This window comes from Lytechinus pictus, chromosome 10, assembly GCF_037042905.1.
Source record: "Lytechinus pictus isolate F3 Inbred chromosome 10, Lp3.0, whole genome shotgun sequence".
NCBI lineage: Eukaryota > Metazoa > Echinodermata > Echinoidea > Temnopleuroida > Toxopneustidae > Lytechinus > Lytechinus pictus.
The window spans coordinates 29,023,311-29,095,399 of record NC_087254.1 but is presented as its reverse complement, the minus strand read 5'-3'; the positions used below and the strand labels follow the sequence as shown (position 1 = coordinate 29,095,399).

At 36.2% G+C, this 72,089-nt stretch overlaps 4 protein-coding genes across 7 annotated transcripts in view; 3 read left to right on the top strand and 1 right to left on the bottom strand.

Annotated features, from left to right (window-relative positions):
* Positions 1-6,913, top strand: part of LOC129269430 (BUB3-interacting and GLEBS motif-containing protein ZNF207-like) — a 10,547-nt gene extending 3,634 nt beyond the window's left edge. For all 4 annotated transcript variants that reach the window (XM_054906927.2, XM_064105750.1, XM_054906928.2 and 1 more), the window contains 5 exons: positions 167-383; positions 1,107-1,418; positions 2,098-2,326; positions 3,025-3,072; positions 3,356-6,913. In XM_054906927.2, coding sequence (XP_054762902.2) covers positions 167-383; positions 1,107-1,418; positions 2,098-2,326; positions 3,025-3,072; positions 3,356-3,543 — 994 coding nt within the window. In that variant the 3' untranslated portion in view covers positions 3,544-6,913. The remainder of the gene's footprint in view (positions 1-166; positions 384-1,106; positions 1,419-2,097; positions 2,327-3,024; positions 3,073-3,355) is intronic.
* A 15,242-nt stretch (positions 6,914-22,155) lies between these two features.
* Positions 22,156-44,262, top strand: LOC129269427 (phospholipid-transporting ATPase ABCA3-like). The gene is made up of 21 exons (XM_064105748.1): positions 22,156-22,614; positions 23,000-23,141; positions 23,525-23,685; positions 24,113-24,360; positions 25,132-25,369; positions 27,279-27,452; positions 28,723-28,904; positions 29,532-29,681; positions 30,226-30,498; positions 31,229-31,384; positions 32,073-32,283; positions 32,793-33,042; positions 33,404-33,582; positions 34,237-34,994; positions 35,689-36,187; positions 36,643-36,839; positions 37,329-37,631; positions 38,272-38,459; positions 38,774-38,944; positions 40,394-40,590; positions 41,097-44,262. Exons 1-21 carry the CDS (start codon positions 22,281-22,283, stop codon positions 41,294-41,296), a joined length of 5,211 nt encoding a protein of 1,736 aa, XP_063961818.1. The 5' UTR covers positions 22,156-22,280; the 3' UTR covers positions 41,297-44,262.
* Positions 43,990-54,494, bottom strand: LOC129270073 (deoxynucleotidyltransferase terminal-interacting protein 2-like). Its single transcript, XM_064105749.1, has 6 exons — positions 53,844-54,494; positions 50,593-50,731; positions 50,048-50,143; positions 49,254-49,418; positions 48,148-48,257; positions 43,990-47,045 (listed from the first exon to the last, which is right to left on the bottom strand). The coding sequence occupies exons 1-6, from the start codon at positions 54,449-54,451 to the stop codon at positions 46,940-46,942; spliced, it is 1,224 nt and encodes a 407-aa protein (XP_063961819.1). The 5' UTR covers positions 54,452-54,494; the 3' UTR covers positions 43,990-46,939.
* Positions 54,495-62,467: 7,973 nt separating this feature from the next.
* LOC129269426 (tektin-3-like) overlaps positions 62,468-72,089 on the top strand; it is a 15,211-nt gene continuing 5,589 nt past the window's right edge. The window contains exons 1-3 of the mRNA XM_054906923.2: positions 62,468-63,668; positions 65,631-65,701; positions 70,512-70,655. Coding sequence (XP_054762898.2) covers positions 62,976-63,668; positions 65,631-65,701; positions 70,512-70,655 — 908 coding nt within the window. The 5' untranslated portion in view covers positions 62,468-62,975. The remainder of the gene's footprint in view (positions 63,669-65,630; positions 65,702-70,511; positions 70,656-72,089) is intronic.

The window sequence follows — 72,089 nt, the reverse complement described above, 5'->3', positions numbered from 1 at the left end:
ATTCTGCAAACTAATACTCATTCTTACCTTTCATTTTATTGCATCTATCCAAAGAAGTAGCATGATTAAGTGGTTGTATTGTTTGACTAATCAACATCTGTGCTTGAAATAGTTATTTATATCATCAGTACATTACTAATGATCTCTGGCTTGTTTTTATTTATAGAATGCCGATGCCGCCCATGCCTCCACAGTCCATGATGCCCATGGTTGCGGGCCAACCTGGTGCTCATGTCCCCATGCCCATCTCAGCAGCAGCTAGGATGCCTACGTCAACGGCCATGCCATCAATACCTCCCATGCAGGCTGCAGCTACACCTTCAACTCGTCCTCCGCCTCCAGCCCCGCCAGCTGCAAAGCCTCTCTTCCCCAGTGCTGCTGCAGTAAGCAATCATTCATTTTTTTGCCAAGTATGTGTCTGGTTTTCTTCTATCTGTATCTCTAGCTGTCTGTATATACCAATATACTCTATCTATCTACATATCTATCTATGTATCTACATGTGTCTTATCTACTTTACTATAATTCTATCTATCTCTATCTGTCTCACTGTCTCTCTAGCTATCTGTCTCTCTATCGATCTATCTATTTCTCTTATGTGATGCTGTTGAGGGCAGTTATCAAATTAAAGTTCAGATATAGATTCTCTGTTCTTTTTTGTTAGTTGCTCATTGGTAACTGTTAAAGTGCTATCCTATATCTTGCATATGAATGTATGACTTGTGTTTGTATTATAAGAATTAAAATTGTCTTTACAGTGTGAATAAGATAGAACCTTGATATCAAAGTGTTGATCTGTCATGAGCCAATTCTTTCATTTTATATTTTATTAATAATGTCAGTGATTGGAAGTTGATGTAGTGCTGGAATATCTGCAAAGTGATACTCTACTTCTAGGGTCATGAAACTGATTTGCAGAGCTGATAAAAATATGCAATCAGTTGTACAGAAACTTAGCGTCGATCTCTATGGTTTGTGTAATCATGCTCAGATCAATCTGATACTAAGCGTACATTTTACACTTAAATTTTAGAAATACTCTGAAGAAAGATTTGTAATGCTTCCTCATTTGATGTAAACTCTGTCTGACATCTTCTCCCTTCCAGACGGCTACATCAGCGGCGAATTCACCTGGTCCCAGCGCTGTCTCCAAGCCTGACATCGTAGCGCCTCCCATGGCACCCTCCAAACCAACATTCCCAGCGGCAGCTGCAGCATCTGCCCCGCCGAAACCAGCTACACCATCGGTTGCTGCATCCGCTCCACCATCAACATCATCATCCTCAACGTCATCGTCGTCATCACAGCCACCTGACCCTAAGCCTCCTGCTTCAAGGTCAGGCAGTAAGAGCAAGGCCAGCACTATCAACACAAGTTCAAATAGTAATATAATACATCCTGATGATGAGAGGTCATTGGTAAGTATAGAACTGATTCTCAGTCTGATAAATTGGCCAGAAACAAAGGTTGGTCCTACAGTTGTTTATTTATATTTGTGTTGTTGCTTTTATTTTGTTTACACCAAAAGGGTGGGTATATGGTCAAATGAAATGTGTTTCAGACTGTCAGTACCCCTGTTTGTCATTGAGGGTGTTTATAGAAACCTTTGGTACATTCTCAAACAATACTTGGTGTGAGAAAAATCATGTTAAGGTATTATTTCCTGTGATGTGTAGAATGATACATTGGCGTATAATCCGACTTTCCATTTTGGAGGTCAGCTGAAAGTATGGTTGATATAGTGCCCTTTCTCATACTACCATTTAATATACAATCTGAGAGATGAGATTGTGTTTATTTGACCTTAAAGAAAAAAAAAATTCTTCACCTGGATTAAAGGTGCATGTAGACATTGATAGACGACTTCACCATTATATACTTTGCACACATACGGAATTGAATTTGCACCAATCTATCACCATTAGACAAAATTGTTAGATGGAGCAAATCAAATAATAAGATGGCCTTTCTATAGGTTGTGGGGTCTTTAATTGTCTTATTTGTACAAGTACTCAGTTACATACTCAAAACTATTTCCTAATATTTATTTCTCTCTTTTTCTATTTCCTCCTTGGTCATATTTGTTATAATATACAGGAAGAGATGCGAGCTTGTGAAGAGAAGTACAAGAAGATCACACCTGTGGTTCCAACATTGCCACCCCCACCACAACCCCCTACCCTCCCCTCATCAATAGCCCCTCCGTCTTCTGCACCCCAGCAGCCACCACAGGGACCACCTCAGGGTCCACCCCAGTCAAGCATGGGTGGTAGCATGACAATGCATCCCTCCATGAGGCCTCCAATGCCTCCTATGGGTCATCAAGGTAAGAACTGTCTCCAGGGCCCCTTCTTGTAATTATTGATTTTATTCTGTCTGGAGCTGCTGCTGTCTGGACCCTGTTACATGAAGGTTAATGATTGATTGTAGGGCAGATTTTATGAGTGATCAAACACGACACTCTATGCAATCAATCATAGAAATTAGCCCCACAATCACTCGTGAAGCTTTATGTTACTGGGCCCAGCAATCCCTGAAGACATCAGCAGCTACAGACATAATATAATAATCCATGTATAATTCTGTTTCTACCTGTTTGTATTAGTTTTAATGTAAATTGAGGTACATGTAAGTTTGCCTAAGTCAAATCTTGTGGGACCACAGAAATCTCTGACTTAGAAAAAGAATATGACATATATTTGCGTAATATTGTCTCAAAAAACTTTGACTTAGACAAATATTCAACTTACAGAAAGTCAACCTATCAAGTTTTCCTGTATATGCTGTATGCTTGCAGTGTTAGTGACTCCTTTTTAATTCCTTGCCTAACTATTCTAAGTCTTTGTTTTGAAGTTGCTAAAATGTAAATTCCTGTGTTGCATACTTTTAAAAACAGATACTTAAGGATGAAAAAGATACAATGCTGAGGGTTGCTCTTAAATTGCCAATGCTGTTTATGTTTATATTATAGGATATACAGCTTGATATTGTAATTTTTGTATTTCTTTTTCATCTTTTCTACAGGCCCAATGGGTATGCCTCCACAGCGAATGATGCAAATGGACCAAAGGGGTAGGTTATCAACTATTTAACTTCAATAAAAATAAATTTTGAAGGCTCTTCGGTAAACGAGTATGTAGTTTGCCCATGTGCCAAATGACCTCTGATATCCCCTTATATTCCTAAACTTGGAAACGTCTCTTTGTGCACTTTTTTGTGACCAAAACATGGACTCCAGATGATTCTAAAAAATAGACCTAAGCACCTTAGCTGTTGTGCTTCTTCCTTGTTTTGTTTGCTCTGAGATCTCTTTTGATATTTATTTCATAATGTTGGTCTGTTCTTACTCCATCAGGTGGTGGTATGCCTCCAAACATGCCACAGTTCATGCCGTATCCAGGTATGCCCGGAATGGGTATGAACGGTGGACCAGGCATGCAGGGGGGACGCCCACCTAACATGCCTCCCAACATGCACCCCGGTATGCCCCCCAACATGCCCCCTCATATGATGCCTGGTCGAGGAGGCGGTCAGATGTACTGAGGAGGATACGCATCAACGGTCAGAAGAGCCACCAGGGAATCAAGAGGCCATCTTGAGAAGGTTGGACTTAAAATGTACATAGTTTGGTATTGTAATTCCAGATTTAACCGTCACGTCTCTGTGCCCGTAATATGTCCTCTTTTTGATGTGCTCCCAGAACTTCCATGTGACAATTGGTTGGTAGAGGTGATATCGACACCAAGAGCTTCTGCTATGATTTCATCTGCGATATTCACTCTGACTAGACATTGTTGAACATCTCTGTCATTCAGGTTTGAGCTAAACTTTGTATTATTGATATTCGAGTCATCATCAGCTTGTGATGGGCTTCGTGCAAAACAGGTTTGAAATGTAATTTCCGAGACCTCTTGTCGGACTATGAGGTACTACAAGATTTCAGGTTTGTCAGATATGCATAATGTATTAAACTTTAAAATATTCTTATAAGAAACGTCTGTACCAAAGTTAATTGTACAACATTTGCGGCATGACTTATACATGTACTTGAAGACATTATACTCTGAAAGACAGAACCTCCAAATTTTTCAGGATGCTGAAGTTCATCAAAATCTTTTTAATGAAGAAGTCAGAATTTGGCTGTGTACGAAAAGCATTGCTTTACCTATTTCAATGAGTTTTGTCAAATATCTTACTCCTTACACAACATAAATTGAAACTCTTTCATAAGAGTTTGTAGAGTAGGTAGAATTCAATCTGAATAATATTTTGATTCAATTTTGGTTTATATGTTAATCCATCTTGCATTATACATCTTGCTAATGAGATTATTTCTGTTCAATTTTAAGTTGGAATTTACTTTGATTTATTATTACTCAACAATTAAGTCTGCATTATGCGATGTTCATTCAATGGTAAGGCAATCATCGCTCAGAATTTTTTATAAGAAGAATCAGTGAATGAAAGGATTTGTTATAAATCTATAATGTGATGAAATAAAATTCCATTTTATTGTAATAGAGTTTTCTTAAATATTAATTTCAAATGCAAGTGATGGCAGGTGAGGTAGGCTTATGCCTGGGGTTTTTAAAACCAACACTTATTGTGTACCTAGTTTAGTATCTAGTTTGTGTACCTAGTTTAATCTGCACCTAAGGTCTCTCTACCATGAGTAAGTACATGATTAAAAATATTTTGAGTTTGTCCATTATCAATTTCTGAATTAATGATATTTAGTAATAGGGCAATTCCATAAAGTTATCCTTCTGACCTATTTGTAAGGCCTTCCTAAAATGGTTCGTCTTCACTCTCTATTTCATATTAACAGGTGCCATGTTCTGAAAGTATTATAGCTTGATTATTTAAGAAAGTGAGAAAAAATGGAGACGAATGGGGAGTTAGACATTCAAAAATCTTGATTATTTTATGGAATTGCCCTATATCTTTTGATTTTGGGCATGACATACCCCCATATGCACACCATTACGGCGCTTATTTCTTGTGGATTAGGTATATCCATGTAAGGTACGTAACTTTTTGTGTATACCTATTTATAATTTGAATCGCATTAGGTCTGCAATGCCCGTAAGGAGCCTATGAATTCATTTGTACCTTCCGTATTATGTGGTCTCTTGAGAAAGACCAGCCCTGACTTTGTAAATGTCATACAATTTTGTAGGCTGCTTATGGTCACCGCAGCCCCTATAATTTTTTTTGTGTGTAGTAGACATATTTTCAAGAATGATAAGCCCATTGCCCATAGACTTAAGATAGATACATTGCACGATCATTGCAGGGACTCTGAAGGAGGCTTCACTAATCATGCACTGATCTTACGATTTCGGGTAAACCCTACAGAGATTCTAAGGACACTGCATGATCTCTGTGCAGCCTTTATACAGCATATACCCTGTAGTCCAATCAAGAACTTTCCAGTGTATGATACCTGTTTATATTGTGAACAGGTGGGTGTTTCATAAAGCGGTTTGTAAAGTTACACTTGACTCAACGCACAACTGGAACACGCTCTTGGACGCTAAGTCAGTTACATAGGGATTATCATGTAGCACAAGAGAGGATCACCAGTTGCGCGTGAAATCATTTTTGACTTAAAAACAGCTTTATAAAACACCCACCAGATACCGTTACGTAGTTTCTAATATACTTTTTTCACTTAAACCATCTTCTGCTTTCCTAGTCATGTTTGAATTTATTTACACTTTACATTTTTGTTTACAGTGTAATTAATAATTGCAATTTTTTAATAAGATGAAGTGATTTTCTCCACAAATGATTGTCCATGTATAATGTTTAAGATTCTTAAATTGGAACAGACAAACAAATTCTTTGAAAAGGACACTATACACAACAAGCTGAAAAATTGTTGTTGGCACCCGTCAGAATACTCACGGTCCCGGTAAGTGTTTTCAGAGCCAGGTAGGATACTATTAATGATTATATCAGTAGATTTAGGGGATTTGTGGAAAGTTTTTTAATCATTTAAGAAATAAACATCAAAATACCCTCAAATAGTTGAATAGAAAGCATTTAGTTTTTTTTCTTTTGATTATGAAACATTTCATAATGAGGGAAATTTAGTTCAAATGACCCGCTTCATTATCATACTGGACAAATATTGACGGGGGGAAGAATTTGTGGCTACAACGACCGTATATGTTCATAAATTATAATGCATGAAGTATATACATGAATCATGAATGATGTCAAATGTGCAATGGATGTATAGACTTCATTGCCTTCATTTATTTAGGTTTTTTTTTCAGTCTTTAGATGAGCATGAATTATATTCTCTTTTATTATTCATATATTTTGATGCTTTTTTTTTTAAAACTTTATGAAACCCTAAATTGTGCATGTGGAAACTTCTGAGCTAGGCATGTCTTTTCAATTGTTAACAATTTGTCATCAGCCATACTTTTTAGCAGTTGAGTTTCAAAATTCAACCAATTGATAACCATCGGATGATTCATTGCAACAAATCCCATAATTATGTTGAGCTGGTAATTGACATGCACTTCCTAAAAAAATCAGGGCTAAATTAATCAGCAAATGAAAAACAAAAATCTTGAATTCAGGCTATATATTTAATTATAAGTTTAATTAATGTTCTTGTCATTTGATATAATAATCCTTTTTGGATACACCGAGAACTACAGAAAAAAGTATGTAATTTGAATTATGTGTATTGATATTTTTCTTGTATATTTGCATGTCTGTAATGATGTTGTATTTTGACTCGAAGCATACAATGTATTATCCTGTCGCATCAGGTTTGAGAGACCCTTTCCTATCATCTTTTCATTTTTTGTGCCTCGTAATAATCAACGAATCCATCACTTGATGATGTGCATAGGAGAATTTGTGAATAAAAAAGTTCAGTCTTTATTAAAAATGTTTTCTGTTGTATTGTTAATGTTGATATGATGTGGTGCTTAAAATTGCAGTAATATTTTTAATAACACTTACAATGCCAGTTGTGTGGCAGAACTTAACATCTCATGAAATATTCTGGGGACCTTTGAGGATAGAGTTACAATTAAATGCATCTCCAAAAATCAAACTCAACTCTATTTCTGCCAGTCAGAAACTATACACTTCAAACTTGCATTCGATTTTTGTTGATGCATTTGAATGTGACTTTCCATGCAATGGGCACCAGGAGAAAAAAACCCTAGCTTTGTCATTCACATAGCATTGAATGAGAAAGTCTTCCATGACATAATGCAGTTGCTCTCACATTTTGTAATCAAAAGATGGAATTTGGACAGAACATTATTTGATACACTTTCTAGTCTTTAAAACTGAATTCTTACCAAAATTATAAATGTCTATCATTCCTAAATAATATGATAGAACTTGAAAACTCACAAGAACTATTTTGGCTTTTCCCATAGCAAAAGTTGCCTTTTAATTTCCTATGATATCTCAGCAAATATTTCTGCAATTTTGGGGATAGCTCGTTGACGATAGAGTGGTTCTTGAGCTTATGTTTGTTAAACTTTTCATACATTTTCCAGATGCTGATTTTACAGCCCCCAATGCCGGTCTCTTATGTATTCTCAAGGCAAGTCTAAATGAAGTTATTCACAAATTTTATACTGTAATTTAAAAATTGAATGACTTTTGCACCAATTTGATAGTTTCATGTCACATAGAGAGTTTTGTAGAATACATGAAAATAATATGAGGAAGGTAGCTATTCATAGAAAAGCCATCAATTCCTTCATACTATTTTAAATATGTAGGCCTCACCTTCAGTATGCTGATTTATTGATAATATGTATTATTGCGATTTTGTTCTTTGTGAATGCTAATGAGAGGATGATTCTTGACCATTAATTCATACCAAACTGCTGCCATTAAATAACTTTGTTCATAGTTACTGTAAAAAGAGAAAAAATATTTAGCAGTCATAGAAAAATCTCTCGTGCAGTCGAGAGTGATATAGGGGATGTTTCACAATTACATGGATTCATTGACATCGGACTAATCTATGGCAGGCCATCAATGACAATGTTCCCTGTGTCAGTCTCTCAAAAAACTATTTTTTGTTTGAAAATATTAATATATTAATTTCATTGCCAGCTGAATTCGACTAGACAGCTTCATGGATTTTTTTTTTTTTTTTTTTTTTTGGGGGGGGCTTAATTTACTGTACTACAAACTATCAAAATACCATCCAGCATTTGTCCCAGTGTTTGCTGTGAAACAACCTCATGGCAACGTGCACGTCCCAAACCCAAAATTCTTTTTCCTTGCCTTATTTCTCATCACCTTAGTCTCGTCAACGAGGAAGCGCTCAGGGGGCCTGCAGAGGAGTCGCCGGTTATTTTCGAAAATTTTCGAAAAACCGACTCTTCCCAAGGCAAGTCCTATCTAACGCATGTGTTTTTTCTGTAGCCCATTCATGACAGAATTATTTGAAGCTATATTAGTATTCAAATTGGCAACACACATTTATTTACGATTAATTTATATGGTTATCTTTAAACGATTGACTTAACCTGTGTAAAATAATGTTAATAAACTGTGATAATATCATAATTTAGAAGTTTTCACTTTCCCAATTCAAACACTTCAGTGATAATTTTCTGACAAACACTGTAGCAACAAATGATGGATCTTGATGCAATTGAAATAGCCAAGCAGACTGTTCAGCTCATTCTGCTAAAAAAAATTGGTATGATTTTCTGGCTTGGCATCACAACATGGAGATTTAAAGTCATGAGTGGGTTAAATAAATCAGTTACATTACTTTCACAGCATTCTTGCTGTTGGACGACATGCCCCATGTGGTCCCCAACATGTGTTTTTCACATGTTCGGTGAAAAGAGAACAAAATTGTTAGCAATGTGTAGTCGTGTGAAGTACTAAAGTGTGAAAACGCATCCCCCACTTACTAAAAAATAATTGGCAGTATTTCAGTTTGAATTGGGTAATAATTTTGATGGTTAAGTTTTAAATCATGAAAATGAGAAAGAAACTTCAAGAAATATTGAAATTCTCAGTGATTGGGGATGTGACACTATCACTTTGGTACTGGTAGCATTTTCTGATGGTCTCTTCACACCAGCTCTGAACATTCAGGCTAACAGTATCTCATACTCCAAAATAACAATGCCCCTAGTTTTGCACCAAAAAAAAATTCCAATTGGTAACTACCATGAAGTTTTCTATAGTCATATTGAAGAATATTATGGATGCAATTTTCATGTATTTGACAATATCAGCATGTAATTGTTAACTGTGTCTATACCATGCTGGCAAACTGCTAATAAATTGATCTTTAGGGACACTCCTACTTGTCTTATATGGTTGAAATGTTTCTCCCCCCCCCCATCTCCCTAAGAAAAAGTACACCAAGGTTTAGAGAATCGGTTGTGAAAAGGCTATTAGAGAAGCAGAATTTTCACAGCCAATGGCTGTTGGGCCCCTTGGGACGCCCCCAACATGCATTTTGCATGTTGGTGAATACTGCAGTCCATAAAAACATTTAGCCTACATGTAACAATAATTTTTTTGTTGTGTGACACTTAATTTCGCAGCATTAAGCTGTTGGATAGCTCTGCTATCCCCAACATGTAGCTCACATGTTTGGCGAAAGATTTTTTTCTTGTTATGTTTTTAAAAAGTTCACCTGACATATGAATAAGAATATATGAAGAGAGCTTGTTGTTGATGTGCTTGGCCAAATGAATTGTTTTCTGAGTTTTTTTTTTTTTTTTTGTCAATGGAAGTGTGAAATTATTTCAGATCTATATCAAAATATGCATGAACATTAATGAGTTTAAAAAGGAGCAGTGTTTCTCTATTGCTAGATATATATCCAGATCCTATGGTGTATAATATGTAACGGGGGGGAAGAGGTGATAAATTCAGATTATAGAAATAATGATGACCATATATAGGGCTCCATTAATGATTGTGATGGTGATGGTATGATGAGTGTGGCAGTGATCATGATGGTGGTGGTGGGGGTGGTGACAAATGTTGATTAAAGGACAAGTCCACCCCAACAAAAAGTTGATTTGAATAAAAAGAGAAAAATCTAACAAGCATAACACTGAAAATTTGACCAAAATCGGATGTAAAATAAGAAAGTTGTGGCATTTTAAAGTTTCGCTTAATTTCACCAAATAGTTGAATGCACATCCTGGTTGGTATGCAAATGAGGAGACTGATGACATCATCTACTCACTATTCCTTTTGTATTTTATTATATGAAATATTCTAATTTTCTCCTTATTGTCAAGTGAAACAACGATTAAAACCTCCTCAACATGTGGAATTAGTATAGTTCTATACTATATGGTTCAGCCAAGTTGGTCCTTGTCAAATATGTAAGAAATGAAATATTGTATAATTCAAACAATAAAAAACAAAAGAAATAGTGAGTGAAGGACATCATTGACTGTCTCGTTTGCATGTCACTGAATTGTGCATATCACTTTTTTGTGAAAATAGCGAAACTTCAAAATGTCATAACTTTCTTATTTTACATCCGATTTTGATGAAATTTTCAGCGTTATGCTAGTTTGATTTTTCTCTATTCAAATCAACATTTTTTGGGGGTAGACTTGACCTTTAAGTAGTTAATTCGGTATTGAAAATGTTATGATGAGGAGGAATTCGGTATTGAGAATGTTATGATGATGAATAATGTGGTGATCATGATGATGAGGGTGATAATGATTATGACGATGATGGTAATGATGATGAGGGTGATCGAGGATGATGGTAATGGTGATAATGACAATGATGATGGTTGTGGTGACGAGTGTGATGGCAATGATGATTGTAGTGGTTAGGATGTTGTGATTAAGATCATGACGGTGTAATGGTGGTGATGGTGATAGTAAAAATGATGACGATTGTGATCATGATTAGGAAGAGATGACAATAATCATAATGGTGAATGGTGATGTTGGATAAAATACTAGTGAAGAGGATAATTATGAATGTGATTAAAATGAAAATAACGTGAATTAAAAATCCATGCTTCATTCATTTAAAGAAACTAGACCCAGTTCCTTTGAATTAACGGTGTGGTGAAAAGGGTCTGCATTATTCATAGGGGAAGTGAAAATAAGCTGTATTGAAAATAAGCTGTATTTTTTTACCTCCATTTCGTCATGCATAATTTTTTTTTAACATGTAGCATTTAATTGCAAAAGAAAATAAAAATCAGTGGGAAATTGACGAATTCAAATTTACTGAAAACTGGCCGACACGTCAGATAGATTACAAATAGAGATTTTGAAAATAAGGGAGAGGAAAGCCAACATGGCTGCTCAAACAAGTGATGCAGAAAATCTTTTGGATGCCCCCCTCCCTACTTCACTATCAACCTCAGTCTGGAAATTTCCAGACTTGTCGGTGTTGACAAAAAGTAGGCGAGAATTTTGTACTTGTGCACCTTCTCTACCCCCCCCCCCATGGGGGACGTGTCCCCCCCCCCCCCTACCCAAAATAGTAGAGGGGACACAATATAAAATGCCCCCTACTATTTTTGGTCTTTTATGATGGAAATAAATACATCATTCAAAATCAAAATAAAACATGTATTTTGGGCGAGATGACCTTACTTTTTGCTTGTCAAATTTTCCAGCCCCCAGTCCTCCTACCTTTGGGGAGAGATTTCCGCCCTTAGCCCCCCTCTCGATATTGCCAGTTTCACATCATAGAGCGTCACAACAATTCATATACCCCTCCCCCCCCCCCACCTGACGCACCTTCTCTTTCACCCCCCCCCCCTCTTCTCCCCCCGACCCCCCTCTCTTTGTGTTTCCCTCTCGTTCTCTACCTGTCTCTTTCCTGTTATCAATTTCATTTATCATACTTTTATGAACTTTCCATTTATTTCTATTTTCTTATTGCTTTGCTATTTGCTACAGCACTCATATTTGTGAGAAGATATCAGATATTCCAATGTACACTATAACAATTATTGAACTTTACAATTGTAAACAAATATATTGGCTAACAATATTCATGTTTTGTTATTTTGGAAATGAATTAAAAAACCTATTTTGGGGGGCCTGTGATGCATTCTTAATGAATAAAATTCACAAAAAATAATTTTATATTGTGGCTTTGTATTCATTTTTTCTTGATCTTATGAGGTGAAGTTGATTGATTGGTTGTATGTGTTATCATGTGTAACATTTCGGTTTCGACTTTCATGAGACTTGACTGCCATCCTTTAAAAAAAAAAAAAAGGGCGCATTTCATGAAATTTTTTATAATAACAAATTTGCAAAAAAAGTAAAACGCTACTGAAATCCTTCAATCTGATTGGCTAATAGTTCATTTGTCAAAAAAAATTGCATTTGTTATTATAGAAAGTATTTATGAAACAAGGCCCTGGCTTGGATCCAGGGTTTAATCAACAGCGAGAGCATAGAAATTCCTGAATATTTACACTTTCAATATTTTGTCAAAAAAGGACTTAATCGTTCATTACTCAAAAATGTGAAACGATTTCTTCTGAAACTATTGCTTAAAAATGAAAATTAACTAAAGGGTAAATATATTTTCTCAAAATTGTATTCTTCTCACTAAAAAGGGAAGGACGATGCAAACTTTGGACGAGCTTTTTATTTTTCAAGCAGTGAAAAGGAAAGGATAAATGTATTTTTTTCTTTTATACATTACTCCCATTTTTTAATTGGGAAAAACGAAAATAATGTGACCTTTACGGTCTATCTGCCCCAGCATGTAACACCTCCCCCGATCCACGCCTGGGACCATCCCTTCAACAGCTAGGGGTCTGTTTCACGAAACGTCCAGGGTTATGTTTGTGCATGGACAGAAGCGCCCCTGTATGGACTGTCCAAATTTGTTTTTTACTTCGAGAAACAGACCCCAGACATTATGGTAATGATCTAATATAAATAATACACAGGGGCCGCGGAACGGTTTTCAAAGTGGGGGAGGGGGGGCTGAGCATGCAAAAAATCACAATCATATGGCCATTTTTACGTTTTTGTACACGGCTTTGGAAAAAAGTGGGGGGCTGAACCCCCCCCCCCCCTGCTTCCGCGGCCCCTGATACAGATGATAACGACGGTGCAAAAGTTTGGGCCCCATCTGTCTAGAAAACAAAACAAGCCAACACAAACATTATTTCACACCCACTCCCGAAAAAAAAATCATGATTAAAAAGAGAAACTCATGCCTATTTATAGTTACATAACCATATGGAGCAGATGATCGTGTATCAAAATACCAAAAAAAAATTAAATGATATTAATCTTGGAATTTCTCATTCACCAGTATTGTTATTCCTCTTTTTCTCTGGTATTTTAAACTTTTTTTTCAGGGTGAACCTCTCCTTTAAAACTTCTGAGAGTTTGCCGCGCGCGACCTTAATTGTGAAGAGTTTTTTACAATAACGATACGAGAAAGATTTGTTAATTCACCTCAAAGAAAAGTATAAAAAGAGAAAAATCAAACGAGCTTTACATGCCGTGGAAAATAGGTGAAATTTTGAAATGTCTATTTCAATTTTACATCCGATTTTAATGAAAGCTTCAATGTAGTTCGATTGTTTTCCTCTTTATTCAAATCATTTTTTCGTTGATCTCTTCCCCTCCCATTTTTTTTATAACGTTTTATGCTATAGCTTTGAGTGCGAAGGTTGAAATGACAGAGATAGGCGACGCCAAAGTAATTGGATGATTTTCCAGTGAGTTCTGTGAAAAAAGGGGCCCCAGTACGTCGTTGCAAAAAAAATGTTATAGTAAATTTTACTATCAATTGTAATAATATTATGCTAACAATAGGCATGTCCTTGGAAGTTACGATTGGATGGCGAAGATACCACTTTCATGCAACGGGGCCTTGGACGAGCAACCCTATATTTTACCCGCCCCCCAATCCATATGCCGCCTCTGAGAATGAGTGTTGTGAATTGAATAATAAAATTCAAATGAAAACATTATTCAGAGAGAGAGAGGGAGAGAGATTGTCCATTTGGGTATTTATATATTTGTTGATTTATGTATCTGCCATTTTGTATATTTATTTCCAGTGCTATTTCAAAATGTTAGCCTCTATCACTGAATGCAATGGCACAAACAAAAAACACGAATATAATTTTTAAAAAAATCAGAATTAATGAAGATCGAGGTGCATGTACTTTGAATTCGTACGAGATTATGAAAAAAATGACAGAAAGTTTTTGAAGAACTCACTATTAGTCAAGCTAAGATCGAGAGATGATCATTAAAAAAAATAATAGGGTTTTGAATTATCATCCGAATGTTCATACTTTTTTTTCTTCTTTTAGTTATAAAATAAAGGTTTGCTAATTACATGTAGATCCATGCTAATTCGGAGGTTCATGAAGTCAGAAAATAATAAAATAATGAAACAAGGTTCGTGTTAATTACCTAAATAGTAAGCCTCACTCGCATGTACCATCACTTTCGGACTGCCAACCTTCGGAATTATGTATTCAGAATAAAGAACTAATAGGCCTATATCCACTAAAATTCCCACAGAAACCAAGCAGTACATTTTATTTTTAAACTGGACTTGACTGAGATGCTAGTTGTGCAAGACAATATGAATCTATTGGCGAACACATAACTGGTCAGCGTGTAATGAGAAGACCATTAAAATAAGGTTTTCGAGCCAATTAAAAGTAAAAAGTCGAGTCCACCTCAGAAAAAGGTTGATTTGAATAAATAGAGAAAAATCAAACAAGCATAACACTGAAAATTTCATCAAAATCGTATATAAGAAAGATATGACAGTTTCGCTTATTTTTCACAAAACAGTTATAGGCACAACTCGGTGACATGCAAATGAGAGAGTCGATGATGTCCATCGCTCACTATTTCTTTTTTCTTTATTGTTTGAATTAAGGACAAACTTTACTGAACCATAAACTTTTAAAACAATGGAAATACCGCATGTTCAGGGACTTTGTTTCATAGAACAATAAGGAGAAAAATTAGAATATTTCATATAATAAAATACAAAAGAAATAGTGAGTGGGTGACGTCATCAGTCCCCTTAATTTTGCATCCCGACCAGCATGACCAGGGATCCGTTGCATAAAACTTTTGTCATAAAAAAACTTTGGCAAACAAAATTATGCCATTGAAAATTACTCTTTAAAAAGCTCTGGCAAAAGTTTTATGCGACGGGCCAAATGATTTACATATAACTGTTTTATATTAAGCAAAACTTCAAAATGTCACAACTTTCTTTTTCACATACATCCGATTTTGATGAAATTTTTTGTGTTATGCTTGTTGGATTTTTTTCTTTTATTCAAATCATCTTTTATTAGGGGTGGATTTTTCCTTTAAAATCCCCAAAAGGGGGACTCAGTATATGGGTAGGAAGCTTAGGGCCCAGTGCCCATCCGCCCACCCCCCCCCCCGGACCCGCCCCCTCACTTGCACACATACACACCCACAAACACCCTCACACACTGTTTCAAGAACCCCAAGTGTGCCCTTAGTTGCCTGTGAAATGCTCCCTTCATAATTAAGTGTCTTTCAACTTTTTAAAACGGATAGTGCCCATTTTGATATAGAAATCCCTTGTTTTTTGTCCAGTAAATAATATCAAATTCATAATCCCTAAAATGACGATAATCAATTTTACAATATATATCTCCCGAGAGTAAGAAATGCCCTATTCAGGTTATATAAGCCCGGGTGGGTGTTTCATAAAGATGTTCGTAAGTTAAGAGCGACTTTAAGAACGACTGGTGATCCTTTCTTACGCGCAAAACCCTCGCCAATGAACGTTTGTGTGTATACCATTTACCACAAGAAAGGATCTCCATTCGTTCTTAAAGTCGCTCTTGACTTACGAACAGCTTTATGAAACACCCACCGGGAGTAAGCGTATTTAATTGCCCTCAATGTAATTATTTACCATAAATGCCCCTTTTCAACTTATACCAGCCAATTTTATAATAATCTATATGTTTCTCTTTTTTATTGTTATCAAACTCCCCAAGTTCTGATAAGTTCGCTCGATCCTTAAGGTCATAAAAAATGAAATATCAATTTCACTAAGATTGCAAATTTCTTCTATTATAGCACACCCAGCACATGAAGATCATCCCTTATAGTTTTATGGTTAAACTTTTTATTCGAACTTTTTCTGTTGATATATTGAGATACCCATTTTCCCCTATTTTCTATATGAACGGTGATATTTTTCCCGATATTCACTTTATCAATATTTTAGTGACAATCTAAACAATTCGACTAGAGCCTGACATTCGAATATCGTTATCTAAATTCCTACTTGTTGTAGTATAACTTTTAATTTTCCTTAATCCTGTTTGTTTGTTTATGGGTTCCAATTATGTTCCGTTTTGTAATTGAGTTTTGATACTCGTTTTCGTATTGAGAAGGTTAATTGTTTTGATAAAAATCAATAAAAGCACATGCACCCCCCCCCCCCCCACGCCGCCCGCCCCCATAGCAATTATTTTTCGGAGGGGTATAAAATTATGTAAAACCAAAACATGACGCATTTGCCGGCGCATTTGGCAAACTTTGTTTGTTTTTGTTCACAAGCCTGTCCCCTTTCAATTTTTTTATTTTTCTTCTCCCTCCCCCTTCTGAGCTAAAATATGCAGGATTTGATTTTTCACCAAAGTGTTTTACATTTATTTCATGGAGTACTATATATATCCTAGTATTTCATCATGGTACCAGCTCCATGATGATACCAAAAGTTAATCAGCTGACTTGTGCTAGGATATTTCACCAGTCTTCTTAGCATACGTAACGTTGCTCTTCGATGCTTTATGTGCAGCGAAGTGACGAATAACGACTATTTTAAGCCTAAGCGACTTGTTCTCGTTAATTTTGTTTATTCTTCGATCCTATCTTCTATCGACATCACCGTTTCGGCAAGTCTTAAATTGGTAGTTTCGGAAGGTGAGTTCATTGGTTTTTACATAATCGTGAATAAAAAACCACAGGTCCATCTGCAAATAAACTCAAAATCTTTAATTATTTCATTCACGAATGTCAGTGTTTTTTTGCAGAGCAGGGACTTGTCTTAAGCTCGCGGAGTCCTGCTCCTCGCTCCGGCCTCCGCCGCCTTCGCCCTTCGCCGGGGACACGATCCGGACGGCCGGCGCAACTCGAAGCTCTTCGCCTGGCCTAAGCCTGCGCCTTGGCTTAAGTAGCCTGGACCTGGAGAGTAAAAATCAGTCTACTATACGTAGGCTTACTCCCCATGGAGCCTGGAATTGCTTCCCATACGGCTACACATTTGACATACGGCCCCAAAGGCCAAAACCTGAAACCTATCGACCCCGAGATTTCTACTTTCCCTCTTCTAAGTAAAAAAAAGATCTAGCCCTGAATCATGATGTAACTTCAGTCTCTATTTAATACTATATTTTGGTTGTTCCGCTGAACTGCGTTGGCTCACTACACCAAAAGCTTCAGTCTCGGTATTTTGGTTGTTCCGCTGAACTGCGTTGGCTCACTCACCAATACATAACATAGTAAAATGTCAGAAATTGTTGAATAAATCCCCAGAAACGACGGTTATTCCTGTCTAGTACATGGCCTGGGGCCCGTTTCTCAACACCTGGACAAGTTAGTCATATCTTTATCCACCAACCACGGTGATAGTTCCAATCTTACTAAACCTGTTTCTCGAAAGGCTTCCTAACTAGAATACCTTGATATCGATACTATCGGTAAAAAGAGCAGACTAGACGTAGCCTTAGTCACAAACTAGCATAATTTTCAAAAAGAAAAATTATGACAAAATTGCAAATATTGTGATGAATTGGGAAATACATCTTTTCAAAATAATAGCACATGTAAATTATGCATCATACATACTTAGACCATGAAGATTGGAGCATTCAATTGCTGAGAAAATTAAATTATGAATAAATCATTTCATGACTAGAAAATCACATGTGGACGTTGAGATGGGTACCCCCGGGACATCGAATTTTAATAGTTTGCGAAAGTAAACCATAACGGTTTTCTTTGTAAAATGATGACAATTATACGCCCTTCTACGATTCCAAACATCATCAAAATATAGTTTAACAAAAACAAAAATAAATCTTTGAAACTGAAACATACGATTTGACAAATTCTATGCATAAATTAGAGATAGAATTTATCCAAATGTTAATAGGGGTTTGAAAACGACAAATACGAGTCCAGTTATGGATGGCCTGACGTGGTAGAATCTTTATCGATTAAGTCATTTTACTATTTCAAACTGAATGGTTTTGTGGCGTTTTACCAACAGTTTTTATAGTTTCTTTTTATTAGAATTATCATTGAATGCATTATCCCACTTGTTTTGTGATGTAATTTCAACCTCTATGATTGATTACGTAAGATTGTTATTTTCAAATATCTAGGCACTTTTGCTTGTCATAGTCTACCCATGTGATGCCACTACGTCATTAAGAAAGAAGTTATGACAGGTTCGGAGGTGTCATAAATATTTAGTGAGGTTGTTGTACCCGATCTTGGTAAAGAGGGCTTCGTGAAACGGTTAGCGGACAAGTAGCTCACTATCTCCGAGTTAGTCAAGAAGTTAGACTTATGACGGTGTTGAGAAACGGGCTCCTGGGGTACAACTTCATTTCCGACATTTCTACGATAATTTCATTTTTAAACAAGAATTCATTAAAAAAAACAAGAAAAATGTTAATTGTTATGAATTCTTGATTTCTTTGTCTTCCGCTTGGCGACAGCACGCAAATCGCGCGGTTAAAATTAAAAATATTGCTTGCTTCCTTCCCTTCTTTATTTCTTTCCTTCATTCTTTTTTTCCTTCTATCTATCATTTTACCTTTTCTTTATTTCTTCCTTAAATCCTTCTTTACTCTCTTTCTTGCTTTTTTCCTTCTTTCCATCTTTCATTTTACCCTTTCTTTTTTTATTGCTTCTTTCTTTCAGACTACTTTCTGTCTTTTGTTCTTTCTTTCTTTATTGCTTGCTTAATTTCTTTCCTTCATTCCTTTATTTCTTTTTTGTTCTTTTCTTATTTTTGTTCTTTCCTTCCTTCCTTTCCTTCCTTTCCTTTAGTTCTTTCGTTTTTTCCTTCCTTCACATCTATCCTTTCTTTACCTTTTCTTTTTTCTTCCTTCATTCCTTTCTTTTATTCTTTCTTTTGTTTTTTTTTCTTTGTCTTGCTTTCTTTTGTCTTTCATTCCTTAATTTTTTTTTTTGGGGGGGTAACAAAAAAGGACAGCAAAATAAACTCGCGCCTTTTTTAAATGTTTTCTTTATTTTTTGGGACCAGTAGATTTTAGGTTCGACCAGTAAAAAAATGAAAAACTGGGTACCTACTAGTCCGACATGAATAGGTTGGACCAGTTGAAAAGGGTTAGTGTGGAGCCCTGGCTTAGTTAATGCGTATGAAGGTGCAAAAAAAACTTAGTATGAATATGAAAAATGAGAGGTTTGATACCAGACCAATCTCGTGTAGTTCCTTCGATCCATTCGTAAACCGCAAATTATACAATAGGCTTGACCCTTGACCCACTTCGTTATGATGTAGCTTTGATAATCAATGTTACAAAATGCCGTTTTGAAGAACAATTTATAGATCAAACTTATTACTTAACAAATAATAACATTTGAAACTTGATTATAAATGATTATTATTACAATAATAATTATTTGTAATCAAGTTTCAAATTTTATAATTTGTTAAATGCATTTCACGTTCTCTCTTCCTCCTACTCTTTCTCCTCCTCCTACCCCTCCATAATTCTTGTTTATACCATCACTATAATCTTAACAAATTGTTATATTTTGATGACTTGGCATATAAAATCTATCTTACAGAGCTCTACAATCAATCTTACTATGGGAATTATCTGTCAAGTGAAAGTTTGACAGTTACCTGTTGCGGAGACCTGTTGTAGCATGAATGTTCTAAAGCTAGGAACAATTCAGATTCTCACGATTAATAATTATCATTGGGCCTAATCATGTATTCCTGATTTCAGTTTTATTGGAAAAAATGTCAAAATTTCACTTTTTGCCACAGAATTTATTTATTTGCTCATTCTCAAAAGCTAACTAAATGGTCACAACTTGCAGGGTGTTTAACTTTTTTTAGAACAATTAATTTGTTTCATTCTATAATTTTATCAGTCAATTTTTATTCCACCATTGATTTTGGGAATTACATGTATGTAATATTTTTTTTAGAGTCAATATCTTGAATCTAGTGTGTTTTAGCTGAAAATTAAGTATGGTTTGAAAATGTCATATGATTAGTAAAATTAACTTGGTTGATAAAATGTATTTTTGGGTTTGGCCCTCCAGTTACAGAATTCTTCATATTTTGGGCCAAATTGTGCTTTTAGGAACCATAAGTCATTTTGTAAATGAAGGCACTCTGCTAATGCAGATTATAAGTGTTTGACAAATAAGGTTATAATCCTTGTCCTATGTAATCCCTTTCAACCTTTTAATTCATTTTACTTTTCCTTTTCCAATTCTTTGATGGATAAATGTACGGGTTTTTTTAATACTAAAGATTAGACATTTAATAGCATTAGATCTATTGTGAAACTGGGAAGCAGTTCCCATATTCCACTGGATTCCATAAACAACAATGATTGATATTCTAAGATCAGTTGAATGTATGGGCCCACAAAGGAAGTGGTGTAAAAATGTACAAAGTAAGAGACATTAATCAGGAGTGGCATGATGGAGAGGAGAAAGATGGAGAGGAAGAGAAAGACAGAGATACAAAGGTGGATTATTAGCATAATTAGGAAAGAGAGTATGAGAGGAAGAAAAAGAGAGAGATACAAACTGGATTATTAGCATAATGAGGAAAGAGAGCATGAGAGGAAGAGAAAGAGAGAGATACAAAGGTGGATTATTAGCATAATTAGGAAAGAGAGCATTAGAGGAAGAGAAAGAGAGATACAAACTGGATTATTAGCATAATAGGAAAGAGAGCATGAGAGAAAGAGAAAGAGAAAGAGAGAGATACAAAGGTGGATTATTTGCATAATTAGGAAAGAGAGCATGAGAGGAAGAGAAAGAGAGAGATACAAAGGTGGATTATTAGCATAATTAGGAAAGAGAGCATTAGAGGAAGAGAAAGAGAGATACAAACTGGATTATTAGCATAATAGGAAAGAGAGCATGAGAGAAAGAGAAAGAGAGAGATACAAAGGTGGATTATTTGCATAATTAGGAAAGAGAGCATGAGAGAAAGAGATTGAGAAAATTAGTGAGAAAGGGAAGGAAAGGAACAAAGACTGTCATTCTCAGGAGAAAATATATAAATTGTCTTTATTACATAAAAATGGTAAATTACAGGAAATTATATGCACAGTTCAGTTATTGAAACAGTATAAAATACAATCTATAATATTTGTAATGGCTGATACTCAACTGAAGAATATTTCTGGAATTTTTGATAAGTTATTCTATGCTCTAAAGGTTTGCTCTTGTAATACGAGAAGTGATCATTTCAAGTGAAATTCAATCATGTAGATTTTTTTATAAAAAACCTGTCTGTCATCTACAGTAAATGTATGTGGATTATAACTGTGAGTCAGAAAAAAGACCTTTGTACTTAATAAGTTCAAATAAGTTTATAGTGATGGTTCCATGTCAGAGAACTATTCTTATCTGTTGAATGCCCTTGTGAAGCTAAACAAATACTGGTTCACGTGTTGTGACACAATATCTGCAGGTGGCTACATGTATATGCTATAGGAAGCGTGCATTGTTCATGGTGATTTTATCATTTAAGTGCATGTACATGGACATGCAGCGCTGCTTATCTGCTATGGTATGTATGTCTTGAATGGAGGAAGGTATGCATTGTATGTACGTTACTTGCAATTATTATTTTTTTTAATATTGATCAGCTGTTGTGATTTGTTAAAAATATTTGGAATTTATTTGAACTTAGTTTGTATTGTTACTTTTTAACATGTACTATTGTGCTATATTTGGAATAAAAAATATTCATATCCCCTCTTCTATCGCTTGGATTATTATTTTCAATTTTTAATTAGTGTAATTAACCACAATTACACATTGGATATGATTCATACTTGTAAAAAACCACATTATTTCAGTATATTTTATAGTTATTCATCTCTCTCTCTAACTTCCTTTTTCTCTCCAGGTCGAAGGACACACAATGTCATAGTAACCATCTTTACAGTGTAATAGCCTCTTGCCTCCACCTTGATTGCATAGCTTGTTTCTATCAAGTTTAAATTCACACCATTGGAAACCAACTGCTTCAAGATGGTACGAGCCCTCAGCCAACTACGTCTTCTCCTCTGGAAGAACTTCCTCCTTCAACTCCGACGGACCATTGCGACCATCTTTGAGATCCTCATCCCAGTTCTCTTTGCGTGTATTCTCATTGGTATCAGGCATGCAGTGGATTACACTGTCTACCCCAATTCCACCATCTACAACACCTTTGATATCAACAACCTACCACACAATCTCTCTATCTTTCCAATCCCTGTGACTGTGTGGCAGATGGCGTATGCGCCTAACACATCCGCAACAAACAAGATAATGTCAAATGTTGTCAGAAGCCTTAGCAAGCCATTCATTAGCCTTGCAGATGGTGAGTTTTGTAGAACTGTATATTCATACTCTTTGTACACTTGTAGTCAAGTCTTTTGCTAGACAAAAGTGTAGATATGAATGTCTTATGTTGATAATGTTGATTATACAATCAACATGTTTAAAAACAACTTTTCATTTGTGTTCAGTTACTCTGCTATGCTTATTCAGTAGTGGTATTTTGCAATATCATGGAGATTTTTACATACACCATGTACAATATTTCATTTCATGAGTTCAAAACATATTGCAGATAGAAAGAGAAGGGAGATGGACAGGGTAAAATAAGCAGACACAAAATACAGTACTGACACACTCTTTGTAATACAAAATGGTTTGATTTTTTTTAACTGTTCTCAAATTTCTTTCATATCTATTTTCAACAGGTCCAGGTTTTCCAACAGAAGATGCTATGCTGGGTTACTTTGCCCAGCTCAATAATTCCAAGGTATCACCTTTGTTGGGTGGTATCACATTCCATAATGAATTCCCGGAGAATGGCGATCTACCATCCAATCTCACCTACAGGTAAAAAAGAATTAGAAAGTTTATTGTGAGTTGGCTTATACCATTTGATGTCTAATAACATTTGGTCTATTTCCTATACAATCAAATCACTGTATACATGTAGATTTTCCACTTTTGCTTAGAAAATGTTATGGTACAAGTACCTTGTACACAGAGTAAATCTGATAGGGTCTTTTTATTCTGTCACTATTAGTGATCAGTGTTAGTTGTCTCAAATTATCTTCTTTATTGTCTCCAAGATTCTAAAAAAAATGATCAAAGATATGCTGTAAATACCAGTACGTATGGCATCACTTTTTTATTCTGTCTCTTTCTCTATATGTTGCTTTCCCCCACCCTCCATCCCCTCTATCTTCCCTCTCCCCCTATTTTTTTCATTACAGTATAAGATTATCATCAAGTCCAAGGAATGCTCCTGGTATGAACCCATCGGACGATGAGACACTGAACAATCAGAAGAGTGAATGGAAGACTGATGAGCTCTTTCCTTTCATCATGACAATGGGACCAAGGAGTAAAGAGTATTCATGGGGCGGTGACCCAGGTGAGTGTGCCCTTAAACAAACAGGCATTGACTGACATAATTCACTTCAAAATTTAAAAAAATAATTTATCTGTCTTTTTTAAGCTGAGGTTCGACTAATATTAAGTTATATCATGATCCATCATACAAAAAGTTGGAGTTGATCCAATCATTCACAACTATGGAAAGCCATTAATGCCAATATTGATGTCCATCATAGTGTTTTCTACATGTGCTTTGCTGTCAAAGTTACATTCTGTACATTGCATATATGAAGAGTCATTACCGATGGATTTCCATACATGTAGTTTAGATTTAATGAATCAATTTTTTGTAAGATGGATATAATCTCTGAACAAAGACATCATAAGTTTATTAATTTTACACTGATCATGACCCTGGATACTTTTTGTCATCATTCAATCTTTCTTTCTTTTATTTTACATAGGATATATGAGGGAAGGATTCCTTTCCCTTCAGCATGCCATAGACAAGGCTTTCCTGCAGTACGTGGACCCCAGTCTGACGGATGAGTTCAGGATTGAGATGCAGCGTTACCCCTACCCTCCGTACTTAGATGATCTCTTCATCTTAGCCATTCAAGGCCAGCTACCTTACCTTCTCTTCATCAGCCTTGTCTATCCTATGATTAACATTGCAAGGACCATTTGTCATGAGAAGGAAAAGAGACTAAAGGTGAATTCATTTTTAGTGTTTGGAAAAAATAAATAACGAAAATTGTTGAAATACATAGAATGGTGCTCAAAAGTTTGTGAACCCCACCATTAATGAATATATTTAAGGTGTTCCAAGTTCTGCTTTGTTTTAGATATTTATGTGTAAAGTGAGGTGTTAAAATGATACATTCAATAAAATTTGTTTTATCTGGGCTCGCCAAACATTGTAGTGTTGTTGTCTACATTCATCACTCAGCATGAAGGAGTGCATTTTGTTGTGGGGTTCACAAACTTTTGAGCACAACTGTATATAGTTAAGTCTGTGCACAACCCAGAAGTCAAACAGATTTCCATGGTCTAAAGAGTTTCTTCTTTGTACGAAATTACCTGTACTTATGGACACAATTTAGTTCCATTTTTATTGAGTAGTGGATGAATTATCCCAAAGTGAATGTGAAAGGGGTGTGAAAAACACCTGAGAAATTGTGTTTGTGATAGACATTGCAATTTCGAAATGATAATAAATTGACTTGATTAACTTGAGAATTACATGCACTGCACAGCCTGTGTGGGACTATACACAAATGGTTGGCCTGGCTGTTTCTGTTGGGATGTTACAAACTGGCAGTTCTTAGCAGTGGACTGTTCTCCTCATACTTGTTGTCCTAAATATCTTGAAAAAATCTTTTAGTTGATAAGCGTTATGTTCATTGCAGCCGAATTCTCTGTTCAGATATGATTTATATGCACCTCTCCATGTAGTTCATGTACTTTTTTCATTTATGATCAGGAATCAATGCGTATGATGGGGCTCAGCAATTGGCTACACTGGACGGCCTGGTTCATCAAATTCTTTGTCTTTCTCCTCATCTCAACAATCTTCATGACCGTACTTTACACTGTCCCTGTCGGACCACAGGGGGCGATATTTAAAAGCAGTGGACCTACTGTAATATTTGTCTTCCTGCTTCTCTATGCTATGTCCACTATTGCTCTGTCTTTTGCTGTCAGCGTCTTCTTCTCGAAAGGTAAGAACTCAGTATGGTTGGTCCATGAAGAACTTAACCTATTTTATGGAACCTAGACAGAGTTATCTCTGGCATAGGGCTCAGAGGGTTAATACTTTCAATGCCATAAGTGACAAATCCTAACAATTATTTGAGTGATGAAATTTTGTTAAGGCTTAAAATGGTCAAAGAGGTCTTCACCATACAGTAGCTTATGCCTTTGATACAATTATATCTTAATTTATATATACGTTTTCGTTTTTTGTTTATGAAAGAAAGAAAAATCTTGAAATCAAAATTAGTTATTATTAATTTTTTTTGCTTTGGGCAACTACTCAAACGTTCAAGCATGGAAGAGGTCAAAACCTGGACAGACCGAATGCTAAGGTACATGACATTATGCATGTAATTGATAAACAAATTTTGTTTGTCGACACAGAACTTTAAAAAATCGTTCTTTAATTGCATTATGTTTTATTACACATTTATCAGCATAAATTGTATAATTACTAGATATAGGTCCTGTTATTTAACAGATGTGCATAATATTTAATATTATTACAATTACTTGATTTCTCATAAAACCTACAATTATGCTGTACCTTTTTTATGATACAGGTTGTTGTTTTAGATGTTTTGTAATCATCACTTGGCATTGTAGATTGAGTAATTTATGTTACATATAGCGCAAAAACCTTTTGAGAGATGGACTTTGCCCTCATTACTGTAAGAAGTATAGTTGATAGGTAATTCTGAGCCCAAGCAAACATTATAAACTTAGATTAGAGTTTGCTGAACGTCTGTCTGTTTGGTCATAAAAAAGTTTGTCAAACTTTATTATTCTGAAGAGAATTGGCAATTTTATGATTATTTGCAGATTTATGATATATGATATATTTTAGTCCATAGAGATTGGCATTGATATTTTTAGGACTCATTTCCAACACTGTTGCTACATGTATAAGCAAAGAATTTTACTATCATTCTATTTATTTATGATTACATCATAGTGTGCTTTGGTAGTAGTACATAGTTATGTCAGGCCAGATTAAATACTGTTGTCATCTTTGTTTCAATTTGATTTTTTTTTCTGTTTTTCTTATAATGCAAATATTGAATCTTTATCAGTTCTGCAATTCATCTTAATTAGTAGTCTCAAGATTTCAACTGCAGATAATAAACTTACATACAAGAACTGGCTTGTACATGCAACATAATATATGTAATAATAATGATAATAATGTGAAATTTATGAAAATTTTAACATGAATATTTGGTAAATACATTTTTTTTTCATTTCTGCCCACTGGTGATTTATATTAGCCATCCATACATCCTGTTTTCATTATCACAAAATACAAGCATTTGATTGGTTGATCAACTTTAAACTTGACTCATTTTTGCATTGTGGAGTTATAATGAGCCAAAATGCTCCTTTTGGGTGCGTTTGGGAATGTCAAGGTCAACTGTCTAAACTTCTAGAGGTCATGATACAGGTATACCTCAAAATTGCTCTCTTTTTTTTTATTTGCAATAACTGAAGATCAACTTCCTATGCATTGAGTATTTGGCATAGCACTTTTCCCTTGGGATCGGGCAAAAAATAATTATATATTTTCATTTTTGGGGTGCTCTTTTTCACAACTTACTGCCTCTATCTGCAGGATTGGATAAGCTTTAACATTGTAATGAATGGGGATTTTCCAGGGTCCTTTTTTAATATTCTGGGGCTCTTTTTAGCATTTTGGGGGCAAAATTGCTCCAAGACCCCATGTAACTTTTCCTGCTTGGGGTTACAGAGTGCCTCACAATTTGTTCCCCTTCAATCTTTACTCACATAAATATGTATATCAGAATGATGTTCGGATGTTCTTGCTTTCAATATCTACAATAATTCTTTCCTTTTCTTTTTCTTGTTCTTTCTGTTCAGCCAACACCGCTACTGCAGCAGCAGGGATTGTGTGGTTCCTCTCCATTGTCCCCTATACCTTCATGTTCAATGCCTATAGCTATTTATCAGCTGCCGAGAAGGCAGCAGCGTGTCTGCTTTCTAACTCGGCCATGTCCATCGGTCTCCTACTCATCGGAGTATTTGAAGGAACTTGTAAGTTTGCTTGTCTATTTGTTTGTTAGAATAATAATTGATGATTTTTTTCTCTCCATTTAGTGGGGAAGGTGGTGCTGTGCACTGCTGGCCTATAACCAAGAGAGATTATTGTTTATGATGGCCAAAACTCCCAGTGATAGTTGAAATAATAACTTGTGATTCCCCTGCTAATTAGCAAGTTCACTATCTTCTTGTGATTACCTTACTCAGGAGATTTTATTTCTCAATTTATTAACTGCAGGTTCTATTTTTTTCCCCTATTTTATCTGTGAAAATAGCAACAACAACAAAAAATAGTCTGCGATTTAAATCAAAAATCCTTTTTTTTTCCTATTTCATTTGTAAAAATAGAAAATGAACTACCTTTTTCTAAAAGTAGTAAAAAAAGAATAAGCAGAAAATAGATTCTTGTCATTGTCTTGTGATGTACATAATCTATCATTCCTCAATGCCTATAAATATAATGTTAAACTTCCCTCCAGTCATTTGCATTGTTAAAGTACTATTGTGAAATTGAAACTGAAACAGAACTAGAAACAGGAAATGATGTTGTACGTGTATAAGTGCACGTATTGATGAATGCAATGAGATCTATCACAACCTCAGCATTATACTGATGTGCATATGTGCCAATTGATAGACTTTCAGTACCATTCTTTGCTGTTGTTTGCTAACTATCATTTTATGACACATTGTTAGTGCTAATCAACTTTGAACCTCATTATGAAACATTAAGCATCTCAAAAAAATGGTACAAGGCTGCCAAAAACATCCCTACACAAATGTAGTACTAACAAACAAACACTTATGCAAAAAAGTATGAAACTGTTCTTCCCACAAGGCTTTTTTCTTATTATTCAAAATAATTGTAGGTACCTATAGCACTGTATGTTACTTATCAAGAATAAAGGGTAAACTGCAACTAGTTCATTCTGAATCTAAACTTGATGATTTGACACATACACTGTACGCATGCATTGGACATATCCAAGTTTCACTATGGATCATCTGCTTTTAAGAGATTGAATTTGTTTTATTTCATTTTCAGATATTTTTCTCTACTCACATTGTCACTATGCAATTGTAATCGATGAGGAATCATTGCAGTTGATCTGTTTTTGCTGTGAAACAATGTGAACAAATGAATGCTCAATGATTTTCATGTACATATATTGAAAACTTGTGGTCCTTATGAACAGGTGGTCCTTCTGCAGTGCTGAATGCAATTCTTTATTATCTTCTTCTCTTATTCTTTTTCTTTGGTCAGCTGAAGGAGTCCAGTGGTCAAACATGGCTCGTCCGGCCACTGCTGATGATAACTTCACATTCCTAGCCGTTCTCATCATGCTCCTAGTAGATACCATTCTCTATCTCCTCATTGCATGGTATTTTGAAGCTATTTATCCCGGGGAATACGGCATTCCCAAACCCCTATATTTCCCTTTCACAGTAAGTAAAATGATTCTAATTTTGTAGGGTTTTTATTGATCTGATATTGTGTCATTGTCCTCATAAAATTATTATTTTTCTGATCGTGATTTTTTAAGCTCGAAAATGTTATAACAGATAGTTAGGGTTAGAGTTAAAAAAGCTATTTTATTCTCAGGATGTGGAATGCTCTCCCAGAAACTGTGGTGTGAAATATCAAAAGTTCAGGGGGGGTTCACATTGGAGAGTTAAGTATGACTTAACTCATACTCAGATGCCAACACGCACATAATATGTAACATTCAATCTTATTGATTAATACGCAGTAGCGCACATCCTCTTAGCATGATTTGACCAATGTAATGCATTTTATACTGCACCCAATGAGAATTTAAGTTTGACTTTTAAGCCACACTTAAAATCTTTGTGAAACTCCCCCATGGTGTCCATTTTTACCATGAGCAAGTCAACAAGAATATCATGCACTGAGATTTAAGTTTGATTTTTGAGCAGCAGCAGCAAACCATTTGATAACTGGTAGTTTATTCTGTGTTTTCCTTGGTTGGAAGACGGAGATGAACTATTGTTTGCTTAGGCATCATACATGAAAAAAATTAATGATAATTTGCTACATATTTTCCTTTACAGAGGAGCTATTGGTTTGGACCTAAGAAGGGTAGCTATGATGTAGATGTGGAGAGTTCACCAGTACTCAACGGATCATCATCACACCATGAGTTTATAGAGAGAGACCCTGTCGGAATCAAGGCAGGAGTTCAGATTAAAAACCTCAAGAAGGTGAGGATTTAATATTATGTATTGATTGCAATGAGTAGGGAGATGATGGTGGAGGTGGTGGTGGTATGGTGGTGGTGGTGGTGATGGTGGTGATGATGATGATGATGATGATGATGATGATAATGATGATGATAGTGATGATGATGATAATGATGATGATGATGATGATGTCAATAGTAATGAAGATGATGGTGAAAGTGATTTAGGTGATATTGGCGGTAATGATGGTATTGGTGATAGAAGGAATAGTAATAATAATTAGGAATAATTGCATTGATTGAAATAATTGTAATGGAAAAAAAATATTCATGGTGAAAGTTAAATAGGAACAAGAAATAAGATTTTTTTGTAACAAATGCATGATATGCATTATGTCTTGTTGATTTAATAATAGAGTTTTGAAGTTTAAGTGTGATAAAGTAAAAATAAGAATAGAAATTCGCCCATCATAAAGGTGATACTTCGTATATATTTTTTTTTAATGAAGATATTATTTTCTATTATCAGAGAATGTTATAGCCATTTATTCTCCTTCTACCTCTAGGCATTTGGAAAGAAGGTAGCCGTGAACGACCTTTCAATCTCAATGTACGAGGGTCAGATCACAGCTCTCTTGGGTCATAATGGAGCAGGTAAGACGACCACCATCTCCATGCTGACCGGGCTCTTCCCACCGACGTCAGGCACGGCGGTGGTCAATGGTCACGACATCCGTATCGACATCGATGGTGTCAGGTCCAACCTGGGTCTATGTCCTCAGCATGATGTACTCTTTGATGACATGACAGTGGAGGAACATTTGTATTTCTTTGCCAAGGTAACTTTAGACCATCAAAGATTGCATTGTTTGTTCTATAAGACCACACAATTGTTTTCTTCAACTACATTAGTATGGTTTACATTATTACATTTTTGTTAATAAGCTTCTTCTTGAACATTGAATAGTGCTAAGATCTTATGAAACTTCTCTTAATGCCCATCTCATATGAAAAATCTGAGATCAGACCAATCACCTGTCTTCAAGTACATTACTATGTTTCATAATGAGTCTGTTCATATTGATTGTTTATAATTCATGTACAACTCATATTTTATTTCCATATTTTTGAATATCTATCTTGAAAGCTGACAAATTTTGATGATTATTGTGCATCATCTCCTTACTGATCTTTGGTATTACAGAACATGATCTTAAATGATATCACATCTTTGTTTTGTAGCATTTCACATTTAATATCAAGATTTTAGTGTAAAGGGATTGATTTGCAATGTTCTTGTCATATCAGTGACTCAACTGTGAACTTTTTTTTATAAAACCTTTTCTGTATTACTTCCATGTTTACATTTTTTTTTAATACAAAAATATCTTGATAACAATGCTAAAATCTACAAATTTTGACGTTTTTGTCTTATTACTTTTTCAGGCTAACATTATTTTAGACACTCTAAACTTAAATGCAAATTCTTTTTAATCAATTTTCCGCAAAATTTTCAAATCTCTTTAATCATTATTTGCAATCATTATTTCAATTGTACACTCACTACAGCTGAAGGGCTACCCACATGAGGATGTACAGGATGAGATAGATCGTTACATTGCTTCAGTAGGACTGGAGGATAAGAGATCTGTCAAGTCAAAGTCTCTCTCTGGTGGTATGAAGAGGAAGCTGTCTGTTGGTATTGCTCTTATTGCAGATTCTAAGGTGAGAATGTCTTCAACATTAGGGGCCTGTGCCCGCAAGAAGTTCATAGGCTTCTGTGCTGTAGCATTAGTCTTGATATGTAGACCTTTTCATGAAATAGTTAAAAATGTAGAGTGAACTTTGGTTGAACAATTTTACCCACTTAATCAATTGAAAAACAAGAATGTTTGGAAAGGCATTTGAGGTTACCAAATTTGACATTCTCGAGGGTGTATCTTTGTTGCCGTAATGGTTCAAGGATTCTTTGGGTTGTTAGGTCTCAACTTGATGCCTTTTATTGGCGTATTGCCATTGAATTTTGCAGCTGGATGTGTAAAAATGAAATTTCAAGAAAATATGCTTTCTTCTAAAAAAAGTTGCTAATTTTACAAAATGACAATAGTGACCAATGGATCTACTCACAAAATACATAGCTATAAATAAGAAGGTTAGAAAATAACAGCAATGCCTTTTGGTTGTGATGATGATGATGATGGTTGTGATAGTGATAATGGTGATGATTATGATGGTAACAGTGACAGTGGTGTTAGTGTTTGTGGCAGTTGTGATGGTTATGATGGTGATAAGGAGGAGGGTGGTAGTGGTGGAGTTAATGTTTGTTGTGATGGTGATGATGATAATGTTGATGAGGATAATGATGATAGTTTATGAGGATAATGATAATAGTTGTGATTATTATTTGACATAGATTGTGATGTTAGATGAGCCAACGTCAGGGATGGATCCATCCGCCCGTCGGTTCACCTGGGATCTCCTCCAGCAGCATCGTAAAGGACGTACCATGATCCTCACCACTCACTTTATGGATGAAGCTGACCTCCTAGGTGACCGCATCGCTATCATGGCTGATGGTCAGATCAAGTGCTGTGGATCATCTCTCTTTCTCAAAAAGAAATATGGTAAGATAAATCTTGATCTTCTATTCTGGTTAAACTGACCAAGGTTAGTGGATTGTTTGTTTTATTAATTTTAATGCAGAGCGGGAAAGATCATAAAGAATAGAAAATAAAGAGCTTTACACATTCAGTGCCCTTTTACATTGCATCAATATTTTTTTATGTTTTAAGCTGTTTAAAAGATGATGTATTAAATTGATAGTGTTGAAGATGTTCAAGATGATGATGATGGTGATGATGATGGTGATGAATGATGATGAGGATGATGTTGATGATGATAGTAATGATGATCATGATGGTATTGATGATGAAGGTGATGATGATGGTGGTGGTGGTGGTGATGGTGGTGATGGTGATGCATGGTGATGATGATGATGATGATGATAATGATATTGGTGGTGATGATGATAATGATGAATGACTGTGGTGGGGTAGTTATAATGTTTGTTGATGATGATAATGATCATGCAAGGAACATTTTTTTTAAAACTTAATTTTGTGTCCTTGTACAGGTATTGGATATCACATGGTCATCGCGAAATCGGCAGACTGCAATGTGAATGCAGTCAGTGATGTCATCAAGGAGCATGTCTCCGGAGTACAGATGGAGAACAATGTTGGTGCAGAACTCTCTTATATTCTACCAGAGGAATCCGTAGCTCACTTTGAGGGTCTCTTCTCGCAGCTAGAGACACAGAAGAAAGAGCTTGGGATTGATAGCTACGGTGCATCAGTGACTACCATGGAAGAAGTCTTTCTAAAGTGAGTTATTGTGATAAGGATTGAAAGAATGGATTAAGAGAGCGACAGAGAGGGTGGGGGGGGGGGGGGCAGGCGAAGGCGGTAGATACATGTACATGTATGTGGAAAATAAAATGTTCATTGCAAAGGTTACAAAAGACCTTCCAGCTCAAGTTTGGGTAAGGAACAAATCTCATCAAGAAGGATCCTTTCCTAAACACTGAAACCACAATACTGCCTTCAAGGGGAAATCTACCCCATAAGATCCAATGGTAGAGGAGGCATTTTTTTTCCAGGCTCCTGAACATTTTCCTTTCTATTGGTGCCCCGGCTGTGATATGCACCTTAGTTGTTCACCATACCTGTATATTTTCTATGACAGGGTGGGCATGAACCTTGGCCAGGAGGAAGAGAATGAAGCACGTTACAGAAGCATGTCCAACGCTGAAGCCAGCCTTGAAAGTCTTCCTAATGGAAAGACAGAGAAACCCGAAGGACCGGGCAAAGACCAGTCCTATGACAATGCTGCATACGTTGTGGATGAAGCAGAGAATGAATCAGGTACAAAGACTGCAGTGTGACACATTGGTAATGCGGTGTTGGGAGCCCATAACAGACCTCCCAATGCCAAATTCATTCTGCATCACCATGATTCTACCCTATCAATTCATTCACAGAGCAAGTAATCTGGTGACTGTTCCATTTACCAAAAACCCCTAAGATATGAGACATGATTGGTGTGCAGAGTCACATTAGAATAGCATTCAGTGGGGCAGGGGTTCTCCGTTAGTTTTGTAGAGTGACCCATTTGATAACAGAAATGTCTGTTGCGCTACTTGCACTAAGAAATATGTATAGCATGGTGTGGAGTTCTAGTGGGCCTGCTGAAGGGCTCCAAGTAGGGGTTGGTGGCAGAGCCCCTGGAAGGTTTTGAATATGAGGCTTTTCAATCAGCCCAAAAATTGTTAATAGCACTATACAGATTCACCAGAATTTGTTTAAAACATAAAATTATAATGTACTTTTGGCTTGAAGGCCACACATCATTGCGAGGTATATACATATGTATATATGTATGGTGTGGCAGGGTCAAGGAGGTCCTATGGGATAGCGTAGCAATGTAAAATTGTAATTGCTGTTTTGTACCATGTTTGAGCTAGGTTCTCAAATTATGAAAAAGTTCTCAATTCAAATGCTGTGCTTTTCTTTTGACAGAAATGGTTGAGAGCGTCAACAGCCAAGGATCTATAATAGTTCCCGACCTTAACACAGGCATTGTGCTGTACTGGCAGCAGTTCCGTGCCATGTTCCTGAAGCGAGTCCTTCACACATGGCGCAACATGATCCTCATCATCGTCCAACTCTTTATCCCTATCATCTGTACACTGTTTGCCATCCTGGCTTCCAAGATCTTGCCATCCCCCGGGGATTCTAATTCCATCACGCTCAACATGCAAACGTATGGTGACAACACGGTGGCTCCCTTCACCTCGTACGATCCATCCAGCTCAGCCATTAATGACCTCACCAGAGTATATGCAGAACAGTTTGTCAACACTGGCACTACTGCAGTCAACATCTCCACCAATGCCACCTACGACATGTTAGACTACCTGATTGACGAGCGAGAGGAAACGCTGTCAGAGTTCTTCCGGGTCAATCTGATTGCATCAACGTTTGACGATGTGATCCTGCCAAACAACGCTACCCGCTCGGAAGGTGTGGCACTTTTCCAGGAGCAGCCCTACCACACCCCTCCTATTGCCCTCAATGCCATTGACAATGCTCTACTACGTTACTATCTGAACGATAGCTACCAGATCACCACTATCAATCATCCGTTGCCAAGGACGATTGAAGAGCAAGCCAGTGACCAGCTCAACATTGGTGTCCAGACAGGGTTTGCTATATCTTTCAACATGCTCTTTGGGATGTCTTTCCTGGCTAGTAGCTTTGTGGTGTTCATAATCAAGGTAAGAATCTGGATTGCGTCTTGAGAAGGGAAATCCATTTTGTGAAAACTTATAGTAAAACCAATTTATTAACCTTTCCATAAGGGTCACCTTTTGCCTTGAATCAGGTTAAATATGACAAATATGTTATGGTATGTATTATACGACTACATGATCAAAATGTTGCATTGCGGGTAAAGAACCAGGAACTTTTCAAGCAGTCCTTGGTCCCATCTTACAAAGAGTTGGGATATTGGTCCACTCAACCACAACTATGGAAAGCAAGCAATGCCAACATCTGAAATATTTGTTTGTTCAAAATATTTTCTAGATATGATGTATACCCGTTCATTCATGGTAGTCTTCAAATTTTTTTGTGCTTCTGCTTTATTTACCAAGAGCGTTGTGCTAATTTCCTTTTGGTGAAATTATGAAGATGATGTATTTCCATATAGTTTATGTTGATTGGATCAATTACAACTCTTTGTAAAATAGGACTAAAACTAAATGATATTAAAAGTTTTCAAATTTTCTACCAAGAGAATGACCAGACTCCATGTAGATGAAATATAAATATGATAAATAATTTTGTATCTATGTCACTTGCTTTATTTGTCCTCTGCATTATTTCTTCTGATGTTAGTGATTAAGTATTCAAATAAGCAATAAGACCTAATGCATTAAATGCATATTCTGTTTTGTATTGTTATTTTAGGAGAGTACCGTGAAATCAAAGCACGTCCAGTTCATCAGCGGTGTCCGCATCTCCAACTTCTGGTTCTCCACATTCGTCTGGGATCTAATAAACTACCTTGTACCTTGCATCATCTGCGTTATCATCTTCATCCTCTTTAGCATCGAGGCATATGCCGGTATCAACAGCCTCTCTGTACTCCTCATTCTCTTCCTCCACGGATGGGCCATCATACCCCTCATGTATCTCCTCTCGTTCCTCTTCTCCACGCCCTCCACTGGGTTTGTTGCCCTCACCATGTTCAATATCATCTTTGGGTCGACGACTTACATCGCCGTGGAGATCCTGTCGGTACCGGAGCTTGGGCTGGTTTACATTGCTAATATTCTGAGTTGGACGTTCATGTTCTGTCCATCCTTCTGCCTCGGGTCAGCCTTGTCTGATTATTACAACAATTATCAAATCCTCAAGATCTGCACAGAGAATGTGGTTGCTAGACAACTTTGCGATTCTCAGCCAGGTACTATAAAACAAATATATTTTAACAAATAATGATATTAGAATTTATAATGTTTTTGTACCCATTCTGCAGTCTGCTCAAGGTTCTAACTATCATTACCTTGTATTTTACATCTTGAATGCAAGAGTAACTTATCTGTGAATCATATTGAATACCACCCTAACTGACTTAATTGATTGAATTCCCATCTAGTAATAGTGCCTTTTTTATTTGTATTTCATGCATTCATGTTGTAAAGTGATATCGTAATTATTTTCAATGAAAGATCTTTTTCGTATGTGATTCAGAAGTAACTCATTTACAAGATCTAAAACTGTACGTTTGTATATCAAAGTACTGTTGTAAAATGTAAAGGGATTTTAATTCAAGTATGTATGATTCATGTGTGACATGTCATTGTGATGTTTTCAGTATTATAAAATGAGAATCTCATTTATTGCTGTTTTTTTTGCCAGATATCAAATACCAAGAGAATATGTATGCATGGGAGGATCCTGGAATCGGGAGGTTTGTTATCTTTATGGCCATAGAGGGCGTAGTATACTTTGCGTTGGTCTTCATTCATGAGCTGGGATGGATCAGGAATATCAGATACCTCCTACAGAGAAAGAAAGCCATCAATGTGGTCGAAGACACACCAGCTAGTAATACTGTGAGTACCAAGATAGGGTGGGGTAGTGGTGATGATGGTTGATGAGATGATGGGAAAGTTGGTGTTAGTTGAGTTGATGGTGAAGTTTGTGATGGTAAAGATGATATTAGTAAAGGTGATGGTATATTTGATGATTGCATAGTTGATAATCGTAAAGTTGATGTTTGTAATGTTGATATTGTACAGTTGATGTGGGTAAAGTTGATGGTGGTAAATTTGATGTTGTAACAGTTAATGTTGGTGAAGTTAAGGTTGATTTGATAAAGTTGATGATGGTAAAGCAGACGTTGGTAAACTAGATGTTGGTAAAGTTGATGTTGGTTAAGTTTGTTTTTAAAAGTGAAATATATTTATTAAAGACAATGATGGTCAAGAAAACTATTTACTGGTTTAAAGAAGAAGTTCACCCTGATAATAATTTGGTTTTGATAAAAGCAGGAAAATTAGAGAAAATATTGGTGAGAGTTCTTTTTCTCTCTCTACTTAAAGGAGGATGAAGACGTTGCTGCCGAGAGGAGGCGGATCCAGAGCACGCCCAAAGAAGAGCTGTTCAGGACCAACGTCCTGGTGATGGAGGATCTGCGGAAAGTCTACCCTGGGACCAGGCGGAAGGATCCATTGGTTGCTGTCCATGGAACATCTCTAGGAGTGCCTCCCAGGGAATGCTTTGGGTTGCTAGGGGTCAACGGAGCTGGGAAGACCACTACATTCAAGATGCTGACAGGGGATGAAGATGTGACTGGTGGAGAGGCCTATGTTGAAGGTTTCAGTATCAAGGATGACTTGCAGATGGTACGTGAACCTTTATTATACCAGGGTATTAATCCATGGAAAATGTAACTTGTATGACAGAAAATCCACTCATAGAAAATATTATTTGTCATTGTCTATCAGTGGATTATCAAATCATTTTGTGATATTTCTGACTTGCACGCAATTAATAAGATCACATATTTGATCTGAAAAAAAACAGATTGAAATCTTGGATTGGTAGGATTTGAACCTTTCAGATAGGCTTACTAGACTCTACCTTCAGGCCAATCCTGTTCCATACATAGTCGCAATACAGTAGAACCAAGAATTTTAGCTCCTCTACTTGCATTCGGACATGCTGGTCATAAATGTAAAGCAATTTCTGGCTTGCACCCAGGCTTGCAAAATAAGCTTGGCATTCTTTGTGTAAACCTTTCTCTTTCAAGCTGTGATTAGCTCCCGTGCCCATGTGTGCTAATCTTTGTTTAACGGCAAATTTTAGCTCATTCATTATTTCAAATTTGACTTGAGGGCTAGTTGAGAAATTTGTAAATGTTGATCAGTTAATATAATAACAACTTACGTTGATTTCAAAGACTTTTTTCCACAAAACTACTGCCAATTATGCATTCAAGTTTGGTTTCACAGTAACCAATCACCTTTTTCATTCTTGACATAGGTTCAGCAGCGAGTAGGGTACTGCCCTCAAAGCGATGCCTTGATTGATCAGATGACATGCAGGGAAACCCTGTTCATGTATGGTAGATTACGAGGTATGCCCGAGATTAGGATACCTCCTCAGGTTCATAAGCTGCTTCGTATCTTCAACCTTGAGCCGCACGCCGATAAACAGGCAAAGGCACTCAGGTAAGGAGAAATAAAGAATCTTAAAGCAAGAAGAGAATAGGAGAAATGGCACCACCTCTCTCTCTTTCACAAATGTTGAAATTAACTTGTCCGAATGTCGCATAGCAAGTAACTATGAAACTATTAATCCCTCTGAACTTTTCGCTCCTGGAAACATGTGACACCTTTATAATGCGTTTGAGAATTACAGGAGTCAATGGATTAAGAACAAACTTGATTACATATGCCTGTTGATATCCCCTGCGATTAATATATCACACTTGCCACTAGTATAGCGTTCTACCCTTTTTTTCCCTCACACTCTGTATATGCAGCGGAGGTAACAAGCGTAAGCTGAGTACAGCGATAGCCCTGATAGGTGACCCACCCATTGTCTTCTTAGACGAACCTTCTACCGGTATGGATCCCGTTACCAGGCGGTTGCTATGGGATGCACTCTGTAAAGTGCGAGATGAAGGAAGGTGCATTATATTAACATCACACAGGTGAGGAAACAAATTGATGTCCTCTCGAACTAGCTCACATTAATTTATAATTATAAATATATATATGTATACCAAAATTTCATTATCATGTTGTATAAGGCAGAATCGGGATAAGCCACTGAAGTTACACAAAAAATAATGTGGCTTTACCCAGGCAAGAATATTCCAAATGTCGTGTGTATGTAGGTATGGTTTTGCTCCTACTAATCATCTTATTTTATGTAGCTAATGTCTGTCAGAAAGGTACATGTATGTATGTACACAAAGATTGTAGGTGAATGTTTTCTCCCATCACATTCACTGTACTTGTATTTGGTGAAGTTAATTTTCCACTAAACAGGTAGGCGTTGAGAGGGGGGAAAACCTCATTTGCGTTTTAAAACATTTTGATTGTAATTTACTTAGTAAATGTTTAAACAATTTCTATCTATCAAGTACTAATATCGTATTTGCTTTTTCCTGCAACATTTGTTGTGGAATTATCTCTTAAAGATCCAGACCGGACCCGAAAATGAAATTGATAAATTATATACCAATCGAAAGCTTATAAGCTACTAAATACAGCAAGGTATGCTTTATGCATTTTCACCGCTTCCCAGCTGAGTATTTTGCTTGTGAATATTCCAATTATCGGGCTTCGAACCCCGCTTAGAAAATAGGCTTTATTGTGCTTTTCACCTGCCTCGAGACCGTGACGTCACGTTGTGTAAGAAGCGTCGTGATTCCATAGGTTTGTACACAGAAAAACTGGGTGATTTTTTGCTTTCCAGATAACGCATTTCATTCTCTTCACTTCTATCACAGAGGGATATCACATATATTTTTACCCACAAGCTTGAATTTATGAAATCTACAGTTTTGAACTAGTTTTTGCCATATTTTATTTCCTGCTTATTTGGCGCAGATTTCAATTCTATCTGCATTTAGATTATGTATAACAACTTTTCCTGACATAGCAATTTAGGCCCAATAAGAGCCAAACAAAGAAATCACAAAAAGGTAGTGAATAGTTGTAGGTTTACAACAATTTGAACAGTGAATAATTTTGAGTGCCATTTTCATCTGAAAACGAAAAAAAATATGGATTCATAACATGGAAATGGAAGAAAATACCCAATGCTTTTGTACACAAACCTATAGAATCACAACCCTCCTGACACAACGTGACGTCATCATTTCCAGGCGACGTGGGGGTGCTCAATCGAAGCGTACTTTGGAGGAGCAGTTTCTTTGATTTTTATTTAATATTTGTCAGAAATGGAAGGAGATATATGTAATATTTTTGGTATATTTGTATTGTAAGAATCATTACCTTTATTTTGATATATGACTGTTTTTACACCGGTCAGGGTCTTTAACTGTATCTGGTAATGGATGGAAACATGACAGATTTTTTAATTCCAAAACTAAAGAATAAAAATACTTTGATTTCCCTGTGTTGTATTTCAGTATGGAAGAGTGTGAAGCCTTATGTACCAGGCTTGCTATCATGGTCAATGGAGGTATCAAGTGTTTAGGGTCAACGCAGCATTTGAAGAGTCGATTCGGTCATGGCTACACCCTCCTGGCCAAAGTAGCTATATCAATAGAGGGCGGTATACCAGACTTACAACCTCTAAAGGATTTCATCATGGAAGCGTTTCCAGGTGAGTTTGACATTTTGTTTGATTTTTTAGGGATGGGCTATTCCATAAAGTCAGAGCTGTCAACTTTCAGATTCACCTTTCAGGTAGAATTTACAGAGGAAGAAGGGAAATCTTTCTCAATTACACAATCTAATGAAATAATTCAATGTATGAATCGGGGAGATGTTGAAAAGCTGCAATTTTTCTTGGTTGAAGATCAGTCAATTTTCAGGGAATCTGCCTGACAATCAGGGAGACATGGCAGCCCTGGAAAAAAAGGAAAAATCCCACTCTGTGTGTTTGGAACCCAGCTGAAGTGATTTGTTTCCTTTTTTTGTGTTTCTTATAAAAGTTGTGGTGCTGTCAAAATTATCAAGGATATAAATAAAAGTAGAAAAATTTCATAAACACTTCTTTCTGCAAAGACCACTTATCTTTATCCCTTGAACAATTCTGGTATTATTGTATCAAAGCCCATCTTGATTGTTAATTTTTATCTTTATCTCATTCTACTTTCTAACATCCAGGGAGCACTTTGAAAGATGAGCATCAGGGTATGGTGCACTATCACATCACAGATCCATTACTAACATGGGGAAAAGTATTCGGGACCATGGAAAGGGCCAAGACCACCTATAATATAGAGGACTATTCGGTCAGCCAGACCACCTTGGAACAGGTCTTCGTTAACTTTGCCAGAATGCAGAGGGAGGATCTCAACTTGTAGAGGCTATTTTGATATTCACATGATATATTATTTTTATATTTTAAAGTATATAGTGTATGTACAGTATCCAAAAGAAGTGAATAAATACACCATGGATATATAGATTAATAAGCATAATTTTGTATGCAGCTTCAATAGGAACAGATCATTGGGTTGGTGCAAGAATGCCCTTAACACTATACTTTCGCGCATCGCATGCATCTTAAAACGCCCTTGGTAGCTTGCATAAGTGCATTGCGTATGGGCGTTTCTGCACCAATGCGGAGTGCAAAATGTTTTGCCAAGGGCATTCTTGCACCGTCACGACAAAATGTTCATGGTTTGAAAGAAATCAAATATTTTATTTATTCTCTATTATTCAGTTATTATTTGGATTGAAGAAGGTCTTTTGGTGAAGAGCAGCACTGAATAGTTATTTTTTATGATTGGTGAAAATCACTTCTGTTGGATGTACTTTATGACAGTGCAACGTAGAAATAGTTATAGAACAGATTGCTTAAAATGTACTGGTATAACATTCAAATTAAATAGATTTTGCCAAAGATGTGTAATATATTTTCACTTGAGATGATTGTGATCTGTGTTTTTTTTTAAGACTGAAATTATGATTGTGACAATGAGATTTGAATCCAGTCAAGAATGATTCTGGATGTTTTATTTTATTGATGTTTTATATATCATTAAGAAATAACAGTTTTAAAGAAAATGTACAACATTAACAAAGAGGGCTAAAGATGGTGATGATCGTGGTGGTGATGAATATTTATTACTCTTTATACTCTGCCACCAAAAGTAAGATGGTTTGTATTAATTTGTTTCTACGAATAGCAACGTGAAAATATTGAGGTTTTTACATTTTACAATTATCAAGATTAATTCTTTGACTCTTGGGGTGGTTCGTGAAAATTGTATTATTACATGATACAAGCTACAATAACAACCTCTCATTTCCAAGCTAAAATGATGTGAGGTATTTTCAAGTCAATACATATATGTATAAAGTGTTATACAAATTATTATACAAATTTATTAGGTTTGCTTTTAAGTATGTCAAATATATTTAAGTTTCTTTTTTGGTGCAAAATATTGATATTGCTTTCATTTTAACAGTTACTATGAAATTTTAACATTGTCTGATATATGTTACTTATAATTATAATTGAACAAGTCTTTTGGTATTTTTTTGACATCTGCGGATTGGGTAAAATTATACTCTTTGTACTGCTTTTACACATTTGCAATATATATTCAAAATATAACTATATACACGTTTATACAGTATACTTACAGTACAAATTAGAAGGCAATTTGAGAATTAAAGTGTAATTTTTATCATTTTTTTATTATTCAATGTGCGATATGAATATTATGCACAACATGAATGTTTTGTTGTGTTAAAACATTTTTTTATTAGGATATGGCAGTAATCATATTACTTTATTATATCAGACCTCTTTTTATCAAGATTCCATTGTCAAGATATTAGCACAATAGAAGTGGACACCTTGCATAATAATGGTAGCTATGCCATCCAGTCATAACTTCCATTTGATTGGCTGTTGAGCATTGTTACTATGCTAGTTGACATTAAATGAAACAAACCCAGAAGGCAATAGAATACCTGATAGAAAAGAAAAGTTTAATATGAAGTTGAATAGAAAATGTGACCTTAACTTTTTTTTCTCAAAGAAATAGTATTGGTATTATGTACAAATGTAGGGAAGTGACCTGGAACATTCTTTTCAGTACTTGGCTTTCTTTATTTCAAAGGGGGATCAGTCGCCCCTATGCCCCAAGCGAACACACTGGTGCCCAATCTTATTCATAACATATACATAAATGTGCGGAAGTACAAATGATTGGAATTTTAAATACTAAAGACCAATATGTCAGCTGTATTATCACCATTTTTTTTCAAGTTAGGAACCAACAAGTACTTTCTTTTAAATTCCATTTGTGGTGCCTTTAGCTATAGTGGCTTATTCTGTTGAAAATAGATGATTGATTTTTGCATTTTTGTATCATTCAACGTTTACTTAAGAGAAATGTTCTGTATATATTTGATCAATGAGAATGAAATTAACTTTTTCATAGATGAGAGTTTATAGGAAATATTTAGTTGATATTTATGAAAAAAGAAAAATATTATTGCATAGACTTAGATTTAAAGTCTATATTTTATTTCTACCTACACATTTACGTATAGTTTTATTAAGCATTACATGTTAAGTTCATGTGAGCATACCTTTATATCAAAGTGCAAAAATATGATGTATACGTATGTCAAATAGACATCTCTTTTTTGTCTGCCATTGGCAATGTATGTTCTTATATACTTTCTTTGGAGAAACAAATATAGAGAATTGTATTTATGGGTATTTGTGACATAACTGTTTTATTTCTCACTTAGAATTGCGATATTATGTTTTATTTGTAATGAATGTTTTGTGATGTTCTCAAAATGTAATGAGTATTTTATTTGTAATTTATTGCTATAATTGAAGGATAATGATGCAGATGCGTAATTTATTGCAAAAACTTTCAAGAGGATTGCATTTTGAAAATGTGAAAGTGAAGAAGCAAAAACAAAAAGACAAAAATTGGGAGGGGGGGGTGGTTAGTTATTAATCCTATTTGAGACTTTGCATGTAAAAGTCAGAATTCACCAGACATTCCAAGAAATTGAGTGAAAATTAGGATGGATTTTCATTTTATTTGGACTTTTTGCAATCAGAATGCACATTTAAAGTATAATTCTGAGTACTCATTATCATTATTATAAATGTGTACAATGCAAATGTTTTATCATTGAATTTTAAAAAATAGGATGAATTCATAGCATAAGCAGGAATACCACTTGTGGTAAAAGCAGTATGCAACATATTTTTATTATTGAATTTGTCTTTAATTTGTTCATCAAGTAAATGAAATGTATCTTTATAATATATATGATATAAAATGCTCAATATTTTGCCTGTGTAGTATTTTGTGACTAACTGCATTTCCAGCTTCTTTTTCATTATGAAATAAAACCCTCGGCACAAGTTGGCTTGTACAGAAACAGAAAATCAAATGCATATGATCAACAAAAAGTTTGTTAACAACAGGACGAACAATAAGAAAATTATGAACATCAAAATCACCAATGCTATTAAGATCCTCCCATTAGCAATGTGACCAAGATTGGTGTTGTCACAAAATTAAAACTCTCCCTTTCCTACTCAGAAAATATACCCCAAAACATCTATTTATGCTTATTCCAATGATATTTTGTCCATGGCATATTTTACGAAACCTAAGTTCCATGTCTTTCCATGAAACCAAAACACCAGGGGTCCGTTTTATAATACAGTTAAAAGCTACTAAAATCCTTCATTCTAATTGACAGATGGTAAATTCGTTATAGAAATTGTACATTTGTTATTATAACAAGTCTTTATCAAATGGGATCCTAATCTATGGCTTGTAAAAGCGACAATTTAAGTGAAATATGTAGAAAAGTAATTAGGGAGTTGTACAAATGTGACATCACACACATTGGTCACATTGCCAACGGGGAGGATGTCCACATACTATACAAATAGCAAATAGGCACAAGTGTGATGGTGCGAGATTTCGCATGGGGGGGGGGGGGAGAAAGATGCTCTATTCAACAAGGCATAGCAGAGTTGAATGGAGAGTCTCTTTCACCGAATGCTAAATGTTGCACCACTAAGAATATTTGTATTCGTGTTGTACAATGCCTCGGAAGTCAGCCAAAATACGAATAATGAAAATAAGATAAGCGAATAGCATATCGGTAATCTCTCAAGCGTGCATCTGATCTGCAGCAGCAATGCACGTTTAAACAGTAAGCACTATGCTTAAATTACACCTGCATTTGTCTAAGCACAATGAATTAAATCCTAATTTTGGACGTCACCTTGTTCCTGACCGTGCAACGGTACATTATGGACAGTACATTTTGGATGGTACGTGTGCAACAGTACGTTTGATAGACATTCAGCCTCTCATTCGCTTGTGTACAACAAGCTAGGTAGGCATTGTACAAGTGATCTCAACATTCAATTACTCAAAATTTTCTTATTATTTGTTTATTTTTTTCTCAAATTTTCATTGCATTGTTTTTTTATGCTTTCATACAAGCTTGTTTGTTGAAACTTTGTTCCCAGGGTTTCATTCTTCTTTAAGATTGACAAGTTGTCATTCAATGGCAATCACAGTGATAAAGATTGGATAATAAACACTATTACCATGGTTACCATCATTGATATTCTACTGGTCTAGTTGCTCACATACTTTGATATAATTCCTAAATTCACTCTTTAAATTTCAAGACAAGTGACATTTGGTGCTATAATTTGGTTTTCTTATTTTCAAAGGACAAAGAAACACAAATAACATTAAAGGTCAAGTCCACCTCAGAAAAATGTTGATTTAAATAAATAGAGAAAAATCAAACTAGCATAATGCTGAAAATTTCATCAAAATCGGATGTAAAATAAGGAAGTTATGACATTTTAAAGTTTCGCTTATTTTTCACCAAACAGTTATATGCACAACTCAATGACATGCCAATGAGAGAGTCGATGATGTCCCTCACTCACTATTTCTTTTGTTTTTTATTGTTTGAAATAAAGAATATTTCAATTTTTACAGATTTGACAATAAGGACCAACTTGACTGAACCATAAAATGTTAAGGCGATGATAATTCCATGTTTTCAGGGAGGAATGAAACTTTGTTTCAAGGACAATGAGAAAATGAGAATAAATCATATTTCAAATAATGAAATACAAAAGATATAGTGAGTGAATGATGTCATCAGTCCCCTCATTTGCATACCGACCAGATGTGCATAGAACTGTTAAGCGAAACTTTAAAATATCATAACTTTCTTATTTTACATCTGATTTTGATGAAATTTTCAGTGTTATGCTCGTTGGATTTTTCTCTGTTTATTCAAATAACTTTTCGTTGGGGTGGACTTGTCCTTTAAAGGACAGTAATACACATAGTACTTATAATTGCTCCATTATATTTCTGTACAACTTTATCATATCTTGCAAAAATTAGACTGATAGAAGCCCATGATTTTTATTTGCACTATGACCTTTGTGTCTTTACGGTAAAGAATTACAATATGCACACTTGTGTGTTTGTTGTTAAAATTTCTTTATAACGCCATTTTAGTTTATTTATTCTGGAAAATTCAAAATAAAGCCAAATTACTGTTTATGAATGTAAATCCACAAAAAGATAGTGCTACATGTATGATGTACACAAGTCACTTACTTAACCCCCCCTTGAGATTTTGGCCGCCAATCATGCCAGTGATGAAAAAAAAAACAGAATAATAATCGTATGTGATGTTATCTACAAGGTTGTATGATTAATTTTCTAAAAAATAATCAGATTTTATTTATGAATTAATTATGCTATTATATGCATAAATCATACCTATTGTACTAATTCTCAACATAAAGCTCCTAGAAGGCTAATTTTTGGTTTAAATATTCATTGTGAAAGCTTACAAATTACTTTTCACTTTCCCCCAGAACTCAACTCTTCCTTTAAACCCTTCATTCAATCACCCATCTTTAAATAGGACTTTCTACATATACTGAAGCTCTTCAAAGTATGTTATCTCTTCTTGTCATCCTTCTTCTTGCCAAACTTGTGCTTCTTTTGACCTTTAGGGATGGAGTTAATCTTCTCTTGTAGCTCTATATATTTCCTCTTGTTGTATCTGCAAAACAGGGAAAACAAAGGTTTAATTACATTCTTAGTGTCACCTTATGAAGATGGATTCTCAACTGAATCCACTAAATGTTTACGCCTCCATCGGTAAATTGCTGATTCGTCTATTGCTAATTCGTCCACTCATCACATGGTCTACCTTCATTTAGTCTAATGCCATTTCATCTAACAACCATTTGGTTCAATAAATATTGGGTCCAATCATCACTTCATCTAATCACCAGTTCGTTTATGACCAGTTGGTCTAATACCCATTTCGTTTTCATTCATTTTGCACAATTAACACTTAGTCCAATTAGACCAAATGGTATATGGACTAAATGGCTATTGGACCAACTGGTTATTAGACAAAATGGTAGTTAGACCATGTGGATAGTGGACGATTTAATGGTAGACCGAATGATAGTAGATGAGTTGGTAATTGGACGAACTGTCATTAGACCAACTGAAAATAAACCATGTCCATCACTGCCAGAGCACATACACCTAAACACCTAAAAATGCTCAATTACACATGAAATGGATCTGTCAATTTGTGTATCTAACTCTGAATTTTTCAATAAGCAGAATGTGCTTGGCATTATCAAATACTAGGAGGGTTGACCCTTGCATTGTGCTAGACAGTAGAAAACATGTGATATCTATGTCAAACAATGAATGATAAACAAAACACTTGAAAATACAACAGAAAAAATAATCAAAATAATATGCAGAAAATTACTCCAGTGAATTTTGCTTTCATTGCATACTTATTTATGCTGATCAAAAAATAGCAAAATGCATACATGCAGTTCACTTTTATAAAGAAGTTAATGAATAAGAGTAGAAATACTGATCACATCATTTGGCTCAAACACTTATCCATGCTGATCAAAAAATAGTAAAATGCATACATGCATTTCACTTTTATAAAGAAGTTAATGGATAAGAGTAGAAATACTGATCAAGTTATTTGGCTCAAAATCTTTTAGGCAAAAAATATGCTTATTAATTTGATGGGGGATATTACTATTGTGTTATGTTCAGATCATCTGAAATTAGACTTTAACAAAATAAATCTCAACTATAATGAACTAATAGTGATGGTTTACCTTCTTGTGTCTGAATCAGCAAGTAATTCATCCACCAGAGTTTGTTTCCTTTGTTTCTTTGGCACACGAGAATGGTAAAAGTCAACAGGGCTGTCAACTACTGTACCAACCTGTTAAAATGAAATAAAGCAATCCCAGTTGAAAGCACATTGATTATACAATACATATATCACTATTTTGTACCGTACATTCATGCTAATGTTATCATAACTCAATTTAAACACTGGATTCTGTTTTTGGTTTTACTGCATAGTTCTAGCATATATTTATTCATTAATTTGTCAATCTATCTTTCACCCAGTTGAAAATGTGTCTGCTTTATCACACAATTTTCTTATTTTATGATTTTGTTGAAAGCTATTAATTTGTTTATTAATTTTATCTGTTTGTTGATTTGTCTGTCTGGGTAGGTATTACACTTTGCAATGGTTGTCATATAAGAAAGCACTGAAACCTGAATTTATACTTTTGCCCAAACTGGCATCCCTTGAAAGAGGGTGCAGCATCACCATTCCACAGAAATTGGTACCCTGTTTCCACCAATTACAGATGTTCTAAATGAAATAAGTGGAACATCATTTTTGACCAATTGATTATTCTTCTTGCATCATTATCTCCTAATCCCTGGCCTGCAATTTGCAAGTATTCTACCACAAAAAAATTGTGATCCAATTCTATGGTAAAAAAAAAATAATAATTACAAGGTTTCTTTCCATTACTTATTATTGAAACTAGTGGCACAAAATTGTGGTCCATTTCACCTGAAAGTTGAAAGACAGATTGGGTGGTATTCTGATAATTAGACCAATGTTCATCTCCAGATAAAACAAGAATTCTAGTCCGCACTTCTATGGATAGCAGGGTATCACCATACTTCTTCAATATTTATGACAGTTAATGTACTCAAATAATAAATAAAATTCATTGTATACTCGTATTATCTTTTATTCTCATTTCACAACACAATTAGCTTGGTGACATATTTTTTTGCCCCAAGATTAAAGGTGAAAGAGTCAGCAAATTGCACTCCATATAAGTATGTTATATTACCTTGAGTTAACTCAATCATTGTCAAGAGAATACAACCCACTAATTTTAATGCATACCTGGACAAATTTAGGAATGGCTGGCATATCATTGCCTTTGTAGAACCTCTTGGGATCAAGGATCGATCTCATCTTAATAACCTTGAGGTCGTTGCGGAGCTCCTCGGTCATCTCCGGAGCTTTCATATCAAACCATCCATCTCCTTTGGTTGACTCTCGCTCTTTCTGTTTGAGGACAAATTGCAAAAATTATATCGAACTGAAAAAATTATTACCAAAGAACATAACAATAATAACATTAACATTTTAGGCAGGGCCCACTTGGAGAAAAGTTTTCAAACTGAAGTGGCTACCCCACGTAAAATATTACAATAAAGCAGCATGATTAAGTAATGCAGTAAATTTTCAAACTCAAAGGGGACGTGGCAATGTAACTTGAAAACTTGAAACTTTGTAGTGTCGTATGTACTCTGCAACCAATCATTGCAATATTGTTTTGAGCTCAACAGTATAGAGAAAAGGGCAAACTTAGGTTCATTAAGTCCTACCCCCAACCCCATCATGATGATGGTAAATATACAGAATTATGCCTTTTCTTTACTCTTCTGGTTACAAGAAAAATGAACAAACTCTTTGCCAGATAAAACATGAATATTGCTAATTTCCAATACTGAGGGGTTTCAGAAATAGAGCGAATTTAATGGAAATCATGAATTATGAACACATATCTTTATATTTCAGGAATTGAGAGAAATAATTTGCTACTAATTCTATTTGATCAATCAGTTTGAGATTGATATTCTACTTTGCTGGCAACAACATAGCACAAGAGCTTTTGAATTTTGAATATTTACCTTTCTCTGTTTCTTAAGCTGTCTGATCCCAACCTTGTATGGCGGTATACTGTGCTTCTTCTCAAAATCTGGAGTCAACACACTCTTCTTTATCAGCTGGAAAAAGAAAATAAATTCAATATACAGATCTCAATTTATTTAATTCTACATAGCTTTATACAACGATAACATCAACTTCATGCCTAGAACAAATACATCTAGAGAGAATTAAATGCATGCCTGTATAAATGAAACTGCAATCAATTGTAAGTCAATTTTAAGTTTTAAAATGATTCACAAGTGTTGCAATCAATCAAGGCTGCATCATATTGCTGGACAATTTCTGGCAAACTTGAAAGAGATAACCAATCAGAAGTTTTCTAGAGTTGACTTGAAATTAATCTATCCCTTACAGCACCCCAATTAGACACAGCTTGTACTTAAACAGTGGGTGACGGCATGCCGCATTAAGGGGTTCCTCTTTTTATGAAGCAACGTAACCCAACCTTTCGGACTTTCGGTACAAGCCATTAGTCCCTATGTTCGTCTGTTTTCCCTGCTTTTACCTCATCTTTCCGACTCTTAAGAAGTATATTCTCAACAGCCGTCTTGCTTGACATAGCATCCTCTCCATCAAGGTTGATATAACAGTCTCCAAGATCCATTCCAACATCAATCTCACAGGGGGCATCTAATGATGGTAAGCTGAAAGAAAAATAAAAAAATTCAAGAGAATTTCACAAATGAAAATTCTTTCCCAAAACAAAACCCTACTGGATCTCCTCTTACTTTAGAATATTTGGAACAACTGCAGAATACCCGGACACTGCGTTACCTTATCGTTGGAGAGCCAACGCACAACGATGTACTTAAGCTATCAAATCAGGAAATCAGCTATAATAAATAATTGAATGATTTACAACTTACAAGTATTTTTTGAATAGATTCTAAGTGTTCAGACTGTAACGCTAACGATGCGAGCGCGCGCGATTAGTATGTAGACCAACAGTGTCCGCGATGCCAACGATGTGTATATTTTCGTAGTACGTGTAGGCCAACACAGTCCGCGATGCTAGCGGTGCGTTGGTGTCCGTAGTACAGGCCAACACTGCCCGCGATGCCAACGATCTATATATATATCTGTGTGCATCTGTAGTATGTAGGCCGACATTGCCCGCGATGCCAACGATGTGTATATTTTCGTAGTACGTGTAGGCCAACACAGTCCGCGATGGTAGCGGTGTGTTGGTGTCTGTAGTCGGTACAGGCCAACACTGCCCTCGATGCCAACGATCTATATCTGTGTTCTGTAGTATGTAGACCAACAGTGTCCGCGATGCCAACGATGTGTATATTTCCGTAGTATGTGTAGACCAACATTGCCCGCGATGCCAACGATGTGTTGGTGTCTGTAGTACAGGCCAACATTGCCCTCGATGCCAACGATGCGATCATATCTGTAGTTGCCTATGTAAACCAACATTGCCCGCCATGGCAACGATGTGTTGGTGTCTGTAGTACATGCCAACAGTGCCCGCGATGCCAACGATGCGATCATATCTGTAGTTTCCTATGTAGACCAACATTGCCCGCGATGCCAACGATGTGTTGGTGTCTGTACTGTAGAGTACAGGCTAACATTGCCCTCGATGCCAACGATGTGAATGTATCTTTAGTAGGTATAGGCCAACAGCGCCCGCGATGCCAACGATGTGTTGGTGCCTGTAGTAGATGCCAACAGTGCCAACGATGCCAACAATGTAAATGTATCTTTAGTACGTATAGGCCAACAGCGCCGGCCAGGATGCCAACGATGTGTTGGTGTCTGTAGTATAGGCCAACCTTGCCCGCGATGCCAACGATGTGAATGTATCTTTTGTATGTATAGGCCAACAGCGCCCGCGATGCCAACGATGTGTTGGTGCCTGTAGTAGATGCCAACAGTGCCAACGATGCCAACAATGTAAATGTATCTTTAGTACGTATAGGCCAACAGCGCCGGCCAGGATGCCAACGATGTGTTGGTGTCTGTAGTACAGGCCAACCTTGCCATCGATGCCAACGATGTGAATGTATCTTTAGTAAGTATAGGCCAACTTTGCCGGCGATGCCAACGATGTGAACGTATGTTTAGTATGTATATACCAACAGCGCCCGCGATGCCAACGATGTGTTGGTGCCTGTAGTAGATGCCAACAGTGCCAACGATGTGAATGTATCTTACATAGGCCAACATTGCCGGCGATGCCAACGATGTGAATATGCCTGTAGTAGAGGCCAACATTGCCAGCGATGCCAACGATGTGAATATGCCTGTAGTAGAGGCCAACATTGCCGGCGATGCCAACGATGTGAATGTATCTTTAGTAAGTATAGGCCAACTTTGCCGGCGATGCCAACGATGTGAATGTATGTTTAGTATGTATATACCAACAACGCCCGCGATGCCAACGATGTGTTGGTGCCTGTAGTAGATGCCAACAGTGCCAACGATGTGAATGTATCTTACATAGGCCAACATTGCCGGCGATGCCAACGATGTGAATATGCCTGTTGTAGAGGCCAACATTGCCGGCGATGCCAACGATGTGAATATAACCCTAACCCTAACCCTAACCCTAAACCCTAACCCTAACCCTAACCCTAAACCCTAACCCTAACCCTAACCCTAACCCTAACCCTAACCCTAACCCTAACCCTAACCCTAACCCTAACCCTAAACCCTAACCCTAACCCTAAACCCTAACCCTAACCCTAACCCTAACCCTAACCCTAACCCTAACCCTAACCCTAAACCCTAACCCTAACCCTAACCCTAACCCTAATTGAATTCAATTCCCATTGAATTCAATTCCCATTGAATTCCTTCTTAAAACTTTATTTCATATTTTAATGAAGAAAAAATGAAAATATTTCATGTATAAAAAATACAAAAGAAATAGAGAGTGAATGACATCGATCACCTCACTAACCAGGATATGCATATATTAAACTGTTTTGTGAAACCATACTTTGAAACGCTTGCCAACGATGTTTTGAATGTTGCATTGCACGGTCACATCGTTGGTCGTTGGCTAGCGGCGCACCCAACAATGTATAGCAATAGCTAGTAGTAGTAGGTAATTTAAAAGAGTGTATTAATCTTGTACTATTGCACCTTCACATCGTGGGTCGTTGGTTAGCCAACGATGTTTTAAATGTTACATGGCACCGTCACATCGTTGGTCGTTGGCTAGCGATGTTTTGAATATTATATTGCACCGTCCGTACCGTCACAACGTGGGTCGTTGGCTAGCAGCGCACCCAACGATGTTTAATTATAGCTCTAGTAGTAGACGTCAAAGGGCAAAGGTCATTACGTATGGCCTGGATGCATTGCTCGTACGTACCGTCATACGTACGTACGTACGTAGTATAGTAGTAGTAGTAGTACCAGTAATGCATGTACGTATATAATAGTATGGATATATCTAGGCTATATACCATTGAATTAGTATATAGCTATAGGTCTTGACATCGTTGTGTTGGCTGACCAACGATTGGGTAGTGAGCAGTGTCGGGGTATTCTGCAGTTAAGCCAAGAAATATTTTGTTCATATGACTTTTTGAGCATAATTTGCATAGATCTTCTGAACATATTCTGTCTCTTTATCAGCAGTATTTATAGCAGTAGTTACCACAGAAAATTCTGTACTTCTGCTCTACCAGTTCTGGCTATGCCGGCCAACTCCATCCAATTACCCATGCAGGTACAATAGTAATACTAATAGTATACAGGAAAGATTAAATTACACTTTTAGATTAAGACTCTATCTACCTTTTCTTTTCTTGTGAGTTTTTCTGCTTTCTTGATTCTTGTTCATCACTTTTCTTTATTGAGCCCATTTTTAAGGATGAATTTTCACCATCTTCCAGATTCTCTAACTCAGATTCATTTGTTGGCTCATCAATTCGCCGGTGTTCGTGACTAAATTTTGATGAGCTTCCAATTTTATCTATCACAAATGTGAATCCCGGATCTGAGTCATCATTATCATTTTCTAAGTCACTTTCCTTCATATTCAATCGAAGATCTGGCTTGGAGTCGATGACAAACTGAGGGAAAGAGTCATTTGATGATGTGTCAGAATCATCGCTCAATTCTTCCACCGCCGCCGCCGGTCCAACATTCTGCTCCCCCGAAGTTTCGGGTACTAACACAGCCATTGTTCCGCTGCTCCCCGCTGCTGCTGCGTCCGAGCTGTGAACAAACTCGTCTGCACTCTCTCCAGTTTCTAAACCCTTTTCATTATCAGGATTCTTGGAAATTGATGATGTTGAAATATTCTCCTGCACTTTTTCTGAACCCACAGATCGCCTGTTTTGTGTTATTTTCTCTTCCGTTTTCTTCTGAGATCGTCCACGTTTTCTTTTCGTCAAAGCCATGATTACAAATACGGTATGGTGTCCTTAAAATTATTTTCGCCAGAATTTGGGTTCGGTTCACCGCCGCCCACCCCCTGCCCTTTTCATGGAAACAAATTAATATGACAAAAAAAAAACCCAACAGTGATGAGCACTGGTATATAGATGGGGTGAAAGACTGTGGAAAATTAGTCGATGACCTTTTTTTCAAAGTAGGCCTGTACATGCATGCATTAGGTTGCCCACATTTAACGGGATATAGTTGAATGCTTTGATAAAAGTAGAAAAAATTAAGTTCAATTTATTCAAAAAACCAGACATATTATGATAAATTGAGTACAAATCAATGATCAGATGGTACAAAAGAATACATGATACAATATGAACGGTTTTCTAGGACCCCGAAGAAGCACAGCTTGGGGAAGATTTGGCGAAAATCCGTTGGAGTTATTACATTTTATTTTGTAACGCCACAGGCGAGCAGTCCTCCATGTCGTGTGATATACATTCACAAAAAATGCAATTTTCTATTTAAAAAATATCATTTGTGCGGTGGATATATCATCAAAACAATAACAAATCATTTATTATCCCCTTCTATGAATAAAATATTGGTATTCATATTACTTAAAAATTGGAATTTATGGAAGTTATATTGTATGATATATGCATGGGAGGCTGTTGGTATATGACGTCACAAACTTAAAACTTTTTTCACTCTATTTTCATCAAGGCTTGGCCAATACCTTTCTCTTATCTTTCTGCCTTTACTCAAATCATCTTAAATGTCAGGGTTCAAAAGGGAATTTGATGCAGTGAAACGAACCGATATCAAGTCATTACCCCGGGTTATAATACTCAATTTCTTCAAGAGACACATTTTGTGTCTCGCTGTTGGGGGGCGGGGGTCTTGTGCAAATCAGGTTTGGCTTGAGATGCTATATGTTACCTTTTGTCACTTAAGTCATTTTGTTTTAAGTGAAAAATAAAATTTTCAAGTTGCTGTGCAGGAATCTGCAAAATCATTCGGTTCCCATGGGCCTATGACTCAGTTAAATGACAATAAATGTAGGCTTTGTCCAACTCTATGATGTAGGCCTAGTGTAGTACGAGCTCTTGATCAATCACGACTTCTGTACATATCATTAATAGCGCCATCATGCGTTGCTTTTATTTTTAAGGCGAAGTAGTATTGTCCACTGATCTCTCCTCTAAGAGGAAAGATCAGTGTCCCATAGAGATATATTACTAGTTCTCTATGTATTGTCCATATCATACGCTTCATCAATAAAGCCAATGAAAGTGGGCCATGATGATGTCATAGAAATTCATTCTTGGAAATGTAGAATTTTTTGCATAAAGAAGTAGACATCAGATCTTCTAATCTTTCTCATGCCAGCTTTTCAGGTTTGAGCGAGCATTGACCGTACAGCAGCAGTGTTCAGGATTTTGTGGAAGACAATGGGAAATAAAGTTAACATAACATTCCTACTAAGCCGCGGAGTGCCCCCTCGATAATATTGTTTAGGGTCTGTTTTTTACATACATTTTTTTCAGACCCCCCCCCCCTTTAATTTCATGGGGCCTAAAGCGCTACCCAAGTATTATGGACCCCATTTTCCAAAAGCAATAACACTGACGAGAGATCGACGTAAAATATCACACAATGATGTGAAAAAAGTGATAAATTTAGTGGAATAAGAAGAAAAGAAGTTAAAGTTGAGATCGTAAGACGTTCATCACGCATTAATTCGGGAAAGGTGAGACAATCATTATGAATACCCTCTTCTCAAGAGTTGGTTCGCTGCTCAAATCTACGTCAGTGGTAATGCCGCTAGAAAATCAGGTGATTGCATGGAGGAATTGACTTTCTTTTGTTTTGTCAGAGCCCCAAACATTCTTTCAAAAGACACATTCAACTGCCTTTATCCGAAATCAATAATGAAAGCCATTGCGGTTTCTCCATTATCCTGAGTAGTGATTATAGCTAATGTCACAAACAACATCAAGTTGAACCTGAGTTTTGTCTACTTTCTGAGATACAAAAGTGACATACTTCGTGAAATGGCTTTATATAACCGTGACAGTTTTCACCCTTTAAAATAAAATGAATTTTCGCCGTCTACAAACGTCGTTTTTAATTGAATATGAATAATAGTTTTTTTTTTATTTTAATATGATTTTGTTTTAAATGTATAAAGTTCAACCATCAAAACAGCTTCTACCACCACCCTTCATTCATCATCAGTATCATCGCACTCATTATTACTTTATTTTGATATTAAAATTATTGTGTAATTATGAATTATCTCAGTTCAGCAAAATAATCAGCATTATAATCTTGCCAACAGCTTCGTTTGGGACTGCCGTGCATGCTTGCAAAACTATCCTTTTCTTCAATGTAATGTTAGATGAATGTGGTTTATTTTTTGTACTTTTTGTTGCATTATTTTCTTCAAATATTACCTTAGGCATCTTTTATACATTGAACTTTTTATTATTACACATGTTTTATTTTGACAAGTTTTCTTTCTATTATTAATTATAAATGCAGAAGAAAATACCCCGAAAGAAACCCAATGTGACTTGTATCAATTCCTAAGAGATTTATTACAACCTTTCCACCTAATAATCTTTAATGTGGGGATTCTTTCTTCTTTGCACGCAGTAGAAATCAGCATGTCTAATGAGTCCTATTTTGTTGTGTTGTTTTATTTCAGTGATTTAATTACGATAAATAGTATTATTCTATTATCATACTCTTCATAGTATTATTGTAATATAATTGGGTCACATTTATATAACAAAATGCCAAAGATGTGGATATTTTTAATGATTGTGTAACCGATGCATGGATTGTCATTTTAATATCGAAGAAGAAGCGTTGATGATTATTTCTGCAGAAGATATTAATATTAAAGGCATGCTATATTGGTTCTTTGTTTCACCCCCCCCCCCTCCACCACACACGCACACCTCCATATGCCCTATACCTCAACATGGCGTCTTTGTAACTTACCAACAATTCGCAAGATGCGAGTCTGACACGGGGTCTGACAGACTTGACAGTTCAACTCTACAATGTTAATTTTGATAGATTGTTCAGTGGATAACGAGTTGAAGTGACCCGGTTTCAGCTTTTATTGATTTATATTGTCATTGTGGACTTCATGGTCAACGAACCTGGTAGTTATGAGAGGAAACCAGATTATCAATCAAGAATCTTCTCACTTAATTTTGACCACATCAATTATCAATCAGCTTATCATTGATCAGACTTTTACCCAAGAAAATCTTTTTACAAGAGGCACCACCAAGGGGGGGGGGTCGATCGCACCCTCTTTCATTTTCAAGTACCCCCTCTTAAGAGAAATGAACAAAATAGTTGGGGTTGGACAAAAATACAAAAGAAGTCCTAACCTAATTAGCCAACCATTTCCACTTCTTACGCAACATCGTCGTATCCTTAAAAATCACACATTTTTTCGGCCTAACTTGATATTGACATTGAACATGTCAATTTTCAAATTTGTTTTGCTCATCTTCTAAGCGAACTATTCATATTAATTTGGGTATCAAAATCATTAAATAGTATTCTATGATGCTGTTGTTGGCAGAAGTAATTGATCCAGGTTCCATTATTTTATGTTTCGCTAATATCGTACAGGGTCTATATGTTGTGTACAATTTTTAAAATGAAGATAAAAATTATTACAATGTAATTTGATATTCTAGTGATTTTGATTTACATTTTTGGCAGTGTTTTTTATTTTTTATCTCTTCATTTCGGATACATTGCTTTATCGATGTGCACTGGCGTAAATCCGTGTTGATGGGTGGGGGGATGACTGAAATATTTTGGCATTTTTTTGCAAACATGTTTTTAGATATGCAAGGAATTGTCATTGATATGTCCACAGTGGCGTACCGTGGGTCACGGCATTGGGGGGGGGGGCACCAGCCAAATTTTTGAATGACTGAGTGAGTGACCTAATAGAGACATTTTAAGGACAATGTCATTAAACGGATATGTATCTCACTGATCAAATAATTCGAGCGCGAAGCGCGAGCTGAATTTTTTTTAGATTCACACCTAAAAAGGGACATTATAATCAAATTTGTGTAATCATGATAGGTACCTGTCTCGCTTAACAATGCGAGCGCGAAGCGCGAGCTGAAAACTTAGATAATTCAGACCTGAAGTGGGGCATTCTAAGGTTTCTTTGTAGGAATTAACTAGGACCATACGTATTTCATTAACCAAATGATGCGAGCGCGAAGCGCGAGCTGAAAATTTTTGATAATCATATCAGAAGAAGGGACATTTTAAGGACTGATTTGAGGAATTCATGAAGAGCAGACATATCTCACCAATTCACTAATGCAAACGTAATCACGGACAGGAAATGTTTCATATATACGAAGACCTTAACCTGGGGCAATCACTTTTGAGTCATGAAAAAGAAGCATATGTCACTACATAAAACAATGATAACTCAAGTGCAAGGAAATATATTTGGTTTATATTGACTTGAAAACGGGATGTTTTAGTACAACAGGATTATATATCTCGTTAAACAGACAATGCGAGCACCAGGAACAATGAAGACGTAGGCCCTGGGCAAATTATGTTTCATAAAGTTATGATAAAAATGTTTCTTATGTAATGTAACTTAACATAATTATAATATAACATTATAATGAATAATATTTTCTTCTTTCCCACTACGTTTCTCTTCCTTTCTCCCTCTTTTCTCCTTTTCCCCTTTCCCCCCCTTTCCCCGTTTTTTTTATTTTTGGTCAGCCGATGGGGGGGGGGGGGGTGTGCCCCCAATGTCCCTCGTAGTTACGCCACTGCATGTCCATATGGCAAATACCCCTCCAATATTATCATCTTTTTTACCCCATGATGGTTTAATGGTTTTATTAGAGATTACATTCAAAAATTTTTTTACATTCCATCTTAATCCCTTCCCAAAGACCCCAACATTGATAAATTGGAAGAAACGGGGGTTTCTCTTCAATTTTATAATAAGGACATAAGTATTTCGTTTGGAAATGGTGAACTGGCTCTTTATTTGTATTTTATGATTCAATAATATTATTTTATTTGTAAAGCGGTATTTTTGGAAGAATTTTCACCAATAAAACAATTATCTCTTGTGATTTTTTTTTCATTTCTTTCGTAAAAAGTGGGGGGGGGGATGTTTGTACAGGCCATCCCCCCCTCCTCGAAAAGTGGGGGGATATATCCCCCCACCCCCCCCCCCCGGGATTTACGCCAGTGTCGATGTGTATCCTAAAATACATCCACTAATTGTTTAAAGGAAATGTACTGATGATGAAACTGTTGGCCAAACTTTGGCCAAGTTTCACAGTGCACAGATTAACATTTACCATTATTTTGAAAGTTTTCAATATTCTGCGCGTACACTAGAAAATGAATACTAGTCTTGCGTACAAATGGGAAGCTTTCGGGCCATGTTTGCGATCAAGAAAAGAGGGAGAAAATGAGAGAAAAGGAAAGAAAGAGGGGTAATAAAATATTGTATCATTTTCAGAATTATTATGTCAAAATGTATCATGAAATTAGATTCTTGTTACCCCATACGCCATGTCCGGATCCGACCCCTTCAGAATCGTTGGCTCATATACGCCACTGACAGCCATGGTAATCAAAACTCCTCTCTTTGACCCATCTCCCAATCTGCTCCTCTTGTCTTTTTCGCTGTCATAATTTATCTAACTTATTTGAATTTCGTAAGATGTCGTTAACAAATTGCATTTATGGAACACCGATCTCTTTATGAGGTGTCATAATAAAACTTGAGAAATAAACATCATCAGCGATGTGACTAATAGGTAATAATACTCATAACCATAAAACAATTTTTTTTCTTTCTTTTTAAGATAAGGGCCCGTATTCTGAAGTCGATTATTAAACCCAGGTTTAAAGTAAAGATTTAAGTATGGACAGCCAATTGTTACATAAATCACTAACAGTAGACAAATATTATTTCAGCTCTTTTGCCTCTAAAGTCATTCATAATTGTCTAGGAAGTATAAAAAAGATGATTGTCTTCACCATCGATGAATCAGGAAAGAGCACATTAAACATAAGAAACATACAACTTGATAAAAAATTTGACACTTTTGGCTTCCCATATTTTTAGCACAGAGTTAGACCATGGTCTAAGTTAAACCTGACTTCACTGAGAATACGGGCCTAGCGGTGGTATTTTGAGGTCATTTTATCTTTACAATATTTTACTTCATCTTGAAAAAATGAAATTGGTATTCTGAAATTAGTTTTATGGAATAACGACTTTTATCTCTCATTATGAATATGAAATTTTATCTTCCGTATCAGATAATATATAGAGGCGCTTAAAGGAATATCACTTGTTAAAGAAAATACAAGATTCTTGTCAAATTTGATACACGAACACTGATTCCGATTCTATTCGTTTACATGACCGTTGACGTGATACGTTTAATTGTCTCCTTTTTTTACAACAAACGTTTCATCTTGTAGAGAAACTCTATTAAGTACCAATCTTATGACTTATTTATTCAAACAGATTGTTTTGAGATGTGTATTAAGATGGAGTGCGTTATCAGAGACAACGGAATTTATTTGATTGAAGGTGACATCACTCTCTCTAATTCTAAGATTATCACAATTTGTTAATCAAAGACATTCATCCTTTCATCTTCTCGAGCTCGATCATGGACGCATCATCCCTCAGGCCACGCTCTCACAAGGATTAGAAGATTGGACTTCTTTTCTCAACTTGACAAGGAAATATCGATTTATGAATGAGCATATGCAGACAATACAGTGCCCAGTTACACTTTCGAAACAATCTCCGAACTGACCAACGGTGTGTAATTCAAAATTGTGTATAAAGCTTTGATCGGTTTGGGAATCGAATTGTCTGAGTATACTGAACATAATATGATTTGAGTGCGGACATGAATAGTCTTTATGGAACAGACATTATGATGGCGAGTAGTAAGCCTCTAACGTCTCCGAGTGTGTGTTTGATGGCTCACACAAATATGATCACCATAACATTCTGAAAAATTCATTTGGTTAATTACAAATGTTTTAAATGATTATTGGTAAATGAGGTCTTTGATTAATTTCGGGGTGAAAAAAATAGTTTAAAGGACAAGTCCCGCACCCCAACAGAAAGATGATTTGAATAAAAACAGAAAAATCTAACATATATCTATATCTATCTATCTATCTCCTATCCAGAAGCGGATCTAGAGGGGGGGTTGGGGGGGTTGCAACCCCCCCCAAAAAAAAAATCCGGGGACCATTTTTTTAAATCTTATCTTTTTTTTTAAACTTGTAATTTTATTTTATTCTATTTCTATGTATTTATTTCGTTTATTATTATTATTATTATTATTATTATTTCTTTTTGGGGGAGGGGGGGGGGGTTGAAAACGTCATTTTCACACACAGATTTTCAAAAAATTTCCCTACTGTGGCCCTCGCATACCACCCCAACCCCTCCCTTTATAAAAAGCTGGATCCGCCCCTGCTATCTATCTATCTATCTATCGATATATATATATATATATATATATATATAATAAAATGTTGGGCAACATACTGTCCACACAACAATTGGTTAAAACTTTATCAAATTCTGGGTAATTTTAAACCAATAATGTGTACAACTTATATCCTAATGGCAGACTTCACCCCTTATGTATGATTACATGGACATTAAAATATACCTATATTTTTTATACATTTTTATGCTTAATTGTTCAACTTTTTATAGGCTATTCCCAAACAACGTTGCATGTGCTCATGAAAATACCAACCCTGACAGGCAACTTACTTTTTTTAATGAGTTTTGAGAGATAAAATTGAAAATATGTAAAATTCTTGAAAACTTTCTGAAAGATATAGATTAGCCCTGGTACTGGAAATGATAGTGTGGTGTTATTTAAAACTACTGTCAGTGTGTATGAGACTAGTTTAATTTTATTGGCTGATATCATCGGATAGATTTCATTCACCCTTTTGTGTCTGTCCCACTAGCCATTCACCGGTATCCAAGGCATTGTCTCTCCCGTACTTTGGCAAGGCAAGCCGGTCGCGAGGTTCCAACATGGCGTCCTTAGCAACAGCGTTCTAAAGGGCAGAGTCCACCAAGCGTGACTATCGCAAAGCGGGTGCTTCCGTGGTGGTATCTATAAACATAAAAGTAGTTTGTCGTAAAGGGTGGGTACACGCGCGCTGCTGCAGCCAAGTCTGGCACTTTATATTCTAATTTTGTCTAATTCGGACAAAACATCACCAGGATATCCGAGAGAAATCTACTCTTCTCACAGAGTTGAACTTGGGAGATTATTATCAATTTCCAACAACCATCATAATTATTTTGTCTAATCGTTGGAGAATTATCTCGCACGCGGGACAACATTTATAATCGGATTGTGGACACGAGTGAAGATTATTACACCTTCAATACTTATTAACTTTACTTCGTGAAGAAAATTAGTGAAGAAATCAGTAAAAATGCAGGAATACAGTGGCCAGACGATGACTTCGAGTTATTTCAAGGCGCAGCCGACAATTGGGTCAAGTTTTCTCCCACCCCTTGAGAGCACGATGCGCGCCTCCTACAAGAGCTATGCCCCACCATTCGTGGTGAGCCAGTCCCTCCAACTCCCGTGGAAGCCTTCGGCAAGCTACCGTGGAGCCCAGCAGTCCATGCCCATGACCCGAAGTGCACCGGAGTTCAACCCGAGCACCCTTTACCGAGATGATACCATGATGAAGGTACCCCCTTTGATGCCTTCCGCGAGGACCGCCCTGTTCTCCAAGTACACCCCTCATGACTGGTTCAAGAGCAATAACACCAACTACCGAACCTCCGATATGACACGAGGTGCCGCCCAGCGACTCCGAGACGAGAACATTCGCATCTGCCACGACACCGACGCCCGAACCGTCAAGACGCAGCAAGAATCAAACAAGAATCTTGGTGATCGTGTCTGCGACATCAACTTCTGGAAGTCCGAGGTCACCCACGAGTTGGACGAGATGGGTAGGGAGATCAACGATGTCACTGAGTGGAAGAGGAGGTTGGAGAATGCGCTGAAGAATACCGAAGGCCCCCTCCAGATCGCACAGGAATGCCTCTTCAATCGAGAGAAAAGACAAGGAATAGATCTCGTCAACGATGCCGTCGAGAAAGAACTTATTAGGGTAAAGTATATCTCTTAACTTCTCTTCTCTTTCAGATCTTTACTTTTTATATTACTCATGTATCAGTTATTTTGTTGATGTACTATCAGGACTTGCACCTTCGTATTCAAGAGTTTCATAAAGTTCATTCTATTTTATTAGATAATTAGATTTTTTTCATTTTTCTGTTGAGTTAAAAGCGAGTATACACGTACGTGTTTCATTTTATCCATAAATCTTGTTTTAGCATACATTTATTTTTCACGGGCCTCTGCGTTTAACACAGTATATCCAAAATTGTTGTGACCCACCGTCCACCCCCTCACATGCAAGACAAAAAAATAAATTTTTGTTGAATAAAGAAAGTTTCATGTCATCACAATAAAAAAATGTTGCTTTGATTGTCATTGTAAGTTCCACTAAAAGTGGCAGAATAACAAAGGCGCCGAAATATTTTCACTGGTCCGAAATTGGCTCTCTTAAAATCTCAGTCCCTCAGACCAAAAATACACTTGTTTTGTTTACCAAATAGAGAACCCCCTTTGGCGAGGTAAAAAGGGGAGCCAGAGTGACAATAAAATCTCTTTTAAATATATGCTGTCTACTCCAGTAAAGATCCACTTCAAATCTTGTCTTTGTTCATCGGTGTGCCCTTCGGCTCAGTGAAACTCTCTAAAAACACTCCAAAATACAATTTGCAAACAACTTTCACTGCTGCCGACCTCTGTAGTCTGTATTTATGCGGGAGATAACTTGAAAGTAACTCGATACTAGGGGCTAGGGTCTACAAATGATGATGCGAAAATAATTTCATATATCATTGTGCAAATAGAATTGAGAGGGGAGAACCAATTATTATCTTTTTATTGAAATAAAACGAGAAACATTAAAAACTGATACAAAACTAATGAGAATTTGCGAATTCATTTTTTATGGTAGCCTCTGTTTTGTTATAGACAAGAGTTTATAGATTATATATACTTTTGTTTATATAACTTGAGAATCATTTTCATTGTGTTTTCAAGATAGAAAAATAGATGAATTAAGCTTTCCCAGTTTCTGGATTGTATATTTAATTATGAAATTCCCTAGATTAATTAGAATCCTCTGTTATGAAAAGTATAACAGGCACACATGGTGACTCCTCAGAACGGAATGCGCATGACGGTTGCCATGGCGAAGACAATGCTAATGGGGTGGGGCTATTGTGAATCCATGGTACCAAGAACAATAGATTACATGTCTGCATTGTCTATTGAACATAAACACAGCGAGCGAGATCCACGTGTGTTCGATCTTGCAGTCGCGCTCCCATTGGCCTGCCTCCGTCGTGACGTAATCGCAACCTTGCGAACTTCTTCATTCATAAAAACTGAAGAGCATTATTGATGTTTATATGTACTGTTCACATACATTTCGAATGCCCGTAGGCTGAAGCTAATTACATTCCTCTCACTCTTAAAAAAGAACAATTTCTTTATTATGCGAATTTGACGAGTTTCTTCTCTAGATTAATAAAAGTTATCACTCGTAAATGGCTTAATGGAAAGTTTCATGTGCTGAACTCAGAATTACCTTCGGTTTAATGAAAATAGTAATATTCTGATAATGTGGGATAATAAATCTAGAACAAACGATGTAAAAAAAAAAAAACCCACATTTTTCTTCATTAGTTCACGACATTATGACCACTCTGGCACGGATACTACTTAATAGCGTGTTGTGAGTTAGATGTTTTAATCTTTCTTTTTTTCAAGAGGGGGATTCTCGTCACGACAGAAAGATAATTGAGATAGTTAACTATTCTTTATAAATGTTTTATCATTATAAAATATTTTTGTATCCTTGGTTACTTCCATTAATGAGCAGAAAATTCACATAATATTTCTCTCTTTTTACAGTTTTCACTGCCTGAAAGTATTCAGATATTGTATAAGGACATTATTTCTTATTAATCTATTGTTTTCACTTTCTCTTTAACAGGAAGTCAACACGATAAGGAAGAGTCAAGATCATTTGAAGAAGATGATTGATAGAGCCAACAGTCAACTAAGGTAGGGTGCTTCACCTGTTCAAAATGACAAAAACAGGGGCCGCGGAACGGTTTTCATTCAAAGTGGAGGGGCTGAGCCAAAAGTGGGGGGGGGGGGGGCTGACCATGCAAAAAAAATCACAATCATAATTATGGTCATTTTTGTACACGATTTTGGAGAAAAAAACCCTGAAATTGGCTGAAGCCCCCCCCCCCCCCCGCTTCCGCGGCCCCTAAAAAATATCCCTTCCCTGCCGTTTCCAACCCTATATTCACCAAAAACATTACAATTCAATATAAGTGGTTTATAATTGACTGGGTATACCCATAGATAAGTTAAAAATTACGCTATAGAACGCCATTATAATGTTCCATATTCCTTGAATTCCGACTTATTTTCGGTCTTTTTCAAAATCCATAATACCCAAAATAATGATAGATACTCTGTTCAAGATGTGATTCTATTGTGGCTAACAAAAGTTAAATCAATTTTAAACCCAGGATTCAATTTACTTGAAACATGTATACCCTTGCACATTCGTGAATCCTTCCAGGCTGTGGATTGAGGTATGAAACTTTTGGTGAAGAGATTGACGAAATGTAATTCCCCAGTTTATTTGGCATCATTATTCAATTATTTCGACAAATTCTTTTTTCATTATTTTGCTTGTTTTAGTTTTTGAAAGAATAATAATATAATAGTCGAATGAAAAGCTTGCATCCGGTCCACCGATTTCACTAGTTTTGTGCAGACGTTATAAAATAGTTGCTATAGTTATGAAGTGTAGTAGACAATGATAGAGAACAGAAAGTCGTTGGACAAAGCTTGTTAGCAGCTGTTTCAGACACCTGCATCATTTTGTTCCATAAATGCTAAATACAATCATCATCGAATGAGCTACATACATAACGAATGGCAAACGCTTAATGTTAGCGGTAGGTCTAAAACATGGTCATAAATTTGTAATATTATATTTACAAATTTGTACACCCTCTTGTTCTCACTAATGCATCCGATTTTGTAAGAAATGATTTTTAGCTCGATGGGTTTTTATTTCTTGCAGTGTCCCAGCAGCTCAAGATTATCTGACGACTCTTTCGAGAAACCTGGCATATTGAACCCAATTATATTGTAATGGAAGTGATTATGGATTTCACAATGTTGCTTTAGATTTGTAGGCAAATCGAAAGAGTCCAAGAACAGACTACTTTGCGACTGGCGATGGAACTCAAGGAACCGGGGGGGGGGGGGGTTATCCGTTAGATATCTCTCAGTTCATAAACTTCGTGGTACCCAACTCTAATCAAATACAACAGTATTGCTTTGCCATTAACTGTCGTCAAATGCGAATCCAACTAGATTTATGACCCTTCTTACAACAACCTGTTTGGTAAATCTTTTGATGAATAAGTGCCCTTTACATCAATAAAAAATAATCCTTGACGCAAGTTGGCAGTTAAAATACACCGAGCGTGAACCAAAAATCCGGGTCATGTTTAATTCCCACTTCTTTGGAAAACAGGAAAGTTCGGAGAAAGAAACTTTTTTAAGGCGTGTCCTATTGAAATACAAGACTCTTAAAAGAACAACCTTTTTCTTTCCTATTAATTCTTTTTAGATCGTTTTCCCACAGTCGCCTTCATACATGTACTACGTCATGATTTAATTTTTCATTAAAATGTTTTCACAAGTTAAATAATTACACTAGGCGCACGCTTAAACAGGAATTACAGTGACATTTTCTGTTGGTTTTCTTATACACTGGTGTAATTGGATATGTTACCATCGCGACGATTTGTTAATTAAACATTGCGTTGACAGAGTAAATTAAAGGGTCGCCATAAATTGTAGAGTCTGACCTGCCTTTTATTGATTCTGACAAGAGCTCAGCAATTTATGTTAATAATGAAAGACTGTCATGTCCGCGCTATGACATCCATAGCCCATTTCTTGTTTTAAAACTGTTTCTGTATACATTTTTTTAATGGTTAGATTATAAATCTCGATCAAAAAGTATTGCAAAGTATTGTATCTTAGTGTCGAGGTAAACCACGCCATAAGCATAATATATTCTTAAAGTCTCATGGACTTGAACCGATTTTCAAACATCATTTGGTTCAAGCATCTGCAGGGCTCTGCATAGGAACGATTTTCTTGACAGGGAGTGCTGATTTAAATTTTACATCCAAAGAAACGAGGGTTTCTCTACAAAATGGACATCATTTTGGTTGTATTTCTCCAATTTGACACACGCAGCACCCCAGCACCCCCGCTTCTTAGGGCCATGACATCTTCCATGGAAACCTGGTAACTCAACAATGTCCGCTCGCGTCGTGTCATAAAACGCTCTTCAGCAAATGTTGATATTGGCGATATGTTGACTTATAGGGGCCAGTATTTTATTTGTCAAGTTGCTGGACACATTATAACTGGCATGTTATCTATATCAAACTTGGAAATGGAGCAATGGATGCTATAGGAAAGAAATAAGGAAGGATTTCGTTTTCCTTTTATTTGGCAAAATTAAATTTAAACTGGAATGACATTTATTCCACCATGCATTTATTAATAAGAGAGGGTACACTACACCGTAATCGATAATATCAACTCTTTCGCAATGACGATGGAAAATGCACAGGAAAACAGATCTCTGTTAAAGGGGCCCAACGAAATATGTTTTTACAAGTCACACAAAGTGATAGTTTATTGGAACAATTTGTTACTTTACTCTCATAACTGTCTATCCATGAATAACGCAGAATGATTTTTGACGCCGTATCGCCCGCCCTTAGCTATATATCCAATCAATTTAGGATCCAATTTAATTTAGATATCAAGAGTCAACAGTCCTCTCCATGGAGATCGTGCCATTCCTCATCAATCGTTGATTCAATATTAAAACGCTTGCTGCGTCGTCTCTTCCGGGTATAAAAGTTAGGCATTTTAGCTACATTGTTGGTTTGATTGATCAAATACCTGAGTGAAACTGTTTAGATCAATTTCATAAAGTATCTAGTGCAGATGTTTGATCCCGTCATGATTTCAGCGGTGAAAGCTCATAAATGATGATCGTAATGTGATGGTAATATTGTTGGTGTGGTTGATACGGAGGCCTGCCATAAATCTTGTATAGATTATGGTCGTATATCATATGGGGAAGATTCTTTGTAAGCCTCACCGTCAGCTTCCACAAAATACTCCAATAAAGTACACCCATTATAGACATCTGGCCGTATAGCCTTCCAAATTTCACTCTGCAACCGATCCTCTATTCGGTTTTATTTAGTGATGACGAAGGTACGTGATAAGATAACATTCCCTGATTATTATTTTTTTCTTAAAAATTAATGCATTAAAGGATAATCACGTTTTTATGATTAAATGATTTGATTATAAAATGGGTGTGGAAAGAGTGTATTTCGTACATATTATAATGATGATCACGTCTACATTGTTGAATAAAATACATTAGAGGAACTATACCAAAGTGGAATGCGGTTAGATAATGTGGACTACAAGTCCCCCATTCGATCGGCCCATGCATGTTGCCTCTTCCGACGTAGTAACATATTTCATTCAACATTCTCAATGTGTTGAAACATGAGAATGTCTAACATTTGACCTCCATGACTCCGGGATGCGGAGTATAAACATCCTTGAAGTTGAATTTCAAAACATACCCCTCCCCCTCCGATGACCCCCAACTTGATCCTATCTGGGTCCCGTTGCATGAAAGATAATAATTTGCCATCCAATGGAAACTACCATATGGAACAATGTTAGTCATTGAAAATCACGGTTTCTATGAAAGATATAATTGAATTGCAAAGTTAAATAGTGACTTTTGTGCAAAGGGGCCCAGATCAAAAATATATCAAGCAACATTCTTCAGTGTTTGCTTGTAAATATTTCAGTCGTGAGGCAATATTAATGGAAGATGAAGAGTATAATCATTTGAAAATCCACAATCACCATGATCGCATTTGATTAAAAAAAGATAATTACTTCAGCAGCCGGTTTATTTATTTCATGGCTTTGCACTTATCTCACGTATTCAAGTTGAAGTATCTATTGCATTTCTATTGCCTTTCGAATACTTACATATCATTGATATTGATCACATGTGATATGCAGTATGTTTGTATGCTTATAGTCTCAAAGTTCGTCAACATGGTAACAATGAGATATCTCCTCAATGTCAATGATTTCATGCACATTGTCAAACATGTCTGGCGATGTTTACGTGATTTGGGTTAATGATTTTGTTACAAATCCTCTTCTTTCTCACTCATCCCATTTCTTTTGATCTTGATTCTTTATTTTGATAGGTTATCGAACCTACCTTCTTTTCCCATATATTTTACATAACACGGGAGCATCATATTTATTCATGAATTCTAACCAAACCTTTGTAGAGTATCCCCCATTGATATCAGACGTTCCTATTTCGATAAAACCGAAATCTTAATTTTGGCCATTGTTTTTGTAACATACAAATTTAAAATTAATGAATATACAAAATTTGTTGATTCTTCTTAAATATTTTTTCTTTTAGACTAAATAATATCTCTTTGCATGTCACTTTTGATATGTAAAAAAATGAAAGCATTACTGTTACAGTAGGATAGCCAAGTTGTTCGGAAAGATCGGATGTTCATGAAATTTGTAACGTTGTATTTTCACACAACCGGGCATTAATCACTTGCCAATTAATGGTTACATAATATCATTCAAATTAATTGATTTTAATTTTTTTCATGTCTATTCATTAATGTCTATTTAATACATAATATTCAAAGTTTGATGATGATTTTTTTTCTTTCAATTTCAGTATGGACCGAGCAGCACAACACGAGCTAGAGAAGGACCTAACTGATAAATTCCGTGCTCTTACTATTGATAACAAGTGTCATCAGCTCGCCAACACCTCATCAGGGCTTGGATACTTCCGAGGAGTGGAAGGCGTTGATCAGACGTAAGTATATTCTCACGTTCCTTTCCCACCACTACTGGAAAGATCACATGTATAAACACAGTGTGAACCCAAGGTTCACCAAATAAAGATGCCCCAATTTCAGCGCAATGTGAACGCATATAGTCACTCATTGAAAATACTCTATGAACACAGTCATGACAGTGACTGACTTTTTAATCGGAACATTATCACGTTAGCGTAACATTATGTTCACATTAATTGGCGTGCTGGGTAGTTTCTATATATATTTTAATACAGATGAGATAAACAAATTTTAGTTTATATACAAAATGTGTTTTCAGCGTATCCGTATCTAGAATAATAAAACGAAACAAACAGAAATCTCATAAGCAGTAATAAAACATTAAGTGAGATTTACAGAAAATCATTAATACACATAATATAGCATGTGTAGATATTTGTTTTGTAGTATTTTCGTTGCTTCTGAAAGACACAGATATCAAATATTTTATATAATAGAGAAGGGGGGTTAATATAGTTTTTTTGGGGGGTGGGGGAATAAAAAAATATTCAGTCGATTTTCATATCATAGCTTCCCCGTGTAGTCTCGGATAAAGAAACGGGGGCTGCCTTCATCCTTGCATTCTGTGAATTTCAAATACTATGGTGAAAATGCAATGTTGGGCAAGCGCTCCGTTGTACCTGTTGGTCGAAGAACATAGATCACAAGTCTACTATAGTACCAGAAAAAGTGAAAACTTTGCAGGTCCATTTTAAAATTGAACCTTAGAATCTGAGTCAACTCAAATCCTACTTAAATTAAGTACGTTGAGAATGTTAATACGTTTTATTCAATTTGAGAACGAGCCTCCCAGCATGTTTTCATATGATCTGTAATCGCTCCTTTGAAGTCGTCTTTTGTGATTATCAGTGAGGCTTGAGGGGATATCTTATAACTAAACAACATGCGGATTATCTTTGGAAATAGATCTGGACGGGAATACGTAAAATTGAATAAATCGTGCAAGCTATACGTCGTCATTGTAATTCTGTTTATACTTTAGACAAAGTAAATTTAATATTTTACTTTTTGTTCAATCTTGCCACTCCAAAAATGTGTTAAAAGCGAGAAATTCTACTGTATTCATGTAAAGTGTCGATTCGAATTTCCTCCCGTTCAGTCTCGGCGCAAAGGGAGCGACGCGGTCGCCTTGGAAACCTTCCATGGTAACGAGGCTCCCCGCTCGCTCCCCTAGTCCGCCACCTGTAGAGTTGGCAGCGAGCAGACGACCAAACCCCTTTCACTGTATCGATTTTTATCCTGTAAATTATCGATCATTAACTATTCAAAGTTAACGTGGCGGGTCCCCTATTTACTAAAGATGTGTTGGTTGAATGGGAGCAATGTGTGTAGCTCTTAAGAATTTATTCAAACTAGCAGAACGAAACACTGATCAATTTTTCAGCTGCCGA

What these genes read in the sequence shown, in the direction of transcription:
- LOC129270073 (XM_064105749.1), bottom strand. Translation starts at nt 54,451, where the DNA reads ATGGCTTTGACGAAAAGAAAACGTGGACGATCTCAGAAGAAAACGGAA. An exon ending in TTAAGAGTCGGAAAGATGAG is followed by an intron (nt 50,144 to 50,592) that starts GTAAAAGCAGGG and finishes TTCTTTTTCCAG; the next exon opens with CTGATAAAGAAGAGTGTGTT. An exon ending in AGCTTAAGAAACAGAGAAAG is followed by an intron (nt 49,419 to 50,047) that starts GTAAATATTCAA and finishes GTCCTCAAACAG; the next exon opens with AAAGAGCGAGAGTCAACCAA.
- LOC129269427 (XM_064105748.1), top strand. Translation starts at nt 22,281, where the DNA reads ATGGTACGAGCCCTCAGCCAACTACGTCTTCTCCTCTGGAAGAACTTC. An exon ending in CAGCGTCTTCTTCTCGAAAG is followed by an intron (nt 25,370 to 27,278) that starts GTAAGAACTCAG and finishes CTTTCTGTTCAG; the next exon opens with CCAACACCGCTACTGCAGCA. An exon ending in AGATTAAAAACCTCAAGAAG is followed by an intron (nt 29,682 to 30,225) that starts GTGAGGATTTAA and finishes TTCTACCTCTAG; the next exon opens with GCATTTGGAAAGAAGGTAGC.